The sequence below is a fragment of the Camelina sativa genome, chromosome 8 (genome assembly GCF_030686135.1).
Source record: "Camelina sativa cultivar CO46 ecotype springtype chromosome 8, ASM3068613v1".
NCBI lineage: Eukaryota > Viridiplantae > Streptophyta > Magnoliopsida > Brassicales > Brassicaceae > Camelina > Camelina sativa.
Genome location: NC_141887.1, coordinates 12210663 through 12282751, shown reverse-complemented (window position 1 = coordinate 12282751; position 72089 = coordinate 12210663). Strand labels below are relative to the sequence as shown.

Sequence of the window (72089 nt, the reverse complement as noted above, 5' to 3'; positions counted from 1 at the left end):
CATCATAGATCCCTAATGCAAATACTATACAATCCTACATGAAACATGCTAAACAAGATCCTAATGTGAAATGCAAACTACATGAACACTCTTTCTTTTTATAAAGATTTTTGCAAAAATTTTCAAATTTTTAGGGTTTTTCTATGCCTTAGATGCTATGCAAGTATTAACATGATTATGCTAAAAATTTGAAATAAGAATCACAAAACACAATGTCAAATGCTATCTCAAACCCTCCCCCAAACTTAAATCACACAGTCCCTGTGTGAAAGAAATTTGATTCAGGATACAAGATGAAAAAAAAAAAAAAAACACAATGTCAAATGCAATGATATCTACAAGGGAAGGTGATAGTGGTACCTTAGGGATTGTGGAAGTAGTTTTCCACATCCATCTGCATGCTGTCATAGGAGTAGTTGGGGTCTTGTTGGTGACTTGGAGGTGGAGATTGGGGCAGCTCGACGATGGGGATCGACCGGGACTCGGTCGAGTACGTGCTCGAGTGGGGGGTCAAGCTGGACCATGAGTGTCAAAATGTTGACCTTGCTGCTGATAGAACTGCTGGTAGAGTGCTGGATCCATGAAGTACTGGGGTGGGATGGGAGGGTAACCTTGATATCCTGGATAAGCAGCTGGAGGTGGGAAACCATAGGGTGATCTGGGTTGGAACTCGGCCGAGTGCATTGGGGGTGCTCGGTCGAGTGGGTGCTCGATTGACCCGGTCGAGTACCTTGAAAAGGGTTGTTCTCGGGTACTTGAGCTCCTCTTCCTCTGATTTGGCTCATACATTAAGGCCCTAGCTGGTTCCACAGGGTTCACAACTCTAGAAAGTGCTCTAGTTGAGCTATTCCTCCTCAAAGGGCTTGATGGTGTAGGTGAAGAATTCCCACTCTTCAACTCAGCAATCTCCTTCTTTAAGCCCTTGATGGACTTAGCCATGTTGGTCACCTTCTTCTTCAGCTTATCAAACCTCTTCCCATGCCATTTGTTCCATTTTTGCAGAAGGGTTAATCTCTTGGTAGCCTCCCTCACTCCTCTACTATCTCTTGGGTTGAGCTCATAATCCTCAAAGTAAAATTGCTCCTCCCCATCAGCCATTTGCACATCTCCAGCTTCAACAACTCTAAGTTGAACTATCCCATCAAACAAATGCTCCTCAGCTGGCCAAAAGTCAATGTTGGCTCCTTCTTGAATGGTGGTGAGCTCTTGGTTAGGCAAAATCAGTTGCTTTTTCCCAAGTGTTGGAAGTTCAAAGTTGAAAATGTGATTCCCTTGATGCATCTCCTTGGCTAGGATGAGAGTAGAGGTGAGGTAGCTAGAGTCAATCCATCTTGGTGAAACCCTTTCTCCTCTAAGTGGAACCTTAGCAGCTTGTAGGATTGGAGTAATGATGCCTCCAATGGTTAGTGCTCCTCTGGATCCTTTGTTCTCCAACTTGCCTACCCAACTTCTCAATTAAATCATGTGGTCAATGAGCACCATTGCTAGGTCAGTCTCCACAGTGCTCCCAAGAATGATGGTGCCATTTCTTGCTTGGAAGATGACTCCATTGAGAGCTAAATCAATCATCTTTAGCTCCCCCTCATTAATATTCCCAGTTTCCTTCCTAGCAAAGAAGGTGTTGGCAAGAGCTTTGTGGAAGTACCTTAGGACTGGGCTCCTTATCCTTGAACTCTTGGAATTGGAGGATGAGTAGTATTTGTTGTCCCCAATGGTCTCCCACACAGCATAGAGCTCTTCTCTTGGAATCATCAAACTCCTATTGCTCCCAACCTCAAAACCAAACATATTGGCTATCTTCTTCATTGAAAGTTCTTACCTTTTCCCTTTGATTGTGAAAGCAATGTGACCAGCTCCAAACTCAGCATCCATCCTTGCATATGTATGCAGCTTGACTGTGGCTAGAAACTCACAACTCTCTTCTTTGTATCCCTCCATGCAAAGCCCCATAAACTTAGTTAGGTTGCTCTTCTCAAAGAGATACTCCACATCTTCACCAATGGCTAGCTTCTCCATGGTTTCCTTGTGTGGATATCTAGTCCCTAAGAACTCCATTCTCATGAAAGCATCATAAAGTTGCCTCTTTGACAACCCACAAGACTCAGCTTCTCCATCACCCTCTATCTCTTCTTTTTCACTTTCTTCCTCACTCTCATTCTCACTCTCCTCTTGTTCAACCTCAACTGCTGGCCTCTTCCCTTTGGCCTTGTGTCTCCTCATGAACTCATTGAGAGTTGACTCCCTTTCCTCCTCACTTTCAGTCCTCTCAGGATCTTCCTCAACTCTCTCTCTCCTTGGACGCGGCATCTGGCTCGACCGGCTGCTCGAACCACCACTCGGTCGAGTGCATGATCGAGTGGGGCGTCGAGTGGCCCTTCCAGCTTCTCCTCTTGATTCAAGGCTAGCATCATGACATTCCATGGAGGTTGCAGCGGTTTGTTGAGACTTCCTAGTGATTCTTGAAGACATTTTTCAAATAGAACTGAAGGGAATAGACTCAAAGCTCAAAGTTAATAGGTTAGTGAACCAAAAACTTGAAAGAACTAAGCTTGAGCAAAAGATAAGCTATGAGAGAGACTTTAAAACTTGAATTCAATGGTTTTGAGCAAATGAGAGAATGTGAGAGGTATAATTTCGTGCAAGGTCTATATAAAGAAGCTAAGGGGACAAAGAGACAAGGGTGGAGCGTCCATACCATTCAAATTTGAAATGGGAATCTTTGACCTGCTTTTTGCTGCCACTCGACCCCACACTCGACTGTACACGGTCGAGCACCTTGACCAAACTTTGAAATTTCAAAATTTTTCTTCTTGTTCTTCCCTCCACTTGATCGTTCTAGCGATTTGAAGATCAAATGGGCCTCAATTCCTTTCCAGCTCGGTCGAGTACCTCTCATGGATAGGTCGAGTGGGCTTGCGAGTCTCCTTCTCCAAGTCTAATTCCCTCCTTACCCAACTATATTCTCACCTAAAGGCCTGTCCAACACAAACAAAAAAGAAAACACATCAAAACTACAAGGAAAATAAACCATATTTACAAAGGATACCTTAGGGACTTCCTCCCTAGTGAGCTTGTTTAAAGTCACTAAGCTTGACTTTGGTGTCCTTTTTAGACTTGGTTTAGATACCAAGGAGGTGATGAAATCCTCCCTGGAACCTCTTGATCACTGTGAAGTTGATCTTTGATCACCTCACCCTTAACACACAAACCATGTTTCTTCTTGATTTTGAGCCTTGGTCTTGCCTTCCTTAAGGACCTCTTGTTCAGCTTAACTTGAAGATCCTCAACCATACTAGTCAACTCTTGAACTGACCTCTTAAGCTTTTCCACAGAATCATCTTGAAAGGAGAGCTTAGCCTTTGGAGTTGCTTCACCACTTGAACCTTCTTGACCCCCTTTGTCCTTGATAGTAAAAGGTTGATCATCAATGGTAGGAAGGTTGGTTGGGTTATAGATGTTAAACTTCATGGCTATATCTTCAGCAATGTTCAAGGTCACAAGACCCTCTTTGACATCAATAACTGCTCCAACAGTGGCTAGGAATGGCCTTCCAAGAATGATAGGATCTTCAGGTTCCTTGTCCATCTCCAACACCACAAAATCAGTGTGAACCCTTGCCTTCCCTATCTTGACTGGGACATTCTCCAACCTTCCAACTATCTCTTTGTTTGACCCATCAGCTAAACATATATGAAGGTTGGTGGACTTGAAATCAGTTCTCCCAAGCTTTTGTGCTATGGAGTATGGCATCACACTTGTTGAAGCTCCCAAATCACAAAGGCATTGGTTGTAGTGAAGATAGCTAAGTGTGCAAGGCAGATAGAATGGACCTGGATCCTTAAGCTTGATTGGAATGATAACTCCTCCAAGGTCCTCAAGATCCTTCTCATCTTGAGCTTCAGCCTTCTTCTTTGACAAATCAAGCAAAAAGTCTTTGTAGAGAGGATATGGATCATACTGTTCCAAGGCAGGTCCTCTCTCCTCTTCTTGGTAAGCAATGGTGATCTCTTGTATGGCCAACACTTCCTCAACCACAGCTTCTTCAATCACAACCACTTCCTTCAAAACCTTCTCTTCCTCTTGTTGCTTAGCCATCATCTCCTTTCTCTCAATGATTTCCCTAAGCTCCTTAATCTTTTGTGCTTTGAAACGTCCTGGGAATGGAAGAGGTGGCTTGTAAGCAGGAGGAATGTACTTAGCAGGCTTGACAGCTTCTGAGTCTGCAACTCGATCGACCACTCGAGCATGCACTCGATCGAGTGGTTGTTCGAGTACTTGGTCGAGTGCAATAACGGACTCCAGTTGCTTTGCACAAACGTCACTTGGGGCTTCAGTAACTAATGAATTCCTCCAACTTGGACTTCACTGTCCTCAGTGACTTCCACATCAGAGATATGAATGGCTTTTGCAGTGAACTCCCTTGGATTTTGAACAGCTTTTCCAGGGAGTTGGTTGGGTTTAGGAGCTGAAGTAGAGGCAATGTTACTCTCCATATACTTCATTCTGGAGTTGAGACCTTCAAACTTCATGTTCAGATCATTATACTGTGATGTGAGCCTTTGATTCAACTCAGCAAACTGCTTGGCTTCCTCAATCTTGCCTTGTGTTTGCCCAATCAACAACTGTTGCATCATTGCTCTTAAGTCTTGTTCCTGGCCTTGGTTAGTCTGAAACCCTGGTGGGGGACACAATTGGGGCTGGAACACTTGGTGTTGTTGCTTGGGAATGTAGTTTTGTTGCTGTTGAGGTTGAGGAGGTGGATAGACCTGGTCTTGAGGGTTGGCCACATTGGTGCTCCTATAAGAGAGATTGTTGTTCTTGAAACCTCCTTGGTTGTAGCCTTTGAATCCTCCCTGGTTCTGCATGTAGCACAACTCAGCAAATTCAGGCTCCCCCTCTTGAACTGGAGCTTCCTCTTCACCAATGAAGTGAATGGACTTGGATTGGCTGAGGAAGATCTTGTCAAGCTTCTCATTGACCATCTTCAAATCCTTCTTATACTTGTCCTCTTGATCAGTTGAGGAGCTCCTTATGGTCCTATCATAGTCCTCATTATAATTGCCATCAGATTGAGCAAGATTCTCAACCAATTCCCATCCTTCTTCCACATTCTTGTTGAGGAAATTGCCATTAGAGGCTGTGTCAAGAAGCATTCTTATCTTGGGAAGCACTCCTCTATACAAGGTGCTTAGAAGTGACTCATTGCTGAAGCCATGGTGAGGACACTGAGTTTGGAATCCTTTAAACCTCTCCCAAGCTTCACAGAAGCTCTCATTATTCCTTTGAGCAAACCCAGAAATCTCATTCCTCAGCCTAACAGTCCTTGCATTGGAGAAGAACTTGGCCAGAAAAGCTTTCTTGCATGCATCCCATGTGGTGATAGCTCTAGTAGGTAGAGTTTTCTCCCAAAGGTGAGCTTTGTCTCCAAGAGAAAATGGGAAGAGCCTTAATTTGAATCCATCTTCACTCACTCCATTGATCTTTGTGAGGCCACAGATTCTGTCAAACTCATCAAGGTGATCTAGTGGATCCTCCATTGGCAACCCATGAAACTTGTTTGCTTGTATCATTGAGATCAATCCACTCTTGATCTCAAAGTTATTGTTTGCTACTGAAGGTGGCACAATTCCAGCCCTTTGGTTGTGGGTATTGGGTGCATCTCCTGCACCAATGTGCCTTGGTCTTTGCTCATGGACAGCTTGTTGCTCCATGATGTCTTGACCTTGTTGTTGTTGAACTACTCTTCCTTGCTTATGTCTCAAACCCTTTTGTAGCCTGTGGATGTTGTCAATAGGCTGTTGAAGACTGTCTTTGCCTTTTGACCTTGTGTGCATCAACAAACTCTACTACGGACTCGAACAGGTACACGGTCGAGCGCAGGCTCGAGTGGGTGGTCGAGTCGACTGGGAAGTAATGGCTATTTAGGTCCGGCTTCTGGCTCGATCAAGTGCTCGATCACTGCTCGGTCGAGTGGTGGTCGAGTAGGTGGTCGAGTGGGTACCTTAAACACAAAACAGCCAAGCAAAGGAAGATTCCAGTTCAGTAACTTCACAAGTGTTTAAAACGAACTTAATCTTAGACTAATAATGATTCTAAATGTCACAAAACACACTCAAATGGGCAACGGCGCCAAATTGAAACTGACTTTCTTTGTGGTGTGGTGAAAGAAAGATGTATGGAATGATGATGTATGGAATGAATAGAAGTCAGGGTGTTTCAATTCCTCTTATGCAGTTGCAGTATAAGAGGTGTCAATCCTATCTGAGTGATTGTGAACAATTAAGATGTGCATATGAGTCTAAGTCAAGCCAATTGTAAAGATTGTTTGTCACTAACAATCCTAAAATGAGATAAGAAATGCAGAAAGTAAAAACAACTAGAACAAGATACTAAATGCAAACAGAACAGACAAATTAAAGCTATAATGAAACTAGAACAGAGATAGACACTATGCTAATGAAGGTAATGAATAGGAAACTACGTGAATGCAATGGAAATGAAACAGGAATGAAACAAGACAATCACAAATCAAAAATACAAGTTCTGGGGATGAACTCGAGCAGCACTCGACCGAGTGTAGGTCGAGTACGTGGTCGAGCTAGACTTGAACGTGAAAACAGAGCAACACAAGAAAAACAGAGCAATGCTAAAACTAATCAAACAACAAGCAAGCAATGATATTTAGACTAAGATTTCAATAAACAAAGAAGGCCTTGAGGAGGGATTCATGGGCTGAGCTAATCATTGTGGTTATCTAACTTGGTCAACAAATCTCAAGCAAACATTGAGCTGATCTCTAGACATACTATTCTAATACATGTTTAATCCACTCTCATGGCAAGAAACAATCAAACCTATGCAATTCTAGACTTGTTCTCACAAAGAAAAGAATCTACACAAGCAGGCATTAAGGAATACATCTCAAACCAAACAAGACTCCTAATCTCTTAGCAAGCCTAATGGTAAGCTCTAGATCTAGCCTTATCTATGCTCCTTAGACATTGGTGTGATGCTAAGATGCTTGAAATCAAACCCTACCCTCTCAGATATAGGATCAGCATTAAGATCATCTAGCCTAGAAGAGATCTACAACAATCAAGCTTGACCAAATCAAACAACCACAAGATCAACCCAGCCTAACCCATCCTCAAGGTCCTAAACAAACTACTCACAAGAACACATGGTGAAATATGTCAAAAACCCAGAAAATAATGAAACTTGCATCATTAGAAAGATGAAACAGAGATCTACAGTATTGATGAAGGAATAAAACTCGAAATCTTAATACTTTGAAAGTTATGAAACAAACAAAATATAAGAATCTAGTCTTTCTCTCTCAAACAAGTACAAGATCTAAAATAAAAGAAAAGTGCAAAAGGAATAATATCTAAAAAAGGTAAAAACTAGGTTTTAGACTCTCTAAAAAGCTGGACTCTTTTGTGGCTGCAAGTACAAGGGCCTTATATAGGAGGTGAGGTGGAAGCCCTAAAAATACAAAAAGTCAATGTGGTCAACGGCTCGGTCAACTCGACCAGTGCTCGGTCGAGTGGCTGGTCGAGCTGGCTTCTCTCGTGCATTCTCCACTCGGTCGAGTCCTCCTCAGCACACGGTCGAGTGGTGCGGTCGAGTTGGACTCCGGACCTTGATTCTACAGCCTTAACTCTCTTGTTTTCTCCTCAGCATTGCTTCCATGCTCCTTAAGCTCCAAAATCACCTGTTTATGCATGAAAAGATGCAAATGCAATGCAACTATACTCTAATGCATGATTAGTCCTAAAGCTACACAATAATGGCCTAAATGGATAGCAAAAGATGCAAAAGTTGTGAATAAACTAAGGGAAAACAAGGTAAAATATATGAACATCAAGGATACCATGAGAATGCCTCCCAAGTGCACTTGTTTTACGTCTCTAAGCTTGACGTTACCGCATCGCTTAGGTGTTTTGAGGTTCAAAGAGAGAAACTGTTGTTCCCTCTTCAATGAAGTCATTAGACAAGTAGTGCTTCAACCTCTGACCATTAGCCACAAACTCTTTGCCAGCCTTGTTCAGCAACAAAAATGCTCCATAAGGTCGGACTTGTTTGATCTTAAACGGTCCTGACCAGCGGGATTTGAGCTTTCCTGGAAATAACTTCAAGCAGGAATTGAAGAGCAACACCAAATCTCCTTCCTTGAAAACCCTTGGAAGAATTCTTTTTTCATGAAATGTCTTTTTCCTCTCCTTATAGATTTTTGAACTCTCATAAGCTTCAAGGCGGATCTCCTCCAGTTCATTCAATTGCACAAGGTGTTTCTCAACAGCATTCTTGATATCAAAGTTAAGAAGCTTGACTGTCCACATTGCTTTATACTCTAATTCAACTGGCAAATGACAAGATTTCCCATAGAGAATGTTGAATGGAGTGGTTCCAATTGGTGTCTTGTAGGCAGTTCTATATGCCCATAAAGCATCATCCAACTTCTTTGCCCAATCCTTCCTTGTGATACCAACTGTTTTCTCAAAAATTGACTTGATTTACCTGTTTGAAATCTCAAACTGAACACTTGTTTGGGGATGGTAAGGTGTAGCAACCTTATGCTTCACTCCATTCTTCTTGAGAAAACTCTCAAAAACCTTGTTGATAAAGTGCTTTCCTCCATCACTTATGACCACTCTTGGAGTACCAAACCTTGGAAAAATGATTGTCTTGAACAACTTTAGTACCACCTTTGCATCATTAGTAGGACTAGCTATTGCTTCCACCCATTTAGAGACATAATCAACAGCCACAAGTATGTAACTGTTACCATTTGATGAAGGAAATGGTCCCATGAAGTCAATACCCCATACATCAAACACTTCAACCTCTAAAATAGGAGTTTGGGGCATTTCATTCCTCCTGCTGATGTTTCCTCTTCTTTGACATGAATCACACTTAGAGATAATCTCTTGAGTGTCTTTGAACATAGTTGGCCACCACAAACCAGCTTGAAGGATCTTTGTGACTGTCTTGAATGTAGCAAAAACCACCATATACTGCTCCTGACAAAGTTCTACTAAACATTCTATCTCCTCTTTGGCAACACGTCTTCTATAAATCTTGTCCTTACAAAGTGTGTAGAGGTAAGGTGCATCCCAATAGTAGTTGTTCATGTCCTTGAAGAACTTTTTCCTAGCATAACCAACTAAATTTGGTGGCTCAGGACCACAAGCAAGATAGTTAACATAATCAGCATACCAAGGACCATTCTGTTCCAACCTCATGACTTCTCTAAGCTTTTTCCAAGTCTCATGGCTCTTGTCAAGGAGTTGGATTGCCATTATCTGCTCTTCAGGAAGTGCATCATTGATTGGAATCTCATTGTCAATCCTTAACCTTGATAAATGATCAGCTACTCCATTCTCAACACCTTTCTTATCTTTAATCTCCAAATCAAAATCTTGAAGAAGCAATATCCATCTCAAGAGTCTTGGTTTAGCATCTTTCTTTGCTAAAAGATATCTCAATGCTGCATGATCAGTATGAACAATGACATTTGAACCCACCAAGTATGACCTGAACTTTTTAAATGCAAAGACAATAGCTAGAAGCTCTTTCTCTATTGTAGCATACTTGATTTGAACTTCATCCAAGGTTCTGCTTGCATAGTATATTACATGAAGCTTCTTGTCTTTTCTTTGACCTAGTACTGCTCCAACTGCATAGTCACTAGCATCATACATGATTTCAAATGGCAAACTCCAATCTGGGGCTTGAACTGTTGGAGCACTAACTAACTCTTCCTTTATCTTCTTGAAGGCTTGAAGACACTCCTCATCAAATTCAAATGTAACTTCCTTACACAACAATCTTGTGAGAGGTCTAGCTATCTTTGAGAAGTCTTTAATGAACCTTCTATAGAATCCAGCATGGCCCAAAAAGCTTCTTATCCCCTTGACTGAATTTGGTGGTGCTAGATTGGTCATCACATCAATCTTAGCTCTATCAACTTCAATTCCTTTTTCTGAAATCTTATGCCCCAACACAATTCCTTCTTTCACCATGAAGTGACACATCTCCCAATTGAAAACCAAATTTGTTTCCTCACATCTCTTTAAAACCCTGCACAAATTAGAAAGACAACCAGAAAAAGAATCTCCATAGACAGAGAAGTCATCCATGAAAACCTCCACAACATCCTCAACTATTTCAGAAAAAATTGACATCATGCATCTTTGGAAAGTAGCTGGAGCATTACATAATCCAAATGAGATTCTTCTATAAGCAAAAGTACCATAGGGACATGTGAAAGTGTCTTTTCCTGATCATTGGGATGTATGGAGATTTGAAAGAAACCAGAATAACCATCAAGAAAGCAATAATGAGTGTGACTAGCAAGCCTCTCTAACATTTGATCAATAAATGGTAAAGGAAAGTGATATTTTCTAGATGCAGCATTAAGTCTCCTATAATCAATACACATGCGATGTCCAAATATAGTTTTAGTTGGGATTAACTCATCTTTATCATTCTTAACAACAGTAACTCCTCCTTTCTTTGGCATCACATGTACAAGTGAAACCCATGTACTATCTGATATAGGATATATGATACCAGCATCAAGTAGCTTAAGAATTTCTTTCCTCACCACATCTCTTAAGTTAGGGTTTAACCTCCTTTGTGGTTCAATGGAAGTCATTGATTCATCATCTAAATGATATCTATGCATGCAAAGAGTTTCAGAAATTCCTTTAATATCATCAAGTAAATAACCAATAGCTCTCCTATACTTTTTTAATTCACCTAGAAGAGTAATAGTTTCTTGTTCACTAAGTTCTTCATTGATAATGACAGGATAAGTAGAGTTTTTACCTAGAAAAGCATACCTTAGCCCCTTAGGGAGTGGTTTAAGTTCAATCTTTGGTGCTTTAAGCTCAGTCCAATCTTCATTTGAGTCTACTTCAACTGAACACACCACTTGCTCTTTTAACTCAAGGAAGCTTCCATCATCACTAGAGGGCTTGTGAGCGTAAAGAATCTTTTCATACCCTTCACTATATTCCTTTAGTAAACCAAACTCTCCTTGTTTAACTGTCAAAGTGGTTTGGAGCTCATCTTCTATTGCTAATTCCTCCAAAAGCTCATCAGCTAAAGCTTCCATCTTCTCAATGTAGAAAACTTGACCATCAATTGTAGGCTTCCTCATCACTTTGTTAATGTCAAAAGGCAAGGCTTCTCTTCCTAAATTCAATTGAATCTTCCCACTCTTCACATCAAGCATTGTTCTTGCATTTCTTAAAAATGGTCTCCCCAAGATGAGTGGATCCTTTGGTTCTTCATCCATTTCAAGCACAACAAAATCGGTTGGGATCTCAAAATGGCCAATCATCACAGGTAAGTCTTCAAGCACTCCTACTGGTGTTCTAACTAACCTATCTGCAAGAACAAGGGTGATCATACACTTCTTGTAGTGAGTGAAACCCAGTCTTTTGGCAACTGAGAGAGGCATCAAGCTCACACTAGACCCAATGTCACATAAACAGTGGCTAAAAGATAAAGGTCCCATTGCGCAAGGGAGAGTGAAGCTACCAGGATCTTCAAGATTCTTTGCTAATACCTTGTTTTGAATGATAGCACTACACTCATGGGTTAAAATCACCATTCCTTGAAGAGCTTTCTTCTTTTCCATAATTGCATCTTTGAGGAACTTATTGTATGTTGGGTTCAGCAAAAATGCATCAATGATTGGCATTGTGATAGCAACATCTTGCTCAATACTTGTCCACTTTTTGCTTCTTAAACCTACCAAGAAATGTCAGTCTTGGCTTATAAGGTGGAGGCACAAATATAGTCTCCTTGGCAGTCTCTATACTCTTCTTGAAAACTTCATCAATGGTGTTGTCTTGCTTTGGTTCCTCAACCACTTTACTCTTGCTTTTGTCAACCACAACTTCATTAGCTTCCTTGTCTTTATCCAAGTATTTCACTACCAACTCATCCTCATCTTCAATCTCAACCACTACCTCCCCTCCTTTAGTCTCAATGTCCCTATTGAGCTCATTAGTAGGTAGTTGGTTACCACTTCTCAGCAGTATGGCATTGATGTACTCTTTGGGGTTTGGTTCTGGTTTTCCTGGTAATGAACCCATTTGTATTGGTGAAGAGGAAGAAGTTTGTCCCTGGACCTGTGTTTCTCAATCTTAGCATTTAACTCACCATAAACATTCTCAACTTTGTTGTGCATGTTCTTCATTTGTGTGGCAAGTTCAATGGCACTTCTCCCTTGGCCTTCTAGGATTTGTCTAAGTAGAGCATTTGTGTCATCTACTTGACCTTGAGGGTGTGGTGCATTTATTTGTTGCTGAGGTTGGGAATAGGTTTGAGGCTTAGCTTGATAGTTCCCTTGAGGTTTAGGTTGATAGTTTGGTTGTGAAGGAAAACCAGGAGGTTTTTGTGGTGGATAAGTCTGATCTTGTGGGTTCTCCACATTGGTGCTGCGGTAAGAGAGGTTAGGGTGGTTGCGGTAATTAGGATTGAACTTGTTGTATCCTTGGCCACCTACATAGTTGACTTCTTCCTGACCTTCAACACAAGCTTCCATACCCTCCTGATAAAGTTCACAATCATTGACAAAGTGAACGTCTTTTAATTGGCACTAAGCATCTTATCCATCTTGTCATTCAAAGCTTTGATCTCCTTGCGGTGTTGCTCATTCATATCAGTATAGTCTATTGGAGTTCTATCATAATCTTCTCCATAGTTCCCATCACTTTGAGCAAGATTCTCAACCAACAACATTCCTTGTTCTGCATTTTGGCCCAAGAAGTTTTCATTGCTTGCTGTATCAAGAAGCATTCTATACTTAGGCAAGACTCCTCTATAGAGTGTACTCAACTGTGATTCTTTGGAGAAACTATGATGTGGACATTGAGAGATGTACCCCTTGAATCTTTCCCATGCTTCACAAAAACTCTCATTTCCCTTTTGAGAAAAGCTTGATATCTCATTTCTTAACCTTAATGTTCTTGTAGTAGAGAAGAATTTGGAGAGGAAATCCTTCTTACATTGATCCCAAGAGGCAATGGTGTTGTGAGGTAGATTCTTCTCCCAAATGTGAGCCTTATCACCAAGAGAGAATGGGAAGAGGCGTAGCTTGAAGGCATCTTCAGAAATACCATTGATCTTAACAGTCCCACAAAACCTATCAAATTGATCCAAGTGATCAAGGGGGTCTTCCATTGCCAAACCATGAAATTTTGATCCCTGCACCATTTTGATAAGATTGGCTTTGTTCTCAAAGTGATTGTTCTCAACTGGTGAAGCTCTAATACCAGTGTGGTGTCCATTGACATTTGGTGCATCATAAGCTCCAATGAGAGGAGCTTGTCTTGGTACATGGTGTGGAACTCTATCTTCATTGGGCTGGTCATTTCCATCATGACCAGCAGGAGGAGGAGGGTTGTTGTCCATAGCTTATCTTGCTAACCGGCGATTCTCTCGCTCAAAACGGTAGAAGTCATCAACCCGCTCAATCAAGTCTGCTTGGCCTTGACTTCTCAAGTTCATACACCTTGCAAAAGAGAATTCAAAACACCAAAGTAAACCAAGTAAGTAACAATATAGAGTAAATGAATAGGCTCAAGCAAAGTTGAAATCCTAATGGTCAAATTGAATGAAAACGAGCAACGGCGCCAAATAGATGTAGTACTTTTACTTCAATTAAATTATCAATCCACAATTTGCATTAATCAACTCACTAAGAATGCACAAAGATGCTCAATCTAAACTTAAACAGAAATAAGTTCTTTTGTAACAATCTTAACTAACAAGCTGATTCAAAGAAAGAAAACTAGACAACTCAAAGCAATGCAAGCTCAAAACAAACAATGACCTAACTAAGAACAAACTTTAAATCAAGATTAAATAGGTGAACCTTGGGCAAGGTAATTGACTTGCGAGATAGCTAACCAATCCTAGATGTCTAAGCAACAAACAAGAACAATCCTATGGCTAAGAACACTTATGCAAATCAATCCATTTCCATGATAAATATCATATGCTAATCAAGTGATAATTAACAATTTCCAAAAGCAATCACAAGATAAGTGATGTTCATATATATTGCATGACTTTCTATCTCATTTGTCCATTAATGTGTAGCTTTAGAACTGTTTATGCATTAGAGTAGATTTGCATTGCATTTGCATAGTTTCTTGCATAAACAGGTGATTTTGGATCCTAAGGAGCATGGAAGTGATGCTGAAGAAGATTGGAGCTGTCAAGAGAAGGAAACAAGGGATTTAGAGCTGAAGAATCAAGGTCCGGAAGTCCACTCGACCATCCACTCGACCAGACACTCGACCGTGTGCGGAGAAGGACTCGACCGGATGGGAGAAGCAGAAGAAGAGGCCACCTATTTTGTCTTTTAGCATTTTTAGGGCTTCCCTTCCTTTTCCTATAAAAGGCCTTGTACCCTGCAGCCACAAGAGAGAGACTTTTTTAGAGTACAATTATATACCTAGTATTTACCCTTTTGGGAATTATCTACTTTTCTGCACTTCTTTGCTTAGATTCTTTAGCCACTTTTGGAGAAAAACAAATAAATCTTTGATACTTGTTGGTTTCATAACTTTCTAAGTATTGAGAATTTGAGTTTGATTTCTTCTTCAATATTGTAGATCTTCATCTCATCTATCTAATAATGCAAGTTTCATTGATTTCTGGGTTTATGACTTTGTTCATCATGTTTTGTGATTGTGAGTAGTGGCTTAGGATCTTGAGGATGGATTAGGGTGGATAAAGGTTATGGTTGTTTGGTTGGTCAAGATTGATTGCTTAATATCTCTTATGGGTTAGATATGCTCTATGCTATTCTTATACTGAGAGGGTAAGAGTAGATCTTAAGCTTCTTAGCATCATACCAATGTCTAAGTTGCTAGATAAGGCTAATACTAGAGATTATCATGAAGCATGCTAAGAGATTAGATGTTTGTTTGATTTTTAACATTAATGATCTGGTTGTTTAATGCCTGTTTTGATATGTAATAGCTAGTGAGAGCTAGGTCTAAGAAGTATCTTGGCTTGATTGTTATTGTCATGAGAATGGATTAACATGTATTAGAAGATCATTGTCTATAGATAGCTCATTGTTGATTAAGATTTGTTGAACAATTTAGATAACCATAGCTTGAGTCCATCCCATGAATCCATCCTTAAGACCTTTCTTTGTTTATTTATTTCCCTGTTTAAGTCCTGTTAATTGATTGTTGTTTGCTCTGTTTCTGACATTCGTACATCAACTCGACCATCCACTCGATCGAGCATCCGATCGAGTGCTTGCTCGAGCTCATTCCAGAGTTCCTGTTTTATGTTCTGCATCTTTCTGTTTCATTCCCTGTTTCATTCTTGTTGCATTCCTGTTGCATTCATTTAGTTCCAGTTTAATCCTGTGTCATTACTTGTTTTGCATTAGTTTAATTTATGTTCCTGTTTAGTTTCATTCCTGCTTTGTTTTATTGTTTACTTTGCATTTAGAATCATCTCTTAGTAGATTTACATTCTGCATTTCATAATCATCATTAGGTTGTTAGTGACAAACATCCTTTATATTTGGCTTGACATAGATAAGTATTCACATCCTGATTGCTTGCATCACAGTCATTATGGTTTGACATCCTTTATGCTACAACTACATAAGGGTAATTGAAACACCTTGCACCCACCTATCATCATCCATCTCTATCTTCATCCATCTCCATCATCACCATATGCGAAAAAGACATGTTTCAGTAAGCATGCATTATAAACAAGTCCAAATACCACTAAACACCCTAATCATCAATTTCCATTGGCTAGGAACGCAAAGCTCTTGAATAGTTTGGATCAGGAATTTCATCAAACACCTTATGGGCGTGGAAATCCTAATATCTAGATTTAAGCTTGATCAAGGCTATCTAGCATTATTAACACTAAACAAGATAGGAAATACATAAATAAAGCCCTAGACATCAAAGATCAATCATCTATCTCCCTAATCTACCTAGCCCAAAGTTTTAATGATCTACTCACTCATCATCATGATCACACAAAGGAAAGAGTTTGATCTTTGTGAAATCATAATAAGAGATTATAGATTAAGAGATCTGAAGAAGAAATTGCTATTAAAAACATAGAAGTACTCAATCAATCCACAAACCAAGAGTAACAAGTTTAAGAACCCTAAAAGCTGCTAAACAAGAGATAAACCAAAGATAAGTCTCCCCTTCATAGGGTTAGAGTATTTATAGGAAAATAGAAGGGAACTCGGGTCAACCCAAAACAAACTGGGTCAAACCCGGATAAAAACCAAAATAAGTGTGAACCGGCCAGCTTCTGGCCGATGGTGGTGGCCGTTGATGGCTCCTGTTCATCGTCTAGGTGGTTCCATCGGCCGTCGTTTGGTCACATGTGATGACCGCTTGCTGCTCCTGTTCTCGTCGTGGAGAGTTCAATCGGCCGTGGTTTGGCCGCTGGATTTGACCGATGGCTTCAATCAGCCATCACTTGGCCGCTGCTCTTGGCCGCTGGTAGCTCCTATCCGTGGCGTGGAGGATTCGCTCGGCCGTGGTTCTGCCGCTGGTCCTGGCCGCTGGTAGCTCCTGTCCTTGTCACTTCTCCTACTCCACTCTTCTTGCTTCTTTGTACCAAAACAAGTCCAAATGCTCCAAATATAGTGAGATTACTCCAAGAACCTGAGAGATAAGACACTAGATGCATATGCTCCTAAAACAACTAGAATGACAAGGTTATGCAACAAAACTACCCAAAAACAAGGCTTAAAACCCAACAAAAACACAAGATATCAGTTATGTAATGATTGATATGCATACTGGCCTACACTTTTCAATTAATAAGGTATAACTTTTTTCAATACATTATTAGTATAGGAAACTGTCAATTATAAATTTAATAGATTTAAAGCTCACATACAAAATTAAACATACGAGTCAATAAAATATTTAACTACATTTATAAAGTTTTTTGTCAACCAAACTCTAATTAGAAATGAACTCCATGGTTGGTAGCCCAAACCAGAGAAAAAGAGTTTACAAAAGAAATTGTTGAAGAAAAAGATCGAGACGACCGAGAAGACTAGCCGCCTTCAATTTCGATGAACGTGATGGTACCTTTGAAATGACCTGACCCATTTTTTGTTTTTTTATATAATATTAAACTAGTGATCTCATACTCACTAACATCCTAACCCCAATCAACATACTACGGAAATAGTCAATAACATTAAACCAGAAACCCAATAGAAATAATAACCAATAACCAGTGAATTCAATACCAATAACCAACAATAATAAAGCAATGAAATAGCGACCTAATCAACCGTTCTAGACCACTGCATTTCATTCTAGCAACCTAACAATAGCATAGAACAAACAACCGAGTCTCTAGAACATCATCTTCTTCATCGCCTTGATTCTACGATCACACTTTGCCTTTACCTGCACCACACACAACAATTGAGATGACCGCGTTTTATTATAAATACTCTCCCATCTACTTTTAATACACACAAGAAAATACACAAATACACAAAAGAAAGCAAACCAAACAACTCTGAACACACGCATTTACTCTGCGCACTTGCGTCGACTGACACACTCTTTGCATCTACTCTACGCACTTGTGTCGACCGACACACTCCTTGCATCGACCAATGCAACGTCCTTACATCAACCGATCCAATCCTCCAAATTCCTAGCTTTGTCGACTGATACATTCCTTGCATCGACCAATGCAATTCCTCGCGTCCCCGTCAAATCCCCAACAACGTCAATTTTTCCCCCTTATATATCCGACCTTAGGATTTTCAAACCAAAAATGTAACAAAACGAGCGTTTGACTTAAGTTGACTTGTAGAAGGGAACCTTGCATCGACCGATGCACACCCGAAACAAGGATTCTGGTTTGCGGGAGTTACATGGGCATTCTAAGAGGACGATCCAGACTCTAGAGGATTTGCTGCGGATGTGTGTTCTGGATTGGGGTGGTCACTGGATGTATTGGAGGCTAACAATAACTACCAGACGAGTATTTTTATGCCTCCTTATGAGGCAAGGTATGGGAGGTCAAGTCGTAGACCTTTATAAAGGGTTTGGGAGTTTAAGAGGAACATAAGGGTGAGGTTTTGCTGTTCAAAAGCAAGGGAGATACATGAGCTCTATTGCTGTTGGCATTGCTCTTGCTGTTCTAAGTTATTTTTAATCCAAATTAAAGGTGAGTAGATGACCTTGACTTATCTAAGCGTTAAATCTTTGTTTTCTGTGTTCTCTACGGTGGTGGTGTCGTTTGAATCTAGGAGCGTTGAACTCGATTGGTTACGATGGGTGACGATTAACACCATAAGGATGTGCTGGTAGACACAATGGGCCAGCAAAGTTCGAATTTACAAACATGATCTTTGCTAATTTTTCATTTAAATAGAGGAAAAAATATAATTTCACCTTAGTGACTCTTCTTCACATTATTCAAAATGGAGACCCTAATTGCAGCCCCCAATAAACATTATTTAATTTTAAATTATATTTTACATTGTTTTATGGTTATATATTGAAGATCTAGTGATAATCTACATAGTCCAACAATATTGTTGAGTTTTGATGTTTTCACTGATTTAATAGAAGCATAGTTCTCAATCGCCTCAGTCAACCACTATTGTGTGACTTGCACCCATTAATATGACCGTCTTGATCAAGTTTTAGAAAAAGATATTAACATTTCGTTTATATTGAAATATGAAAATATAATGAAAGGAAAATTTTTGCTAAAGATAAGGCTTAACATCTGGCGAAAATGCATTGGCCTCTTATGTAATTCAAATAGTAAAAAAATCTAAGATACAACCAAATGAAGGGAAAATATAATAATTAACTAGTGCTTTCTTCACTATAAAAATAACGCTCGATAGTAGTATTCTTATAACTAAAAAAAGTTTGAACAAAGCTTAAAAATTTACGTCATTTAGAGTTCCCCGAAGTGATAGCCAAGCAGGAGAGAAGAAAGGTGTTTACCTCCAATATGAAGTTAAGCCAGGCTTCACCATTCGTAGATGTCAAAATATTGATCCTGCCACGGATCTTAAGAAGCTCAAACGGTTACATAATTTTTCATTTTTTTTATCTTCCTATTGATACATATCATCTAAATCAAGTTGTAATTGAATTCAGTGTCTCATATTCAATTATATATGTAGGATAATTGCAAACTGTGTTTTGCCTCAAAATTCAATGTTGAAGAAGGTTCAATATCTAGCTTCTTTAGTGAAGCGATCCATGGAGCTTGAGGTATATATGCCTCTCTTAATTAATTCCATATATTTACTACTATTATTACTATCTCATAATATTTTTGCAGTACATATAATTATTTTATTATGCAGAGACGGAGAAAGGAGTTGCGTTCCCAGATAGATATAGCGATTGAAGAGAAGCGATATCTAGAAAATGAGCAAAAGAAGCGAAATGAAAATATGTCTGCACGACTTCAAGATTGTATCGACAAGGACGGTAAATTAATTATACAAGTGACAATTACCTACAAATATATATATATATATATATATATATATATATATATATATGAAAATTACAATTGATATAGAAATAATTATGAAACTAATTAATAGGTATTACTGATGTGGATAAATCGGAGATAGAGAGGCTGGAGAAGAACATGGCTATAGCCACCAATCTTACTTAGTTGATTTGAAAAACACATGTCCTATTTCTTTGATTCGGATAATTCTAAGTTGTTAATTTCCGTGTCTTTTGCTGTTGTAATTTCATGTGTTTTGGTTTTCAGACTATTGTTATCAAATGCATATCTAGTGTGCATTTCTTTCATATGGTATGAAAATCAGCTTGAATTATCTAAATTCTGTCAAAAATATGTCTTTCTTATGAACATTAATTAAAATACACAAAATTAGTGTTCATTTTAAGCAACAAAAACTAACATATTGATGGTTTGTCATTATTATTAGTCTAGCGAAAGCCAACTTTGAATGTAATATATTTAAAACAGTTTTAACAAAAAAAAAATTACAATAACAGATATGTAATGATTGATATGCATACTGGCCTATGCTTTTGAATCAATAAGTTATAACTGTTTTTAATACTTTATTAGTGTAAGAAACTGCCAATTTTTTATTTAATAAATAAAGAACATAAACCCAGAAATAAATAAAAATTGCATAATCATAAAGATGAAAAAGAGATAAATGTTTTATTAGAAAGAAGCAATAACAAAATGTAAACAGAATTCAAGTTGAAAAATAACAAAAAACTAGAGAATTTGTTCAAAGAAATGTGTAAAAATGGCTGTCGCCTCTTCTCTGTCGAAAATAGAGTTAAGAGAGGGTATTTATAAGGAAACAAGTTGACCTAGCCACATCAGCAGGTACCCGAAGCATCTACACGGGCCGGTGCTCGAGCTCCACTTCGGGTGCATGATTGGATTAATGCAGGTGGTTCCATTCTTCGATCTGGAATAACGCTTGAACCACACATCCGATTGACCTGAAACCACCACCATTGGAAAGAAAACTCGATTTCCTATAACTTCGATAAATAACTCAGAAGCTGAATCCCAACGTAAAATCTTCATTCGAGTCGATATTTGAAGGCATTGTCATGAACTCGACCAGGTGCTATGTGGCAATGATCGGGTGGTATAGTCGGGTGTGTCTTCAGGTTGTTCTTCCTGCTCTTAGATCTTCTTTGGTCGGGTTAAGGTTGGGACTGTTCTTCTCGCACGATCACTCCATCGGGTACATGTTCGGGTTTTACCTCATTCTTCCCGTTTTTGGGCTCCAAAGCACCTGTTTTCATCCAAAATGCACAAATACAACAATGCAACACCCTAAACGGCCTAAATGCAAATTCCTGAGGTTAAGGACCTAAAAATGTTAAGGTTAGGGTATTTATAATGCAAAACTTGGATGAAAAGGGTGTCTAAATCATGTAAATTAGAGAGTTATCAACACCCCCAAACTTATCTCTTGCTAGTCCTCTAGCATGGAAGTAAGAGGATGATGTTTGAAAGTGGAAACTCATAACCTCATAGTACCAAGCGAAAAATTCAAGCTATAGTCCTTAAAGATAGTTTAACGGTGCTAAGATAAATAAACATACTTACAAATAGTTTTCTATTCTTATCACCATGCATCGATCTAGTTCATCCTCCAACTATCAGTAAAGACTTGCATTTCTAAAGAACATCTCTTTCACGTTCATTAAAGTGTTTGGCGAATTCTTGTAAATGGAAAGTGAATCAAGCTCATATGGAGGTAGGTTTCAAGTAGTATTTTCAGGTGGCTTACTCTCAAACAAGGAGGAATGTTAGACAGTTGTTAAAACTATCTAAGACTGAGAACATTTGGGGCATACAAAGCTTACCTCTTGATGATCTACCCTCGTAAAAGCTTTTCAATCTGATTATACCCTTTTCTCGTTCCTTTTTTTTTCAGCACCCAAAAACATAAACCGTTAACACTCTTGATCTTAACCCTTTTTTTTTTCTTTGTAATCCCTAAGATATTAACTTTGAACAGCATTTTAAAACATTTTGAAAAGACTTTTAAAACATTTTTTCTCTCTTTTAAAACATTTTTTCTCTCTTTTTTTTTTCTTTCAAATGGTTCTAAACCTAGCTAAAACAAGAGCTAGTTCTCTGTCATTCTCAATACTCTCAAGGTTTCACAACCTATACACTATAAAAACTGAAAAGGCCTCACTCAACAAATCACAACAAGGCTTGAAAGAAAAGGTTTGGGATTAAGGGTAGGGAAAAACAATTCTAGTTAAACGAAAAGATTGACAAAAATGGAGTGTTTACCCAAAAATTAGAGTTACCATGAGCAGGCATTCAAGTTCCATAAGCAAGATAATTTAAGTTCAGGTTAAGTCCAATAATATAGAGATGCTACAATTATCAAGCAAGTTTCACACAAGTGGAAGAAGCTTTCTAAAGAGACAAGATTCTAAACAAATATTCTTCATTTTTTCGAGAGATTGATCTAGCTACAATGAACTGTGATTAAGGGCTATAACTTCAATCCTAAGGTTGGACTTTAAACACGGTGGTTTTAATAATTTTCACCTAAAATGCATATGCAACAATCCTATATGAAGCAATCTAGACTCAATCCTAATATGTAAATGCAACTAGATGAACACTCTTTTTTAAAAAAAATTATAAAAATTTTCAAGTTTTTTGGGGGTTTTTTTAATGCAAATAGATGCAGACTCAAATGAATAAAACTAGTATGCAAAAATTTGAAATAAGAAAATAAGAAATCAAAACACAATGTTAAACACATTCTCAGGCCCTCCTCCAAACTTAAATTACACAGTCCCTTATGTAAATAAAAATCTGAAAAAGAAATATGAGAATCACAAATGGAACAAACTTTAATGCAATGTTATTTACAAAGGTTAGATGAATGTGGTACCTCATGGGTTTGTGAAGAAAGAAGTCACAGCAGCTTTCATGCTTCCCAATGCATACCCAGGCTTGTTCTCAGCTCCAATGGTTGCTGGTTTTGGCTCATCAATGAGCTCATTGATGTGCGTAGACCTGTTGCTCGGACCATCATCCGAGTCATGCATCAGGTAGGGGATCGAGTACCCCATCGGGTTAGGCATCGGATAGGCTCTAGCTCATTCAAATATCCCCTTAACACTTCTGTTCTATGTCTTTTGTTCCTAGAATTAAAAAACATTAAAGAAAAGAAATCAAAACAACAAAAAAAAAAAAAAAAAAAACTTAAGCCATATATACAAGGATACCTTTGGGAGTCCCTCCAAAATGAGCTTGTTTAAAGTCACTAAGCTTGACTTTTCACCTTCTCATGCTTTGGAAGATTCAGAGAGGAGATGAAGTCCTCTCTATTCCCTGAGATTTCATTTTTTCTCGTTTTCCAGGATCAATGCTAAAAGTGTTATTCCCTTTCTTTGCTTTCTTTGAGGAAGAACCACTAACTTTCCTTTGGAGTTTCTTGATTTCTCCACTCACCTTCTTGAGTTAAGCTGTCAAATCCCTCACAGAATCCTTGAGAATGTTAGTAGTTTGAAGTGCTGACAACCCATCAGATGCGAGATTGCTTGACTCTAGCTGTTGGGGAAGCTTGGAAATTGAATATGGGCATTCTGGAAGAGCATGAGTATGACCCGACCATTGACCCGAACATAAACCCGACCATGGGGTCGAGTTATAGGGTTGTGCTCTCCTTGGAGTTTCCTCACATGCTGCGAAAATCTCTGCTTTTGGCCCATTTACACCCTCAAAGATTTCAGACTCAGTTTCATGACCTTTCTCTTTAATCCAAAAAGTCTGTCCATAAATAGTTGACCTCTTCTGTTCAAGCTCTTTAACTTGTGGCATATCCTTCATTTCATCTTGTTCTAACAAAGGTTCATGACTCAATACCATCATTGTTTGCTTATCAATATAAGCCTTGTTCTTTCTCAGCATTTGCTCTTTAAACCGTCTTGGAAATGGCAAAGGTGGCTGATAGGGAGGAGGAATGAACCGAACTGGATTTTCAGGATCTTGAGCAAGGACTCGATCAAGCGCTCGACCATGTGTATAGTTGAGTGATGTTGAAAGCTCAGTTCTCTTCTCATTCTGCACTTCTGGGTGGAGAAAATCCTCCCCCATCTTGGTTGTCACTGTCCACGGTGAGCTTTGTAGGTAGTTCTTTGAGAGATATTGTTTGGGCAGTGGCAAACTCTTTGAGATTGTTAATTGCAGTCCCATAGAATAGTCCAGAAGAAGGAGATGCACTCTTGCTCTCTAGCTGAAGCATTCGGCAGGTTAAAGCTTCAATCTTGTTATTAAGGGTACCATATGTGCAGTCTATCTTGTTATTCATCTCTATGGGCTTTTTACTTGTTTCCATAGCTCCATTAGCTTGACCTTGTAGGATTCGCTGAAGCATGCTCTTCATCTCCTGATCTTGAGCAGGAGCCTGCTTGGGTTGTTGTGGAAGATAGTTTGGGACCATAAACTGTTCATCTTCATAAACAACATGTACTTGCTTCTATTGGGTTAGAAGGAGTTTATCTAGCTTCTCAAGCTTTTCATTTAAGGCTTTTTGTTCCTTTTATGCCCTTCCTCAGAATCAACACCTGCCCTTAAGCTGGGATCATATTCCTCACTGTAATTTCCATTGCACTGAGCAAGATTCTCTACTAATTCCCAACCTTCAGCGACATCTCTATTCATGAAACTTTCATTGGAGGCTGTTTCTAGAAGTATTCTCATACTGGGAATAACACCTCTATACAAAGTACTCAACAAAGATGAATTATTGAATCCATGATGTGGGCATTGTCTCTGGTAGCCTTTGAAGCGCTCCCATGCTTCACTGAAAGACTCGCCATTCTGTTGGAGAAATCCTGACATTTCGTTCCTCAAATGTGCAGTCCTTGAACTAGAGAAGAACTTAGCAAGGAAGACCTTCTTACAATCAATCCAAGAGGTGATTTTTCCAGGAGGTAGAGTCTTCTACCACTGATGGGCTTTATCTCGTAGAGAAATAGGAAACAATATCACCTTCAATGCATCCTCACTAACTCCATTTATATTGGTGACACTACAGACCCTATAAAACTCATCAAGATGTGCAAGGGGGTCTTCAGTAGGCAGTCCATGAAATTTGTTGCTCTGAACCATTGAGATCAGACTACTCTTGATTGTGAAGGTTGTGTTGTCGACAACAGGAGGCACTATCCCATACCTCTGAGTATGAGTAGTGGGAGCATCACTATAACCATTTTTCCTTCTCCTTTGAGGTTCACTTTGATCATGTGGGTTGTCCATTGCCACTTCTTCATGTTCTACTCTGATATTGTCCTCGGATATCTCAGTTCTTTTGGAAAACGGTTGGTGTATACAAGTACCCGATCAAGAATGTGAATGGTCAAACGAGCAAGTGCTCGAGTAGACAGGTTCGGGTAGGGGTTCGGGTAAGGGTTTGGGTATGGGGTCGCGTAGGCTCACCTGAGATCCAGGGTATCAATTCCCTATGCAGATATAATAAAAATAACTTGATCTAGCAAGTGCTGAAATCCTAAATGTAACAAGAAACAACCAAATGGCAACGACACCAAATTGATAACATGATTTTCACCCAGGGTATCAATTCCCTACGCAGTTGTTGTACAAAGAGTTATCAATCCAAAATCCAAATGGTTGTTATGCTAGCAGATAAGATGTGATAAGAACAATGCAAGTCAAGCCAAGCAATAATATGAGTTTTGACTATCAACCAAAAATGAACAAAACTAAGAAAACAGAAAGAACAAAAATCAAGAACAACTAGAAGTACCACACGATGGAGGTGATCGAGTACCAGATCGGGTTGGTGATCGGGTTGATATAAAAACAGTAAACAATCAAGATGTGAAAGCTCCTAAGGATGGAGTAATTGGTTCATAAGTATTCCTAATCAACCTAGAATGTTTTACAAGCCTCAAGCAATCTATTCCCTAGACAATGAATCTCTAAACCTTGCTAATCCACTCTCGTGGTAGAAACAATCAACCCTAATCACTCCCTTACCCAACTCTCGTTGGAGAAACATGACTAAGCAGGCATTAAAATCCAATTCATTATTGTCAATCAACTTCTTACTCATCTAATCTCTTAGGCCAAGTGAGAAAATCTCTAGCATTAGCTAATTCAGATATTTCATCGAACACCTCTCAGGTGAAAATGTCTAGAATCTAATCTCAACCTCTCGGTCTGAAACTAGCACTAAGAACACTAATCCAGAAGGGAATTTTCATAAAAACAATCAAGCTAAAACATCCTAACCAAATAAGAATACATAGTAGCCTATCCCATCCCTAGAAACTTCTATTCACTACTCAGATCTCATGGCAAAGAACATAAACCCATAAATAAATAAAAATTCCATAAACATAAAGATGAAAAAGAGATAAACGTTTTATTAGAAAGAAGCAATAACAAAATGTAAACAGAATTCAAGTTGACCAATGTCAACGGGTACCTGAAGCATCTACACGAGCAGGTGCTCGAGCTCCACTTCGGGTGCATGATCAGATTAATGCTCGGGTGGTTCCATTCTTCGATCTGGATGTATATGCGCTCACTAAAATAGGACTTCCTCTTGAACCACATATCCGATTGACCTGAAACCACCACCATTGGAAAGAAAACTCGATTCCCTATAACTTTGATGAAGAACTCAGAAGCTGAGTCCCAACATAAAATCTTCATTCGAGTCGATATTTGAAGGCATTGTCATGAACTCGACCAGGTGCTATGTGGCAATGACCGGGTGGTATGGTCGGGTGTGTCTTCAGGTTGGTCTTCCTGCTCTTAGATCTTCTTTGGTCGGGCTAAAGTTGGGACTTTTCTTCTCGCACGATCACTCCATCGGGTACATGTTCGGGTTTTATCTCATTCTTCCCGTTTTTGTGCTCCAAAGCACCTGTTTTCATCCAAAATGCACAAATGCAATAATGCAGCATCCTAAACGGCCTAAATGCAAATTCCTGAGGTTAAAGACCTAAAAATGCTAAGGTTAGGGTATTTATAATGCAAAACATGGATGAAAAAGGGTGTCTAAGACATGTAAATTAGAGAGTTATTAGTGATCAATCTAGCTTAAGAATTAAGAGCAACAATAGATGAAGAACAATAAGATCAATCCCTAATATAACAAACCTAGCATCAATTAATCATAGAAACCCTTTTGAACCCCTAAACCCAATTGAGAAACTACTCAGACATGGAGTAACAGAAAAAGCAAATCAATGATGAAGAAAACATAATTGAATTGCAAAAGAATAGAAAATAAGGTTTAGAAATCTTCTCCAAAGTGTCAAGAAGGATTAGAGATCTTCTCCTTCCAGCTCTCAATACAGAAAAGTTTCAGAAAATAAAGCTTATGTCTCTAGAGGACGAACATCTAAAAATCGGTTTAAAACAAAAAAAAGGAAAACTTGAGTCGGGGACGGGATCGGTCGATCCCAAGTGAGCACCGGTCGATCCTGGGTGCTTTTTCTGCGTTTTCTCCATCTGCTTTCTAGTCTGATCAGTCTTTACCAAATTGGCTCCAAATGCATGTTTATATTCCCAAAACACTCAGTTTCCTTCCAAAGTAACCTAAAACCTGTACAGACTCACAAAAGACTAAAAAGACACTAAAAGCACACTTTGACTCAACAAAAGACTCAAACCAATTTTTAAAACTATGGTTAAAAATCCTACAAAATACAGACACATCAGCGTCGACTCTGCGCACTTGCGTCGGCCAACACACTCTTTGCATCGATCGATGCAACGTCCTTGAATCGACCGATGTAACGTCTTTGCATCGACTTATGCAATCCTCCAAATCCTCGCATCTCCGTTAAATCCCAAACATCGTCAATTTTTTCCCCATTTATATCCGACCTTAGGGTTTTCAAACCCAAAAACGCAGAAGCAAACCATGACTTATCTAAGCGTCGAGATCTCTGTTTTCTATGTTCTCTACAATGGTGGTGTCGTTTGACTATAGGAGCGTTGGACGCGATAGGTCACGATGGGTGACGATTAACACCATGAGGATGTGCTGGTCAACACAATGGACCAGCAAAGTTCGAATTTACAAACATGATCTTTGCTAATTTTTCATTTAAATAGAGGAAAAAATGTAATTCCACCTTAGTGACTCTTCTTCACATTATTCAAAATGAAAAACCTAATTGCAGCCCCCAATAAAAAAATTTTAATTTCAAATTATAATTTACATTGTTTTATGGTTACATTGTTTAATAGAAGCATAGTTCTAAATCGCCTCAGTCAACCACTATGGTGTGACTTGCACCATTAATATGACCGCCTAGATCAAGTTTTAGAATAAAATCTTAACATTTCTTTTAAACTGAAATATTAAAATATAATAAAAGAAAAATTTTGCTAAAGATAAGGCCTAACATCTGGCAAAAATGAATTGGTCTAATATGTAATTTAAATAGTAAAAAATCTAAGATACGAGCAACTGAAGGGAAAATATGATATTTAAGTAGTGCTTTCGTCACTATAAAAATAATGCTCGATAGTAGTATTCTCATACTAAAAAAGTTTTAAACAAAGTTTTAAAATTTACTAATTAAAAACTAACTCAATGAGCTTTCCTGTGATTGCGACATCATTTGGAGTTTCCCGAAGTGATAGCCAAGCAGGAGAGATGAAAGGTGTTTACCTCCAATATGAAGTTAAGCAAAGCTTCACCATTCGTAGACGTGAAAATATTGATCCTGCCACGGATTCTAAGAAGCTCAAAAGGTTACACAATTTTTCATTATTCTTTATCGATTAGCTTAGCAGTGAACAAAAATCATTCAATCAGCTCAAGAGCTGGAAAAAAAACTTCTTCAGACAGTGGGAATGAATTCTATTACTTGATTGACATTGACAGATATGTGTACCACACCGGTCGAGGTCCTACGAGGTACCCACTATACTCTGAGTACCCTCCCAGCGAGATCCAGCTAAGGAAAAAGAGTGTTGCGGCTGCTCCACTCCGCCGTGGTCTCATGAACTTCACTTCGTTGCCGCGAAAATGAACGAAAAGCGAGATGAACGTGCTATTTTCAAATCGATTGATAGATAACTCCACTATAGAGCAGGGCTGTACTTCAAAAATCAAAAAGGGTCCGAAACTCCAACGAAATGGGAGCAGGTTTGAAAAAGGATCTTAGAGTGCTCTTGCCGACTCGGAACGAAAAGATAGCGAGGGATTGAGAAATGTCGTTGTTCTTGGAAAAGAAGAGGGATTATATAGCTCCTTGTCTTCCTATTGATATATATCAGCTAAATCAAGTTGTAATTGAATTCAGTGTCTCATATTTAATTATATATGTAGGATAATTGCAAACCGTGTTTCAGCTCCAAATTCAAGGTTGAAGAAGGTTCAATATCTAGATTCTTTAGTGAAGCGATCCATGGAGCTTGAGGTATATATACCTCTCTTAGTTGATTCCATATATTTACTACTATTATTACTACCTCATAATATTTTTGCAGTAATATAATTATTTTATTATGTAGAGACGGATAAAGGAATTGCGTTCCTAGATAGAGATAGCGATTGAAGAGAAGCGATATCTAGAAAATGAGCAAAAGAAGCGAGATGAAAATATCTATGCTTAAATTGTATCGACAAGGACGGTACATTAATTATATCTGTGACAGTTACCTACAAATATATATAAATATGATATAGCAATAATTATGATATTAATTAATAGGTATTAATGACGTGGATAAATCAGAGATAGAGGCTGGAGAAGAACTTGGCTCTAGCCACCAATCTTACTTAGTTGATTTGAAAAACACTTATTTATATAAAAACACCTAGTGAACTTGGCTCTAGCTTCACTAGTAAAAACACCTTCTATTTCTTTGATTCAGATAATTCTTAGGTGTTTATTTCAGACTATCGTTGTGAAATGCATATCTAATGTGAATTCGTGTCATTATATGCTTGAAGTATCTAATTTCTGACAAAAATATGTCTTTCATATGAACATTAATTAAAATACATAAAATCAGTGTTCATTTTATGCAAAAAAAATAATGTATTAATGGTTTGTCATTTTTACTAGTGTAGAAAATATCAACTTTGAATTTAATATATTTAAAACAGTTTTAATAAAAATAAATTAAATTAACAGTTATCAAATGATTGATATGCATACTGGCCAACACTTTTGAATCAATAAGGTACAACTGTTTTTAATACATTATTAGTGTAGGAAACTGCCAATTTTAAATTTAAGAGATTTAAAGCTCACAAACAAAATTTAACAAACCTTTCAATAAAATATTTAAGTACATTTCTAATTTTTTTGTCAACCAAACACTAATTAGAAAAGAACTCCTATACCGGAGGAAAAGAGTTTACAAAAGAAATTGCTGAAGCTAAAGATCTAGACGACCGAGCAAGACAATCTACCTTCAAATTCGATGAACGTGATGGTACCTTTGAAACGACCCGACCCAATTTTTTGTTTTTAATATAATATTAAATTAGTGATCCCATACTGACTAATATCCTAACCCCAATCAACATAGAGCGGAAATAATCAATAACATTAAACCAGAAACCCAATAGAAATAATAACCAATAACCAGTGAATTTAATACTAATAATCAACAAATACATAAAGCAATGAAATAGTAACCTAAACAACCATTCTAGACAACTACATTCTATTCTAGCAACCTAACATCACCATAGAACAAACAACCGAGTTTCTAGAACATCCTCCTCTTAATCGCCTTGATTCCACGCATAACACTTTCCTTTTACTTGCACCACACAAAACAATTGAGATGCCTCAGTATTATTATAAATACTCTCCATTGAAACGATCCGACCCGTTTTTTTTTAATAATAAATAAATACTCTACAACTAGTGGTCCCAAACCCACTAGCCACCTAACCACAAACACACCAAACAGGAGAAATAACAATACCAATAAATATCCAATAATACAATATTCAAAAAAAAATAATAACCAGTAATAGTTCCAATCAACATAAACCAGAGAACCAGCAATCCTAAACAACATTCTAGGACTCAACTCTAGCAACCTAGCAAGCCAGACAACATCCAATCGAGTCTCTAGAACATCTTCCTCTTCATTGCCTTGATTCCAGGATCATACTTTGCCTTTACCTGCACCACAAACACAATTTGCAATGCATGAGTATTTAATAAACACTCAATAATCCTCCCATCTACCGGGCTATACACACAAGCAATAGAGACATCTCTAACCATCAATCAACAATCAACAAACATTAATAACAAACCAGGACTCTACATCGACTGACACCAACCATGCATCGACCGACACCGATTGGGGTTGCATTGACCAACACAAGGCTTGCATCGACCGACACGCACGCTGCATCGACCGATGCGTGCTCGACATAGCACAAAAACCTTAGGTTTAACTCGCCGTCCTTGCATTTGCATCGACCGACGCACATGCTGAGCATCGTTTTTCCCCGAAGCTTCTCACCGGATCTTCGTTCCTACAACCACAAAACTCGATCCCAAGCCACAAGAAAGCTTCCCTATGTCCCAACTAACATACTAACAAGCCTAACAACACATAACAAGCATATCAGAGAAATCTCCAGCTTAGATAAGCCATGGTCATGCACTAAACAATTCCAGGAAGCTCCTACAGCGATCCCAGCTACAGATCTCTATAGGAAAAGCTTCCAATCTCGCAAACTCCTCAGGAACAGTCAAGAACACTTAGGAACACCTTTTCTCTCTTTTCTTTCTTTCAAAAGCGGCTAAACATGACTAATGAGACAGAAACTCGTGTTAAGGGTTTTCCCTAACCCAAAACGCAGCGTTTAACTTAAACTCGTCCGCACATAACCGGCCTTGCATCGACCGATGCACATAGTGCATCGATCGATGCACCCTCTAAACCAGGATTCCGGTTTGCGGATGTTATAATTCTCCCCCACCAACATAGATTCGTCCTCGAATCTTCAACAACCATCAGTCAAGGACTCCCGTGCAACCGTCTCCATGGCCCACCACAAAAGGCCACACAATTGGCTAAACAGCCCGCCACAAAGGCCACACAATGTCTCGAAATACCGCCACACGCGGGCACAATGACTCAAAAATCTGCCACGAAGGCCACACAAGCCCCTCCAAGGCCCACAACCACTAAAAAAAATGGTCAAATTCTAACTCACATAAAACTTACCAATTTTAGAACTTTTCACTTTTGGAAACTTTCCACTCTTGGAAATTCCATTTCAGGAAACTTTCCTTTTCCGATACCAGCTTCGCGGAACTTCTTATCCCAAACACCACCTCATTTTGTTACTTAGTCGCAAAACCAACTACCCCTAAGCGACCAAGTAAACAAGAGAGATGGGCTGGAATACTCCATTCCCGCTCCAGCCACGGACAACAACTTGAACAAGGCTAGACAAGTTCAAGTCGCGACCTGCTTCTCGAACCACTTCTTGAACCTTGCCTTCATTGTCGTCTCTGGCTCCCAAGTCTGCTCCTCAACACCATCACAGTCCCAAAGGACTCTCATCTTCCGAAGTTCCTTGATCCTCCTCTCGAGAACCCTCACCGGTCTAGCCTCCAAAGTCATATTAGGCTGAAGATCCTCAGGAATCTTAGCCAACAACTGATCATCCTCAGGGAGACACTTCCGCAACATCGAAACATGGAACGCACGCATAACCTCAGGCATCTCCAGCCTATATGCAACCGGTCCCACCCGCTCAATCACTCTGAACGGTCCCATATACCTCAGACTCAACTTAGTCTCAGTCAATGACCTGTTCGGACCCCGCAACATGGCCATCTTGAGGTACACTCTGTCTCCTACCTGAAACTCAAGATCTCTCCTCCTCCTATCGGCATAACTCTGCTGTCGATCCTGAGCTTCCTTCATGTTCAGCTTGAGAACTCGAATCTTTTCTGAGATCTCCCGAACAAAATCTGCCCCATAAATGCTCCTCTCCCCCACCTGAGTCAAGCATAATGGTGTACGACACAGCCTCTCATACAAAGCCTCATAAGGACCTATCCCAATACTCGCCTGGTAACTGTTGTTGTAAGCAAACTCTACCAAGCTCAAGTGATCTGCCCAATGGCCTCTCCAATCCAACACACACATCCTCAGCAAGTCCTCTAGCGTCTCGATCGTCCTCTCCGAATGTCCATCTGTCTGGGGATGATAAGCTGTACTCATATGCACCTTACTGTCCATCTCTGCTTGAAACGCTTTCCAGAACACCAAAATAAACTTGGAATCCCTATCAGACACAATACTCGTTGGCACCCCATGCAACCTGACTATCTCCTTGACATACTTCTTAGCCAAGACCGCTGCTCCATCAGTCTTCTTAATGGCCAAAACATGTGCCGACTTAGTCAACCGATCCACAATGACCCAAATAGTATCAAACGTCTTGGACACTGGCAAACCCACCACGAATTCCATAGTAATCTGATGTTCATATATTTTACCATGTTTTCCCTTAGTTTATTCACATCTTTTGCATCTTTTGCTAGCCATTTTCATCATTATTGTGTAGCTTTAGGACTAATCATGCATTAGAGTTTAGTTGCATTGCATTTGCATCTTTTCATGCATAAACAGGTGATTTTGGAGCTTAAGGAGCATGGAAACAATCCTGAGGAGAAGTGAAGCAATCTTGAAGGGAAAGCAAGAGAGTTAAGGCTGAAGAACCAAGGTCCAGAGTCCAACTCGACCAAGCACTCGACCGAGTGGGTAGATGGACTCGACCGAGTGGAGTGTGCACGAGAGAAGCCAGCTCGACCATGGACTCGACCGAGCACTGGTCGAGTTGACCGAGCCGTTGACTACTTTGACTTTTTCTATTTTTAGGGCTTCCACCTCCTCACCTATATAAGGCCTTGTACCTGCAGCCACCAAAGTGTGCAACTTTTTAGATATTCCCTAAACCTAGTTTTTACCTTTTTTAGTTTTATTTCTTTTGCATTTTTATTTTTAAGATCTTGTACTTCCTTATGAAAGAAGACTAGATTCTTATATTTTGTTGGTTCTATAACTTTCAAGATATTGAGAATTTGAGTTTCATCCTTTCATCAATATTGAAGATCTTTGTTTAATCTTTCTAATAATGCAATTTCAATATTTTCTGGGTTTTTGACTTTCATCACCATGTATTGTTGTGAGTAGTTTCCTTAGGATCTTGAGGATGGGTTAGGATGGATTGATCTTGTGGTTTGTGTGACTTGGTCAAGCTTGATTGTTGTAGATCTCTTCTAGGGTAGATGATCTTAATGCTGATTCTATATCTGAGAGGGTAGAGTCTGATTTCAAGCTTCTTAGCATCACACCAATGTTTAGGAAGCATAGATAAGGCTAGATCTAGAGCTTACCATTAGGCTTGCTAAGAGATTAGAGGTCTTGTTTGGTTTGAGATGTATTGCTTAATGCCTGCTTGTGTAGATTCTTTACTGTGTGAGAACAAGTCTAGAATTGCATAGGTTTGATTGTTTCTTGACCATGAGAGTGGGAGAAACTTGTCTTAGATTAATATGTCTAGAGGTTAGCTCAAAGTTTGCTTGAGATTTGTTGACCAAGTTAGATAACCACAATGATTAGTCCATCCCATGAATCCATCCTCAGGACCTTCTTTGTTTATTGAAATCTTAGTCTTAATCCTGTTGCTTGTTTGTTGTTTGATTGGATTTAGCATTACTCTGTTTTTATTGCATTGCTCTGTTTCTGCGTCTAGTCTAGCTCGACCACCCACTCGACCTACACTCGGTCGAGTGCTGCTCGAGTTCATCCCCAGAACTCTGTGTCTATGATTTGTGTTTGTCTTGTTTCATTCTTGTTTCATTCCAGTTGCATACATTTAGTTTTCAGTTCATTAATTATCTTGCATTAGTTCATTAGTAGTAGTCTCTGTTTCTGTTCTTGCTTTATCACTGTTTCAATCATTCAGTTTCATTTGCATCTAGTTGTTAGTTCTTGTAGTTTATTTTCTGCATTTTACATTTTCTTCCTAGGATTGTTAGTGACAAACAATCTTTACATTTGTCTTAACTTAGATTCATATGCATATCTTAATTGTTCACAAACACTCATTTAGGATTGATACCTCTTGTACTGCAATAGCATAAGGGGAATTGAAACACCCATCCATCATTCCATTCATATCTCACCATTGCATACATCATCATTCACACCACAATATAAACTTGTTTCAATTTGGCGCCGTTGCCGGGGATCAAACCCGGGTCACCCGCGTGACAGGCGGGAATACTTACCACTATACTACTTATCCAGTAATAGTTAATGCTAAATTGAGTGAGAATGAACTTGACTTGCTAGTTGTTGAATTGAGGAAGTATAGAAAAGCCATTGGTTATACTTTAGATGACATTCAAGGACTTTCACCTAGCCTCTGCATGCATAGAATTCACCTTGAAAATGAATCTTATTCTAGCATTGAACCCCAAAGAAGGTTAAACCCCAACTTAAAGGAAGTAGTCAAAAAGGAGATCCTTAAGTTGCTTGATGTTGGAGTAATCTATCCTATTTCTGATAGTACTTGGGTTTCACCAGTCCATTGTGTCCCTAAAAAAGGAGGAATCACTGTAGTAAAGAATGATCAAGATGAGTTAATTCCCACTAGAACCATAACAGGACATAGAATGTGCATTGACTATAGGAAGCTTAAATCTGCTACTAGGAAAGATCATTTTCCTCTTCCTTTCATTGATCAAATGTTGGAAAGATTAGCCAATCACACTCATTACTGTTTCTTGGATGGATACTCTGGATTTTTCCAAATTCCTATTCATCCTAATGATCAAGAGAAGACAACATTCACATGTCCATATGGTACCTTTGCATATAGGAGGATGCCATTTGGATTATGTAATGCTCCAGCTACCTTTCAAAGGTGCATGATGTCAATCTTCTCTGATCTCATTGAGGATGTGGTTGAAGTTTTTATGGATGACTTCTCTGTCTATGGAGATTCTTTCTCTTCTTGTCTTGCTAATCTATGCAGGGTCTTAAAGAGATGTGAGGAGACAAACCTGGTTTTGAATTGGGAAAAGTGTCACTTCATGGTTGAAGAAGGGATAATCCTTGGTCATAAGATTTCAGAGAAGGGAATTGAAGTTGACAAGGCAAAGATTGAAGTTATGGTTCAACTTCAACCACCAAAAACAATCAAGGACATAAGAAGCTTCCTTGGCCATGCTGGGTTCTATAGGAGGTTCATCAAGGACTTCTCAAAGATAGCTAGGCCATTGACAAGGTTGCTTTGTAAGGAGACTGAGTTTAATTTTGATGAAGATTGCTTGAAAGCATTCAAGGAGATCAAGGCTGCTTTGATTTCAGCCCCAATAGTCCAAGCACCAAACTGGGATCTTCCATTTGAGATCATGTGTGATGCTTCAGACTTTGCAGTAGGAGCAGTTCTAGGACAGAAAAAAGATAAGAAGCTGCATGTGATTCACTATGCAAGTAGAACCTTGGATGAAACTCAAGGAAGATACTCAACAACAGAAAAGGAACTCCTAGCAGTGGTATTTGCTTTTGAAAAATTCAGAAGCTACTTGGTAGGATCCAAGGTGATTGTGTACACTGATCATGCTGCCTTGAGGCACATCTACTCAAAGAAAGACACCTAACCAAGGCTGTTGAGGTGGATTTTGCTTCTCCAAGAATTTGACATTGAAATAGTTGATAAGAAAGGGATAGAGAATGGAGTAGCTGATCATTTATCAAGGATGAGGATAGAGGAGGAGATTCCAATTGATGACTCAATGCCTGAGGAGAAACTGATGCTACTTGGAACAACCCGGCAGCCAGCTCGACCACCAACTCGAGCAGGCACTCGACCGTGTGAGTTTGGTGACCCGATCGAGCAGGAGCAGATGGAGGAGTGGTTGGCACTTGAGAGTGAGGATCTACCTTGGTATGCTAATATAGTCAACTACAAGGTGTGTGAGGAAATCCCAGTGGACATGGACCATTACAAAAAGAAGAAACTCCTCAAGGACATAAATGGATACTATTGGGATGAACCTTATCTCTACAAAAAGGGGTCAGATGGGTTGTTTAGAAGATGCATAGCAGAAAGTGAAGTAGAAGGAGTGTTGGGACATTGTCATGGTTCTGCTTATGGACAGGAGTGTGAGCACGTCCACATCTTTATTTAGACCGCAGCCGAAGGGAAGTGGGATATGATTCTTCCCAGGTTCCAGGAGGGTTACTGAAGATTCTTCCCATTCCGGAGTGGAAGTGGGATATGATTATGAAACAAGTTTATATTGTGGTGTGAATGATGATGTATGCAATGGTGAGATATGAATGGAATGATGGATGGGTGTTTCAATTCCCCTTATGCTATTGCAGTACAAGAGGTATCAATCCTAAATGAGTGTTTGTGAACAATTAAGATATGCATATGAATCTAAGTTAAGACAAATGTAAAGATTGTTTGTCACTAACAATCCTAGGAAGGAAATGTAAAATGCAGAAAATAAACTACAAGAACTAACAACTAGATGCAAATGAAACTGAATGATTGAAACAGTGATAAAGCAAGAACAGAAACAGAGACTACTACTAATGAACTAATGCAAGATAATTAATGAACTGAAAACTAAATGTATGCAACTGGAATGAAACAGGAATGAAACAAGACAAGCACAAATCATAGACATAGAGTTCTGGGGATGAACTCGAGCAGCACTCGACCGAGTGTAGGTCGAGTGGGTGGTCGAGCTAGACTAGACGCAGAAACAGAGCAATGCAATAAAAACAGAGTAATGCTAAATCCAATCAAACAACAAGCAAGCAACAGGATTAAGACTAAGATTTCAATAAACAAAGAAGGTCCTGAGGATGGATTCATGGGATGGACTAATCATTGTGGTTATCTAACTTGGTCAACAAATCTCAAGCAAACTTTGAGCTAACCTCTAGACATATTAATCTAAGACAAGTTTCTCCCACTCTCATGGTCAAGAAACAATCAAACCTATGCAATTCTAGACTTGTTCTCACACAGTAAAGAATCTACACAAGCAGGCATTAAGCAATACATCTCAAACCAAACAAGACCTCTAATCTCTTATCAAGCCTAATGGTAAGCTCTAGATCTAGCCTTATCTATGCTTCCTAAACATTGGTGTGATGCTAAGAAGCTTGAAATCAGACTCTACCCTCTCAGATATAGAATCAGCATTAAGATCATCTACCCTAGAAGAGATCTACAACAATCAAGCTTGACCAAGTCACACAAACCACAAGATCAATCCATCCTAACCCATCCTCAAGATCCTTAGGAACCTACTCACAACAATACATGGTGATCAAAGTCAAAAACCCAGAAAATATTGAAACTTGCATTATTAGAAAGATTAAACAAAGATCTTCAATATTGATGAAAGGATGAAACTCAAATTCTCAATATCTTGAAAGTTATAGAACCAACAAAATATAAGAATCTAGTCTTCTTTCATAAGGAAGTACAAGATCTTAAAAATAAAAATGCAAAAGGAATAAAACTAAAAAAGGTAAAAACTAGGTTTAGGGAATATCTAAAAAGTTGCACACTTTGGTGGCTGCAGGTACAAGGCTTTATATAGGTGAGGAGGTGGAAGCCCTAAAAATAGAAAAAGTCAAAGTAGTCAACGGCTCGGTCAACTCGACCAGTGCTCGGTCGAGTCCATGGTCGAGCTGGCTTCTCTCGTGCACACTCCACTCGGTCGAGTCCATCTACCCACCCGGTCGAGTGCTTGGTCGAGCTGGACTCTGGACCTTGGTTCTTCAGCCTTAACTCTCTTGCTTTCCCTTCAAGATTGCTTCACTTCTCTTCAGGATTGTTTCCATGCTCCTTAAGCTCCAAAATCACCTGTTAATGCATGAAAAGATGCAAATGCAATGCAACTAAACTCTAATGCATGATTAGTCCTAAAGCTACACAATAATGATGAAAATGGCTAGCAAAAGATGCAAAAGATGTGAATAAACTAAGGGAAAACATGGTAAAATATATGAACATCAATCAGCCCGCGGGCATTACATAAGTTTAAATGTAGTACATTCAATCTGAATCTTCTGCTGATTCAAGCCACCAGAGACAACCACCATCAAATACTTTCTCCTCTCTCTAGCAATCTTCTTACTCTCTCTTCTGTATCCAATGCTGAAGTCTATGCATGGCTTGTAACCTAATCCATTAGGCTGTTTCTAGAACTCATTCGTATGACCTTGTCCATTTCCATTAGAGGTGATCAAATGTGATCGATCACCACCAAAGGTTTTAATGTGATTGAAGAATTTGCTTGTTGTGTTCTTCTTCTTTGAAGATTTGTTATCAAGAAAAGAGTGTAAAGACGATGAAGTAAGAGAGTTTATGATCTGAGCTGGGACTGAAATGTAGCAAACTTGCTTCTTACTACTGCTTCTCTTCTTCCAATCAATGTACTATCATTTGAGATATGTAACTTATTAAAACAGAATAACCCTCATACATTGACCATGAATCTGAAACATTGAAACTCAAACAAACTTGCAGTTTTTAAAGCAACCAAAACCTGCAGTTTTAAAAAATATGAAACATTCAAAATCTGAAACAATGGAACCAAAAGCTGAACTTTAAACTCAAACACTTAAAATCTGAAACATTTAAAATCTGAAACAATGGAACCAAAAGCTGAACTTTATACTCAAACACTTAAAAGTCTAAAACAAAACTAAAACTCAAGTCGTTTCTTCATCATCAACAATGGATTGGAAAGAAGGCAGTGCCTCATCTTCACCAATTGATTCTTTCTCCTCCTCTACAGATTTCAAAAAAAAAAAACAAGTTAATACACTGTCTAAGATTGTGAAATTGAAAACTTATGAAACACATTTGCTTACTATTTTCATATGCTTCAAAACCTTTTAACCAATTGCGACTGCATATTAGTGCTTGAACATTTTTTGGGAGGAGACAACTTCTATACTTGCTCAAAACTCAAGCTCCAATGCTAAAGGAGGATTTAGAGGCTACTGTTGTGATAGGAATACTAAGAAGATCACAAGCCATTGAAGCCAATTCTCCATAGCGCTGAGAGTTATCTTTCCAATACTTTAGAATGTCTAAACTCTCAAAATTCTTCATGTATATTGCCGGTTCATCAAGATACATTTGTAAGGAAGTCTTTCCACTAGCAACAACAGTCTCTTTTCGAAAGGTTAAGAAATCCTGCATAAGAAACAGTAAGAATTAAGAAACTGAAACTAGAAAACCGAACCTGCAATTTATTAAAAACCAGAATCTTAAACACGACCAAAACATGAAAACCTGCAGTTTAAAAAAAAAAAACAGAACCTGCAAATTGAAAAACCAGAAACTAAAACATAACAAGTTAACAACCAAACCTGAAAACCTGCTGTTTTTGAAAAACCAGAACCTGCAATTTTTGAAAAACAAGAACCTGCAGTTTTAGAAAACCAAAACCTGCAGTTTTTTAAACAACTAGAACTTGAAACTTTAAAACCAAAAACCTGCAGTTTAATATACCAACACATGCAGTTCTTAAAAAACAAAGAACTTGAAACTTAAAAACCAATAACCTACAGTTTAATATACCAAAATCTGCAGATAAAAAAAAAACAAAACCTGAAATTAGTCAAACAGAGAATTTAGGAGTGCTTACATCGTAATTGCTGAAGTTTCCTCTTTGTCCTTCATTGTCATCTCATTGGCGATCTGTTTCACGTGTTTCTGGAGATTGTGATGCAAAAACTGACTTGTTCTCATATGATTCAAACATAGTAGTTAGTTTACTTTTCAAGTGTTCAATCTTCTGTTGACAAGAACTTTTATCAAGTTTACCAAAACAATAGTTTGCAAATGTTAGCTTCAACCTTGGATCAAGCACTGTAGTCATTGCAAATATATCACTTATTTCTTCCCAATACTTATCAAACTTCTCCTTCATGGGTACAATCATGATTCTAATAACTTCATCTTCACTAAACTCATTCACGGTCAACCAGTTATTGATCTTCCAAACTTGCATGAAGTATAAGTTGGAAGTTGGATATGTGGAACCTGAAATAAGAGTAGTAACCTGATCAAACGGCTCCAACAAATCACACAGACTATTGAGTCGTTTCCATTCATCTTCTGATGGAAAAAACTTATAGTTTTTTCCATCAATAACTTTGAGATTAGCAAATGCAGCTCTATACTTGAGAGCCCTATCAAGCATCTTGTATGCTGATTTCCATCTTGTTTTCACATCCAACAGCAAACCAGCCTTATGCTTTATACCAACAGATTTCACACATTTTGCAAATAGTATCTCTCGGTGTACTGATCTTTGAACATACTTGATACTCAACCTGATTTTATCCAACGAACTACCAATCACTGCCAGACCATCTTGAACAATGATATTAAGAACATGTGCTGCACATCTCACATGAAAATGATCTCCTCCACACAACAAATCGTTTCGCAACATAAGCTGATTTTTCACCATCTCTTGCATTGTATCGTTGTTAGTAACATTGTCTAAAGTAAGTGAGAACACTTTTTTTTTTCAATCCCCCATTCCTTCATTTTCTCAAGAATCTCCATAGCTAAGTGTGTACCTGTATGTGGAGGCGGTACAACACAATGCTAGAATTTTGTTGTTCAGCTTCCAATTCTTGTCAATGTAATGTGTTGTTACACACATGTATCCCTCCTGAGTGATTGCAGACCATAAATCAGAAGTGAGACTGATCCTTCCAGGAAGATTAGCTAATTTTCGCTTTAAATTCCCTGCTTCATTTTCATAAAACTTGTTAACATCGGCTGCCGCTGTGTTTCGGCTGATAAATTTCACATCTTCATTCAAATACTTCCAAATCGATCTTACTCTCTCATACTCAACATAAGCAAATGGGAGATCGTGCTGAATGATACATTTTGCTATCATTTCCCGAAAAACCATATGATCTATCTTCCTAGCTTGCAACCTTGCTTCTGAATTAATCATCATTTGACTAATATCACCATTTCTAGGCTTAAGCTTACACCCTTTCAAATGACGTATGTATGAATTTGTACCATTTTTGTGTGGATCATAAGCAAAATCTGACATACAATGCTTGCACAATGCTCTTTCTTTAGTTTTTCCCTTGCGATCCTTCTTAGTAATCACCGTAAAGTCATCCCACACATCTGAATATTGTCTTCTTTTTTTTCTTTGGTTGTGAATTTCCTTTGTCACCATCATCACCATCGTCATCATCATCGTCGATCTCAATGGTTGACCTTTTACTAGGCTTAGATGTTTCAGCTTCTCCAAAACTGCCCTCAAATGTACTGCATGCTCCTTAGGACTCTTAGAAAATAGCAGGATGTCGTCGATGAAAATGATGAAAGACACGTCCAGAAACCCCTGAAACACGTTGTTCATCAATCTCATAAACGTTGCTGGCGCGTTAGTCAAACCAAAAGGCATCACCACGAACTCATAATGCCCATAACTCGTCCTAAATGCAGCCTTCCTCACATCTGCCTCATCTATCCGGATCTGATGATAACCCGATGTCAGATCTATCTTGGAGAACCAAGTAGCACCTCTACACTGATCCAACAACTCATCGATCCTGGGAAGAGGGTACTTGTTCTACACAGTGACCCGTTTCAGACCCCTGTAGTCAATACACAAGCGAAAACTTCAATCCTTCTTCTTAACGAATAACATCAGCGCTCCCCACGGTGATACACTTAGACGGATGAATCCCTTTCTCAACAAATCCTCCAACTGCTTCTTCAGGTCTGCCATCTCTGTTAGAGCCATCCTGTAAGGAGTCTTGGATAATGGCGTCATCCCCGGTTCCAGTTCAATCGTGAAAGGATCAGACCGAGATGGTGGTAATCCCTGCAATGACTGAAACACATCCTTAAACTCCTCAACGACCTGAATACCGCTAACCGTAGACTGTCCTACTGACTCTAGCATATATATAGTAACCAAATAAGCCTCACGGCCCTTCTCGATCATCTTCCCAGCCTGCATGGCCAAGATAACGAGACTCCCCGAAGTCGGTCTAATTCCCTGAAAAACCAACTTCCCTCCTGGACGCTCAAACTCCACTCTACCCCGATGGCAATCCAAATGAACCATATGCCGATGAAACCAATCCATCCCCAAGATAACGGCATACAACTCCACTGGACTGATAAGCAAATCCGCTGGTCACGACTCTCCCGCGATCTGAATATCAACTCCCCTAGCTCGTCCAATGACCCTCAGAAATTTGCCTCCCGCAACTCTGACAACTCTTATACGCTCCCCGGGATCTCCTACGATTTCAGCACTCTCTGCACACTCCGGAGTAATGAAGCTATGAGAAGCTCCAGAATCAAACATAACATGGGACTTAAACCCGCCTACCAACAAAGTCCCTACACAAACCCCATATGTTGAGAACCTAACACTTTATCACAGGAAAAACATAAAATCTGAACCTACTGAAATACACAAAGTTTAAGTACCATAAATTATAGTTGTGATCGCCCCAGCACTGGTTCCACCAGTCTCTACAGTCGTGTAAACCCGTGGCGCCTGCTTAATCTGTGCCACCTGCTGCACTCCCGGCTGCACCTGCTGCAACGTCGCCACTGCCATCGGCTGCAACTTGGGGTACAAGGTCCTAATGTGCCCTAGCTCCTTGCAATGATAGCATACACGAGCCGCTGCCGTCGGAGCACTCCTCTTGGGACAATTAGCAACCTTGTGATCCATGCTCCCATAACCGAAGCAACCTGCACCACTCGGCCTCTACGTAACCTCCCACCTCCTCTTGGTTCCCTGCGCAGGCTTGCCGCCCTTGCTAGAAACTCCATGATACTGAGCCTTCTTAGGATGAACTGCTGGACTAACTACCATTGACTGTGCCCGGATGTCCTCCTCGATCTCTGCCGCAGTCTCAACCAGCTCTGCACGCGTAACATAACTCCGCCCTCTACAGTGAACCTCCTGATCCGAGCCTCCTCAGACTCCATAGCCCGATCCCCATACCTCAGAAGTCGACTGAACTCTAAGTCAAGCTTCCGCACTGAACGAGTCCCCTGAGCTAACTGCAGGAACTGTACCTCCAACCTATCTATAGCCTCCCTAGGAAAATACTTGCGGTTGAACTCCAAGACGAATTCAGCCCAAGATATCTCCCTCTGCACCCTCCTAGCAGCCACAGAACTCCACCACAACTAAGCATCCCCAGTAAGGTTGTGAACCGCTATATCACCCAAAACTCCTTAGGACATCTGACAGACTGGAAGTTACGTTCCACTCTCGTCCTCCGCGCATCAGCAACCGTAGGATCAGTACCTCCCGAAAACAGCTCGGTACCAATATGGTTCATCTCTCTCAGCATACTGACATAACGAGAGTGAACCCCTACATCCGCAGCCACTGGCTGCTGCACCCACGCCGCCACTGGCGGCACTACTGGTGCCTAAGCCGGTACCACTCCCGGTAACCGCTCTATCAACTGTGCTAACAAGCCCGAAAGATCGACACCATGAACCCTAGCATCACCGGCCACTGGAGCATCAACATCGCCCCTCCGGCCACACTCATGGAATCCTCCTGGACATCCTGCGACTCGCCAACACCCTCAGCTGTCACACTCTGGTCCGCACTCTCACTAACCACTGGGACTATGCCCCTACCACGACCACGTCCTCGACCACGACCAGCAACAACACCCTCTCTAACCATCTGCACTACCATGAACAGAAGGCTAAGCACACAATTAACATAACACAAAAACATAAACTCACCGTGGAATCACACTGTAGGCTTGAAGAGGATGTTCTAGGATTCCATGCCACACACAATTGACTAACTCACATAATCAATCAAGACATGCAATCCCAAACATCTACAGCACAAAACTAAGTGAACCCAAACCTAAAACCGTAAGGGCTCTTATACCAAACTGAAACGACCCGACCCATTTTTTATTATAATAAATAATAAATAATAATAATAATAAATAAATACTTTAGAGCTAGTGATCTCATATCCACTAGCCACCTAACCATAAACACACCAAACAACAGAAATAAAAATACTAATAAATATCTAATAATCCAATAATCAAAAAAAATAATAACTAGTAATAGTTTCAATCAACATAAACCAGCACTACAAGAAAATTAAGTATTAATAGCGCACTGAAGCATAGCGTTTTTTTTTTCTGCAATAAATGAGTTAAACGCTACTTTTTTATAACGTTTAAGAATTGGTTATGCTATTAAAAGTATTTAGGTATCGAAAGTGTGATTTTCATTATAAATTTTTTTTTCTCTGTCCTCCTTTTTTATTGCACATGACATAAAATTAGTGTTATCTTATGTTCAAGCGGGATTAATTTTTGGGTTGCCCGCCTCTTAAAAATTTTGTGGGGTTTTTAACTTTAGTCGAAAAACAAAAAGAACAAAAGAAACACTTAGCCAAAAAAATCTTTTCATCTATCCTTTCACTCTCTCGCTCTGCACATCGTCTTCGATTACTTTTCTCCTGTAAACAACACATCTCCTGGGTTTAGGTTTGTATCGATTTAGGGTTAGATTTGTATCGATTTAGGGTTTAGTATCATGTTCTCAATTTGTTGTTGTTGAGGGGAGGAGATGGATCTGATTCGGAAACCTTTGGGGATTCAACAGAACCGTCGGATTCAACACCATTCTCGCCGGAGCCACCAAAAGTAAAACAACGCCATTCTCTCCTCCATTCTTCTTATCAACTCTCTCTCTCTCTCTCTCTCTCTATCTCTCTCTCTCTCTCTCTCTCTATCTCTCTCTCTCTCTCTCTCTCTCTCTCACGGTTCTCTCTCTCTTCCATGTCTTTATCAGCTTCTTAAGTTACTTGTTTCAGTTTATGATGCTCGTTTCTTAGTTTTTGTTTGTTTTCTCCGTTTCTCTTAGATTGGGACTACGTTTGGTTATTGGTTTGTGCTTCGTTTAGGCGATGAGGCTTTAGAACGGTCTGAGCAGATGTTCAAGGTCTTTCTCCGATTTCATTTCAGTGATTCCTTCAAAGAAAAACAATTGTTTTTATTCGTATGCTTTGTTTTGATATTAACGAATTGTGTATAATTAGGTACAAGCTGTGGAGCTTAGGTTATTATTGGTGGAGCAAGGTTCAGTATGGTCATCTAATTGCTCAATACCAGTGTTCTTCTCTCTTACGGTGTTTAAGATGTAATGGTTTTCATGTCTTGAACTTGTTTTAAGCATACGTCAAAATTGAGTTGAGTTTGGAGCCATAGAGTTGAGTTTTGTTCTGGATAAACTTCTTGGTGTAAGTCTTCTACTCTGACTTCCTCATTTGAATATATATATTCTGACACCTTAATCATCTTGAGACAAGAATCGAATAGTAGAGTTTCACCATCATCAACTCGATATTGCGTCTATATCTTTTAGCTAAATCCAAGAACCCTTCATTCCAGTGTAGTTGATCCTTCTGTTCTACATCCTTGTGGTCTGTTTTAAGTTGCTTTAGGTGATTATTTCTTTGATTCATTGTGGATATCTTTTAACAATCTGCTGTTTCCATTGACTTTGTTATTGACAACGATGATGAAGGTAAGATTTTTGAAGATCTTTTTAGTTTATGTTTTGTCACAGCTTCTTGATGAAATGAGAGCATTTCATGGAGTTGAATGACTGTGTTTCTTTGTTCCTCAGTGAAATGCAGAACTTAAGTACTGAAACATCTTTTGTAATTGCAGAAGAAACAGCGAAATCAGGAGAGAAGAAAGATGATGCTGTTAAGGTGGAAGCTCCTGCAATAGAGAAGGCACCAGCAGAAAGACAAACAACATCTATTAAGGAAGACAAGTGAAGACACTGTTTCTGAAGACAAAACCATATGGGTATTAGTAGCTTCCACAGTTGATGCAGAAAGAAGGCTTTGAAGCTTTTTGCCACCAACTTGTGGAAATGGAACAAGAGGTTGTGAGCAAGTTCAGTGACCATACTAGTCTTTGATTTCAATTCTTTTAGGTGTTGTGTTAAGTAGTTCTTTGGTTTAAGCTTGTATCAGATTTTGTAATACATTGATCATATATTTGTTTCTATTATAAATTTGTGTTTATCAGATTTTAAATTTTGATTTAATAAACAAAAATTAAATCGTAATTATGATTATTTTAGCATTATGGTAATATACATTAAAAAAATGATAACAACCAAAAACTGCTATTATAAACTTTAATATTGCACAAAAAAGTGTTATTATATAATTTTATATTGCATATAAAACAGCGCTATGTTAAATCACCTAAATTATAGCATACGGAAAAAACGTTATCTAAAGTCTCATACTTTTTATAACGGGCGTATAGACTACGTCTGTAAGAGCACTATGAAATCCTACCATAGGGGATATGACACGCTATTAATATTCACTTTTCTTGTAGTGCATAGAACCAGCAATCCTAAACAACATTTTAGGACTCAACTCTAGCAATCTAGCAAGCCAGACAACATCCAATCGAGTCCCTAGAACATCCTCCTCTTCATTGCCTTGATTCCACGATCAAACTTTGCCTTTACCTGCACCACAAACACAATTTGCAATGCATGAGTATTTAATAAACACTTAGTAAGGCAATTCTCCCATCTATTGGGCTATACACACAAGCAATAGAGACATCTCTAACCATCAATCAACAATCAACAAACATTAATAACAAACCAGGACTATGCATCGACCGACACCAACCATGCATCGACTGACACCCATTGGGGTTGCATCGACCGACACAAGGCTTGCATCGACCGACATGCACACTGCATCGACCGACGCATGCTCGACATAGCACGAAAACCCTAGGTTTAACACGCCATCCTCGCATTTTCATCGACCGACGCATATGTCGAGCATCATTTTTCCCCGAAGCTTCTTGCCGGATCTTCGTTCCTACAACCACAAAACTCGATCCCAAGCCACAAGAAAGCTTCCCAACGTCCCAACTAACATACTAACAAGCCTAACAACACATAACAAGCAGATTAGAGAAATCTCCATGTTAGATAAGCCATGGTCATGCACTTACCTTTGCCAAGACGATTCTGAACCTCAAACAAGCAAGAAAACACTTCCAAGAAGCTCCTACAACGATCCCAGCTACATATCTCTACAGTAACAGCTTCCAATCTTGCAAACTCCTCAGGAACACTCAAGAACACTTAGAAACACCTTTTCTCTCTTTTCTTTCTCTCAAAAGCGGCTAAACACGACTAATGAGACAGAAACTCGTGTTAAGGGTTTTCCGTAACCCAAAATGCAGCGTTTAACTTAAACTCGTCCGCACATAAACCGGGATTCCGGTTCACGGATGTTACACCCATCTACTGGTTTATACACACAAGCGAACACACAAACACAAACAATACACAAAATCAAGCAAACCAAACAACTCTGAACATAAGAGTATACTATGCGCACTTGCGTCAACTCTTCGCACATGCGTCGACCGACAAACTCCTAGCGTTGACACTACGCGCTTGCGTCGACACACACACACCTGTCGTTGACCGATGCAAAGTCCTTGGTCCTTGCATCGACCAATGCAATTCCTCGCGTCTCCGTCAAATCCCTAACAATGTCAATTTTTCCCTTTTTATAGCCCACGTTAGGGTTTTCAAACCCAAAAACACAACTAAACGAGTGTTTGACTTAAGTTGACCCGCATAAGCGAACCTTGCATCGTTCGATGTACAACCTGCATCGATCGATGCACACCCAAAACAGGGATTCTGATTTGCGGGCGTTACTTGGGCAATCTGAGAGGATGATCCATACTCCCGAAGATTTGTGGCGGATGTGTGTTCTGGATTGGGGTGGTCACTAGCTGTATGGGAAACTAACAATAACTATCAGACGAGTATTAGTATGGCTCCTTATGAGGCACAATATGGGAGGTCAAGTCGTAAACCTTTATAAAGGGTTTGGGAGTATAAGAGGAAAATAAGGGTGAGGTTTTAATGTTATTAAGCAAGGAAGGCATGAGCTATATTGTTGTTGGCATTGTTCTTGCTGTTATTCGTCATTTTTATCCAAATTAGAGGTGAGTGCATGACCATGACTTATCTAAGCGTTGAGATCTCTATTTTCTATGTTCTCTACGGTGGTTGTGCGTTTGACTCTAGGAGCGTTGGACGCTATAGGTAACGATGGGTGAGAATTAACACCATGTGGACCGCTATATCCACCCAAAATTCCTGAGGACATCTGAGAGACTGGAAGTTACATTCCACTCTCGTCCTCCACGCATCAGCAACAGTAGGATCAGCACCTCCCGAAAACTGCTCGGTAACAATATAGTTCATCTCCCTCAGCATACTGACATAACAAGAATGAACCCCTACATCCGCAGCCACTGGCTGCTGCACCTCTCCCGCCACTGGCGGCACTACCTGTGCATGAGCCGGTACCACTCCTGGTATCCGCTCCAAAAACTGTGTCTACAAGCCCGCAAGTTTAACGCTTCCTCCAGGGGCTCCACCTGCTGGGACTCCCGCATCTGGAACCCTAGTATCATTGGCCACCTGGACACCGATACTGCCCACACCGACTCTATCAGCGTCTACGGCCCTATCATTACCTCCAGCCACACTCATGGACCCCTCCTAGAAGCCCTCAACTGTCTCACTTTGGCCCACGGTATCACTAACCGCTGGGACTCTGCCCCTACCACGACCACGACCGCGTCCATGAACACGTCCGCGTCCTCGACCAGCAACAGCACCACCTCTAACCATCTGCACTACCATGAACAGAAGGCTAAGCACGCAATTCAACAGAACACAAAACAAAACCTCACCTTGAAATCACAATGTAGGCTCGAAAAGGATGCTCTAGGACTCCGTGCCACACATAATCAATCAAAGCATGCAATCGCAACATCAACAACAAAAACCTAGTGAACCCAAACCTAGAACCGTAAGGGCTTTGATACCAAACTGAAATGACCCGACCCGTTTTTTTTAATAAATATTAATAATACTAATATTAATCTAAGCTAGTGGTCCCATACTCACTAGCCACCTAACCACAATCAAACCAAACATCGGAAATTAAACAACAAATACCAATATCCAAAAAATATCTAATAATAAAATAACCAATATTAGATCATAGCAGTTACCCAATAACCAAACAACATGAAACAAAGAACCAGCAACTTAGCAATGTTGTATTGACCCATCTCTAGCAACCTAACAGAAGCCAGACGACAACCAATCGAGCCACTAGAACATTATCCTCTTCATTACTTTGATTCAACGATAACATTTTGCCTTTACCTGCACCACAAACACAATTTGAGATGCATGAGTATTTGGCAAACTCTCAGTGAGGCAATCCTTCCATCTACGGGGCTATCCACATAAGCAACTGAGATGCCAATGTCAAACACAAACAACAGACAAGACATACAAACCAGGAAGCAAGTATCATCTTCACTGGAAGGGAGGTGTGGACCGACACCAGCCAAGTGTCGACCAACACTGGCATTGGTGTCGACCGACACAACCCCACAGTGTCGATCGATGCTGATCCTTGGTGTCGACCGACACCCACCTGGTGTTGATAGTCACTGACTCTGCAACCGCGATCCGCTCGAAGCCGAGAGTCGCATCTCGCTTCCTATCACCTCTAATCCGCCCAATACCCATGAATCCGTAGGAACCCTATAACAACCATAACAAGCAAGAAAACACCACAAAACAACAACAAACAAGTAAGACAACGGAAATCTCAGGCTTATATCAGCCATGGTCATGCACTCACGTCTTTGCAGGAATATTCTGACCAACAACAACGAATCCAAACCTTCTAGCAAGCTTCTAACACCCTCCTAGCCTTAGATCTCCCAAGAACAACCAAGAAATCTCACAATCTCTCCCAAAACCTCAAGAACACTGTTTTCTTTTTTTTCTCACTCTCTCAAGGGTCATAAACGACAAAAACACGACCTAGGTCAACTTTTCTCCTTAAATACTCGGTTCTATGTTTTTTCTTGAACTAAACCGATCTAAATCGACAATTAAATCGAACTGGTCGAACCATAAATTATTGGTGTCGATCGACACCCATCTCTTAAACACAGAGTTTTTGGTTGGCGTATGTTACATTGTATTGATCCCAAATTTGGTGTGTTTCAACAGGTTGAATCTTTTCAACTACTATCAATCTACTTCAGTTTTTTTGTTTTTTCAACACCCTTCTACAACCATTAAATAGTTGAAATTTTTATTCAACACGTCTTATATACATTTTCGCAAACAAGAAAGAAAAAGTAGATGCAAAGTAGGTCTACAAATGGAACCCACCACAAAATCTTTTACAGAGAACTCTGTTTTTTTTTCTCCTTCCTCTGTGATTATGACGACCAATACCATCTCTCAACACCCAAACTCCACTTCACCCCCTCTTCTCCCACCTCTCTCGAAGCTTTGCTTTATTGTTTTCTTGTTCTTATAAATCTTTTTGTTTATTCATCTTCTAGAGAGAAAGAATATTCTGCTTTTAACCCTTCGTTTCTGGGAGATTTCTTGTTCATGAGCTAATCTTTTATTTTTTTTCCTTAATTCGTATGGAAAAAGATCTCACCTTTTATAACCCCTATACATTTTAGGTTTTGAGCTAGCTCATCATGATGTTTCTTTTCTTTTACAAAAAGGTTTTCAGCGTTTGAGTTTTGGTTAAAGTAGGCAAGTTCCTTCTTTGTAAGGGGATCTGAGTTTGTGAATTGGGTTTTTGAGTTGAGAGAGAAATTAGGGTTGTTTTGTTTTGTTTTGTTTACTTGTGTTGAAGAAAATGGAAGAAGTTGAAGCTGCAAACAAAGCAGCTGTGGAAAGCTGTCATAGAGTGTTGAATCTTTTATCACAACAAACAATGATTCCAAGTCTTTAATGGTTGAAACTAGAGAATCTGTTTCCAAGTTCAAGAGAGTCTCTTCTCTTTTGACTAGAGGGTTAGGTCAGAGGAAGATTAAGAAACTCAACAGCAACTACAAGTTTAGTGCTTTTTTGTTGCCTCAACACATGTTTTTGCAAAGTCCAATTTGCGATAATAATGCCATTAGTGGTTGTATTCAAGTTCTAGCACCAAAGCCTCTTCAGATTGTACCAGCTGGCTATGGTGAAATTGACCCAAAACAGAAACCGAGTCATCATCCTTCATTGATGTTGTTTGACCAGAAAATGTGTGTTGACAAGTCGTTTCTTGAGCTAAAGCCACCGTCTTTCCGAGCTGTTGATCCAAAACCTTATCAGTTTATTCATAGCCACCAGCAAGGAGTGTACTCTAGAAGCAAAAGTGGTTTAAGTCTGAGGTTTGATGGGTCTTGTGGTGGTAGTTGTTATTCCCTAGTATCTCAAATGGATCAAGATCGTTTGTTTCATCTCTTAGTATGGATCATAGTGTGACGGATTACGATAGGAACTCGTTTCATTTGTTCGGACTACCTCAAGGATCCGATCATATGTCACAGCATTCCAAGAGGACTTGAAATGTGGAAGTAGAAGCAAATGTCATTGTTCCAAGAAAAGGTGTTTGTTTGTTTTTGTTTCTTAACTTCTTTGAGAAATACTGTCGCAAGAGTTTATTTGATTCAATGTTTTGAAGTTTGTTTACAGGAAATTGAGGGTGAAACGATCGATTAAAGTACCAGCAATCAGTAACACGATTGCGGATATACCTCCGAATGAATATTCGTGGAGGAAATATGGACAAAAGCCAATAAAGGGTTCTCCTCATCGTAGGTAAGTAACATCACAAGAAAAAGAAAAAAACATTGGACTTTGGTCATATGTTTGATTTAAAATAGCTGCTTGTTTTTCAATGTTGCAGAGGATACTATAAATGTAGCAGCGTGCGAGGCTGTCCAGCGAGGAAGCATGTGGAGCGATATGTAGACGAAACTTCGTTGCTAATAGTGACTTATGAAGGTGAGCATAACCATTCAAGATTACCCTCTTCATAATCAGCTCATACCTGATTCTGGCCTTGTATATTTCTTGCATCACAAATATGGCTTCAGCCTTATTAACATATAGGTTTAGACGTATAGTTATATATGCAAAATGTATAATTTTTTTTGGTTTGCATGAGATGTTCAGCAACGGTAACCTGATGTAGCTCTCAGTATCTTGTATGATTTGGTTCCTCTGTTTCTCTCTAATCAAATAATCATCTGCCTCTCGAAGGCAAGATTTGATGGCAAAGACTCACTCACAACAATTTGCATTCGAGACTTAGAAAAGATTGATCTATGAACTCACAAGAACATACAAAGATGTAAAGAAACAGAGGAGAACTGTGAAGTTTGAGTGGCTAAAACAAAAAGGCGGAGTTAAACACTCTTTGCCCACCAGAGGGTCTGAAGCTTGTGTCGACAAAAGGAGAAAGCAAAGATCTGAAAAACAATAAGAGGGTTTCTGTAACAACCCGCGCTGGCCGGACCAGCGGTACGTGTGCGGTACGGTTAGCGGTACGAACCTTGGTACGTACGCGGTAATAATAGTGGTACATAGGTAGTATGTATGGCGGTACACATAGCAACGAACGTGGTACAGTTGGACACTGGCCGTGAGTTCGATAAGTGAAAGGGAACTGATTGAGAATGGGGAGTTCGAGACTACCGAAGTAGTGAACAGATGTTTGAATTGAAGAAACGGAATCCCAAGTTTACAGTGATTGATGATGCAGACATGTAAGTTTCTGGATGAAATGGAAAATTTTGGTACTTAGTCTAAGTGACAGTGGGAGTGACAGTCTGAGAGATAGTACGAGTGATAGTAAAGTAGGATTGTCCGGAAATGGTCGCATCGGTGAATGATAGATCGGGACGATGCCAATGGGATAGGGTTAGACCGACATGACTATGGGCTGATGGATGGCCCGGGGACTCGAAAATCTTTGCGTAAGATTTAGGCCGACCGATGGAAAAGGGAACTCGATGGAAATGGAAACTGGCGGAAAAAGCAATTTAGTGGGATAAGGATAGTTGCGAAAAATAAAGGAATATTGGGGCGATAGCGCTTGTGACACCCCGGTTTCAGAGACTTGCGGAGAGGTTTAAAAGAATTGATTTGGCCACCTATGTTACCAAAGTGCGCTGATCTTTTCGGTCAAGGATCCTGAGAGAACTGCATAGTTAAGCATCGTTGAGCTGGAGTAATCTCAAGATGGGTGATCTTCCGGGAAGTGACTCTCGGAACTGTGCGAGTGATGACAAAACACAGGGAAAGATCATGTGGTGATTTGTAGGGACAGTAACAATATTTTAAAACCTCTCGGACGTAGCAAACCGGCCGTCGGATAAGGATGGGCTCACGGGCCTAGTGAGAAGACGTGAGCCCATTAAGAAAAGTGGGCCATGGAATGGGATTGAACATGGGGCCCACTAAGAGGTGGCGGTCGAGGCGTTACAAGTGGTATCAGAGTTGAACCAAGACGAGTGTGGAGTCGAGCGGACTCACATCGTCGGGAGTGACGGTCTTGGTGTGCAACGAGGACGTTGCGATATGTTAATGGGGTGAATTTTGACATCCTGGTTTCAGAGACTTGCAGAGAGGTTTAAAAGAATTGATTTGGCCACCTTTGGCACCAAAGTGAACTTATCTTTTTGGTCAAGGGTCCTGAGAGAACTCCACAGCTAAGCGTGCTTGAGCTGGAGTAGTCTCAGGATGAGTGACCTTCCGGCAAGTGACTATCGGAATTGTGCGAGTGAGGACACAACACAGGGAAAGATCATGCGGTGATTTGTAGGGACGGTAACAAGTCTTTAAAACCTCCCGGACGTCGCAAACCGGCTGTCGGATATGGATGGGCTCACGGGCGTAGTGACAGGACGTGAGGCCCATTAAAAAAGGTGGGCCCATGGACTGGGATTGGACATGGGGTCCACTAAGAGGTGGTGGTCGGGCCATTACAGGGCTTATTGTTTTGGCAAGTCCAAGGCGGTCTAGCCGATCCTATATATATGGTAGAACCCCTTGCTCTCTCGAGAGAGTAACGCATAAATCCTTAATCCGCCGCTAGAAAGAGAAAGAGAGAAAAGAGCGAGAGTTCCGCCGAGCCTTAAACCGAGAGATCCTAAGTCATACTCGAGGGAGGAATTGGTAAGTGATTCTCCAACCCTGGTTCGTCGATAGCATATGGTTCTAACATCGGATAGTAACGATGTTGATCTGTCCGTGTAGAGGCGGGGATCAAATTTGCGCATAGGAACCAAGAGTTTAACACCTTAGGTCAAAACCGAAGGTGAGTGCGTGACTATGGCCGAGTTCTATGGTTGATATCTTGACCGATCGGGTTAAAATTCTTGATTGCTTGCTTGTCTTGGTTAATGTTTTATTGCAATAAATCGATGGTTGGTCTAAGTGATTTGGACAACTATCCTATGGGTTATTTGACATGCATGACTTGATTGATTTAACATGTGTTTGGATTGAGATTATTGAGCTAAGCCTAGTGAGACGGGATGACGGCTCCACTAAGCAAAACTTGCTTTGCTTACGCCTCCTTTCGATGACCAGAAATTATATGGCTGACCAGCTCGCGTGACGAAGGCAAGGAAGGAAGAGGATAGTGGATTTGGGTAATTTGATTTATGGTCTAGTCTTTTAAACGAGATGTTGTCCTATTGCATGAATACGTTGTACAAGAACCCTTTTTAATTAATTTGGATGCATGTTTAAGATTTATTTAACCTGTTTTACTTAGTCGTTGTCGCATATTGTTAAAGGAATGAGTTATAAATTGATAGGCCCTAAATTGAATTATCGAACGTGTACGGTATGGTATTATCGAACATGTACGGTATGGTACAGAATTTTAGGGTCGGGGTCCTACAGTTTTCATAATAGGTTCCTCACGTTGAAATGGTTTACAGTTTATGGTTAACAGTTCGGTTTGGACGAACCAAACAGAGAACGGATCACTCAGAATTCAGACCCGAACCAAAAAATTTGGTTCGGTCCAGCTCTCTTCAAAGATTGTGTAGCTATCAAGCTATGGTATAAAATGCAGTGAGATCACAATTATACCATTTTCTATTTTACTATAGTACTATTTTAGCAACAAAGGAATTATAACTCCATACAAATCAACGACCAATATAATCGATGCAAACTTTATATCCAAGATTCCTCAACACTTAAAATATACAATTTCATATTTAAACGTTACGTAAATTTAAAACCGAAATCAAGTAGAGACAGACGTGAAAAACAAAACAAAACAATCAATAATCGTTCTGACGAGCACAACTGTGAAACAGAACAAATACCAGAATTAACCGTAAATAAAATTTGGTATAGTCCGGTCCAGTAAAATTAGGTTATAAAAACATCTTCCTCCATGGATTCTTCTTGAGGGCTTCAACCTTATTCTACCACGCTGTGGCTGTTCTGTGACTTTGAATTCTCTTCACCATTCGTGCTAATCGCATCGCTGCAACTCTTTCTCCGGGATAGATTGAGTTTCGGCGACTTAGGACGCGTCAATGGATACTACATTTAATTATCGTTGAACATAAGTTTGCTTGTCGCACAAGAAACATGTGAGATCATCTTAAATCCTAACATAGATGAGAGACTTACCTTCTTGAGCTCTGGTCTCGCGGGAGGTCCTTGATAATAGAAATCAGGAACGGGATTAGCCTTAAACTTGAGGTTTTTCCGAAGCTGTTTAATGGCTGCTTCTTGTTCTTCCTGCATATTTGTGTTTCCCATTTTAGATTTTCAGAAAACATTTTCTTGATTTAGTTACTAAAAAGATTCTTGCCTTTTGCCTTTGTTCAAGCTCGATCCTTTCAGCTTCAAGTGCTTGGTGTTTCTCTTCAAGCTTTTGGTAATACTAAAATCACAAAAAGACTTAAATCAGAACAAAACAGAATATAACTAACTTATTATATATTATCTGTCAGGTTATTAGTAAATGTAATAGACACAATTGAACCTACCTCTTTACGTTTCTCAGCGCGCTGTGCACTCCTAAATCGTGGAGCGGTTCCATGAGTTACTTTCGACTTTGCATTCTTTAACGAAGAAGCAACAGAACAATCATCTTCTTCATGATCCAAATGCTTCTTCTCCACATCATTCTGATATATAATCAAGAACAGAAAGAGTGAAAAAACCACTTACAAATCTCAATTCATTACCATCCCTTCTCTTTAATACAATACCTCTGTGATTACATTAGAAGATTTATGATTTTGAGAGAGAGAGTTCTCCTCAGTGCATTCCTTAACCTCATAATCTTCTTCCTCTGCAGCTATCTTGGGAGACACGTGAACCCTTTCATTAGATGCATCGGTGCTCACCGACTCAACAACTTCTCTTCTCATTTCAACTACTGCCAATATTCACCAAAAACAAGATTCCAAATATATTTTAAATTCCATTTTAATTAACTCCAAACGCTAAAGGTTTGAAATCTGTTGTTTTCCAATATTTATACCAAGATTAGGTTGCTGATTATCTGAATTTCGTCAGAATCAGAAAAGAAATGACCAGCAAAATTCACATAAACCCACAGAAATTGGATAATAGAACTTTTTCAAAAACAATTTGAGTAGAAAGGATTAAGAAATGAAATCACATTTTCCTCGAACAAGATACAAAAATAGGGAGAGAAAAAAAAATGGAAACAAAGAAATGTTATATAATTTTCTTACAGATCTTGTCTGATTGAAAAATAATTCTTGATAAGTCTACAGCTTCCGATCTGCCGTTCAGACAAGAACAAAAAGATTTTGTTTTTTATTCTTTATCTCTGTCTGTCTCTCTCAAGAAAATAAAGATTGGTTCTGTTTTTGTGCGGATACTGTTTTGGAAGTGTGTTTGGTTTGTTAGCTGTTGGATATATATTGGCTCTGTTTTTGTTTGTTTTTTTTAAGTATTGTTTCCCTTAACAGCTTTCGTCTATTTCTAGTAATTTTTAATTCTAAATATAAATTCTTGGGAATGAAATATACGAAAAGATGATTGTTCAGCCAAAAATAAAAAGTTGTTGATGAATTGAAACTTAATTTTTTATGAATTGAAACTTATAGTCACGTTTCTTTTTTGCTTTCTGAACTGAAAAATGATATTTAAAACAGTCAAAGATAATTGCATCTTTATCTTTTTTTTGTTAAAGAATTGCATCTTTATCTTAATTTATATGTGTCGACAAAGTTGAATTGAAAAATTGTCGCGTAATATAAAACATCCTCGGATAACACGTGAAATCTTCTTTTGCTTTTGTCGTGCTTTTGAGTTCGCGTCGTCAATGTTGACGACGTTAGCTAACGCCGATACAAGGGATAAAACACCCAACGACCCAATTCTTATGCTCTCGAATCTATCTTTGGGTCCTCTTGTCATTAGCTTTTAAAATTTCTACAACTTTTTAGGTAGTTTGTTTCGAAATCTTGATGAATGCTGACAGACAAAACACAGAGCTAGACTACAAAGTTTGAGATTTAAAGAGATGAGAACTTTAAATGGTCGACACAAAGAAAACGTTTTTTTTTTTTGAATCAATTTCGTTTTGGGAAAAAAATCCCAAAAAAATACTATCCTGTTTTAGTTTAGTAACTTTGTATCATAAATAAAGTTAGATAATCTAAAAAACAGAAAGTATATAAAAAAATGAAAAATATTTGGATTCTTTTTTAGGGATGAAGTTTCCTATTCACCACTTATTAGCTTAACGTAACCAATAAAAATAGAGTAATATACCATGTAATACTATATTAAAAATATATAAAAAAAAAATCAAAAAAATCAAAACAGATTAAAGAAATAACATTTGTATATTTTTAAATTAAACAAGGTTAAATATCAGTTTGAGTTTAGATTTTTCAGTCAAACGATATTATATATCGGTTTGATTTTATAAATAAGCATTAGAATTTAGATTTTACAATTAAACAAAATTAATATCGGTATAGATTCATAAAGGAGGATAAAGGTTTAGATTTTACAATTAAACAAAAGTATATGTCCGTTTGGGTTTATAAAGATTAGGATTTTGATTTTACAATTAAAACGAAATTATATATCGATTTGGATTTATAAAAAGTGGTTAGAGTTTAGATTTTACAACTAAACCAAAATTATATATCATATTTGACCAAAAAAAATTATCAAAGAGTAATTAGAGTTTTAAATTTTACAATTATATAAAATTTTATGTCGGTTTGGGTTTGTAAAAGAATGACTATATGTATATTCATTTTGTAAAATTAATTCAGACTTAAAAAACAAACTTGAAAGCTCCTAGACACTAATTGAAACGACCCGACCCGTTTTTTTTTGATAAATAATAAAAAGTAAATAATAATAATAATAAATAATCTACAACTAGTAGTCCCATACCCACTAGCCACCTATCTACAATCACAACCAGCAGCAGAATAACAAATACCATTAATCAATAAATATCCAATAATAAACCAATAATTATAACATAAATAATATCCAAATTCAACCAACATAAAACATAGAACCAACAACCTAGCAATGTTTATAATGACCCAACTCTAGCAACCTAGCAATGTCAGACAACAACCAATTGAGTCCCTAGAACATCCTCCCCTTCATTGCCTTGATTCCACGATCACACTTTGCCTTTACCTACACCACAAACACAAATTGCAATGCATGAGTATTTTATAATCACTCAGTAAGGCAATCCTCCCATCTAATGGGCTACACACACAAGCAATAAAGACATCTCTAACCATCAATCAACAATCAACAATCAACAATAACAAATCAGGGCCAAGCATCGACCGACACCAACATGCATCGACCGACACAAGTACGGGGTTGCGTCGACCGACACATGGTACGCATCGACCGATGCAAGGTACACTTGCATCGACCGACGCATACTCGACATAGCACGAAACCCCCAGGTTTCTCGCACCGTCCTTGCAGTTGCATCGACCGACGCACAAAGTGCATCGACCGATGCACATGCCGAGCATCGTTTCTCCCCGAAGCTTCTCGCCGGATCTTCGTTCCTACAACCACAATACTTGATCCTTAGCCACAAGAAAGCTTCCCAACTTCCCAAACAACATTCTAACAAGCCTAACAACACATAACAAGCGGATCAGAGAAATCTCCAGCTTAGATATGCCATGGTCATGCACTTACCTTTGCCAAGACGATTCTGAACCTTACACAAGCAAACAAACACTCCTAGGAAGCTCCCACAACGATCCCAGCTACAGATCTTTACAGGAACAGCCTCAAATCATTAAAATCCTTAAGAACACTCAAGAACCTTTTCTCTCTTTTCTTTTCTCTCAAAAACGGCCAAACTCGCCGAAAGAGACAAAACTCGCGTTTATGGGTTTTCCCTAAACCGGGATTTCGGTTCGCGGATCTTACAATTCTCCCCCACCAACCTAGATTCGTCCTCGAATCTCGAACAACCATCAGCCAAGGACTCCCGTGCAACCGTTTCCACGGCCCGCACTCTTCCGACCGATCTATGAAAGGTCACCTCTAGGTGATAGACTCACGCTCCAGGCATTATTTGCTCTCAACTTTTGGACTTTCCTTAACTCACAGGCCTAAACCTTGAGTTTCTATTGGCTCCTCATCAGGCCTAAGCCTGCATGCCATAATATTGGCTCCTCATCGGGCCTAAGCCCGCATGCCATAATATATAAGGAAGTCAAATATTCGTCTCTCGGGTTGCCACCCTACAGCGCGCCCCAGATCGTCATCCGAAGTCGATATACCAACCATACCCCAAGCCACAAAGTCTCAGAATATGGCAGTACTAGGAGAACCTAAGTCTCCCAAGAGTCGCGAGTCCTATCCCTATCCAGGCTTCTCTCCCGTGGCTCGCGTAAGACATCACAATGTCCTACCAACTACATATCCCCTCACTAGGATACCTAATGACCACACATGGATCATCTCACTGCCACTAGGGCCGCCACAAAGGCCAAACAAATGTCCTAAACAGGACCGCCACCAAGGCCAAACAAATGTCCTAAATAGGGACCGCCACCAAGGCTAAACAAATGTCCTAAATAGGACCGTCACAAAGACCATCTGTCCCGAAGGACCGTCACAAAGACCATCTGTCCCGAAGGACCGCCTAAACAGGCACTCTGGCTAAACAGCCCGCCACAAAGGCCACACATCCGGCTAAACAGCCCGCCACAAAAGGCCACACAATTGGCTAAACAGCCCGCTACAAAGGCCACACAATGTCTCAAAAGACCGCCACTAAGGCCATACAAGCCCCTCCAAGGCTCACAACCACTAAAGTGGACAAATTCTAACTCCCATAAAACTTTCCATTTTTAGCACTTTCCCTTTTTGGAACTTTCCACTTTTGGGAAACTTCTATTTAAGGAAACTTCCTTCCAAAAACCCCGCCTCACGTAAACTTTGTACCCCAAGCACCACCTCATCTTGTTACTTAGTCGCACAACCAACCACCCCAAGAGACCAAGTAAACAAGAGAGATGGGCTGGAATACTCTATTCCCGCCAGCCACAGATTACAGATGGAACCAGGCTAGACAAGCTCAAGTCGCGGCTTGCTTCTCGAACCACTCTTAAACCTTGCCTTCATCCTCGCCTCTGGCTCCCAAGTCTGCTCCTCAACACCATCACAGTCCCAAAGGACTCTCATCAAAAGAATCTTCTTCTTCCGAAGTTCCTTGATCCTCCTCTCGAGAACCCTCACTGGTCTCGCCTCCAAAGTCATGTTAGGCTGAAGATCCTCAGGAATCTTAGCTAACAACTGATCATCCTCACGGAGAAACTTTCGCAACATACACACGTGGAAAACGTTATGGAAAGCACGCATAACCTCAGGTAACTCCAGTCTATATGCCATTGGTCCAACCCGCTCTATCACTCTGAACGGACCCATATACCTCAGACTCAACTTAGTCTCAGTCAATGACCTGTTTGGACCCCGCAACATGGCCATTTTGAGGTACACTCTGTCTCCTTCTTGAAACTCAAGATCTCTCCTCCTCCTATCGACATAACTCCTCTGCCGATCCTGAGTTTCCTTCATGTTCAGCTTGAGAACCCGAATCTTCTCTGAGGTCTCCTGAACAAATACTGCCCCGTAAATGCTCCTCTCCCCCACCTGACTCCAGCATAACGGTGTACGACACGACCTCCCATACAAAACCTCATAAGGAGTCATCTTAATACTCGCCTGATAACTGTTGTTGTAAGCAAACTCTACCAAGCTCAAGTGATCTGCCCAATGGCCTCCCCAATCCAACACACACATCCTCAGCAAATCCTCCAGCATCTGGATCGTCCTCTCCGACAGTCCATATGTCTGGGAATGATAAGCTGTACTCATATGCACCTTAGTGCCCATCTTTGCCTGAAACGCTCTCCAGAACACCAAAGTGAACTTAGAATCCCTATCAGACACAATGCCTGCTGGCACCCCATGCAACCTGACTATCTCCTTCACATACTTCTTAGCCAAGACCGTTGCTCCATCAGTCTTCTTAATGGCCAGAAAATGTGCCGACTTAGTCAACCGGTCCACAATGACCCAAATAGCATCAAACGTCCTAGACACTGGAAAACCCACCACGAAATCCATAGTAATCATATCCCTTCTCATGTGCCAACCACACCCTTCTTAGAAGATCTGCTCTATCAACTGCTTCCAAACCCAATGGTTCCTGAGACACAACACATAACCTCAAAGCACTGATCTCTCCTACCAGAGACTCCATCTCCTGCTCCTGAGCCGAAGCTACTCTCTTCCGACTCAGAGCATATGAAACCGAGTTAGCCTTACCAGGGTGATAAACTATCTACAAATCATAATCTGCCACAAGCTCCATCCACCGCCTCTGCCTCAAATTCAGCTCAGGCTGAGTGAATAAATACTTCAGGCTCTTATGATCTGTAAACACCTGTACCTTTGCACCATAAAGATAAGATCTTCAAATCTTCAGGGCAAAAACTACAGCAGCCATCTCCAAATCATGAGTAGGATAGTTGCCTCATGCTTCCGCAACTGTCGCGAAGCATAGGCAATCATCTTCCCATGCTGCATCAATACACACCCCAAACCAACTCTAGTTGCATCTGTATTTACCACATAGGGTTCTCCCTGCTCGGGCAAAGCCAACACCGGTGAAGTAGTCAACATCTCCTTAAGGCTTGCAAAGCCCTCCTCACACTCCTGTGACCACACAAAAAGAACGTTCTTCCCTGTCAACTTAGTCAACGGACGTGCTCTGCTCGCAAATCCCTGCACAAAACTCTTGTAGTAACCTGCCAGACCAAGGAAAAGGATCAGACCGAGATGGTGGTAATCCCTGCAATGACTAAAACACATCCCCAAATTCCTCAACAACCGGAATACCGCTAACCGTAGACTTCTCCACTGACTATGGCATTGATATAGTAACCAAATAAGCCTCACGACCCTTCTCGATCATCTTCCCAGCCTGAATGGCCAAGATCACGAGACTCCCCGAAGTCGGTCTAATACCCTGAAAAACCAACTTCCCTCCTGGACGCTCAAACTCCATTCTACCCCGATGACAATCCAAATGCACCATATGCCGATGCAACCAATCCATCCCGAGAATAACATCACTGGACTGATAAGAAAATCCGCTGGCCACGAATCCCCTGCGATCTGAATATCAATTCCTCTTGCTTGTCCAATAACCCTCAGGAACTTGCCTCCGGCAACTCTGATAACTCTTGAACGCTCCCCGGGATCCCCTCTGATTCCCGCGCTCTCTGCACACTCTGGAGTAATGAAGCTATGAGAATCTCCATAATCAAACATAACGTGGGACTTAAACCTGTCCACAACAAGGTCCCTACACAAACCTCATGTGTTGAGAACCTAACAGTTTATCACAGGCAAACATAAAATTTGAACCTACTAAGAATTCACAAAGACAGAGTATCAGAAATTATACATGTGATCGCCCCAACACTTGTTCCACCAGTCTCTGCAGTCATGTAAACCCGTGACGCCTGCTCAATCCGTGCAACCTACTGCCCTCCCGACTGCGCCTACTGCAACGCTGCCACTGCCACCGGCTGCAACTTGGGACACAAGGTCCTGATGTGCCTTGGCTCCCTGCAATGATAGCAAACACGAACCGCTGCCGTTAAAGCACTCCTCTTGGGACAGCTAGCAATCTGGTGATCATTGCTCCCACAACCGAAGCAACTCGCACCACTCGGCCTCTGCATAGCCTCCCACCTCCTCTTGGTTCCCTACGCAAGCTTGCCGCCCTTGCTAGAACCCCCATGATGCTGAGCCTTACTAGGCTGAACTGCTGGACTAACCGCCATTGACTGTGCCCGGATATCCTCCTCGATCTATGCCGGAGTCTCAACTAGCTTTGCACGCGTAGCGTATCTCCGTCCTCTACAATGGACCCTCACGTCATCACGAAGAGCCCTCATTAACCTCCTGATCTGGGCCTCCTTAGACTCCATAGTCCGACCCCCATAACATAGAAGCCGACTAAACTCCAAAACCAGCTCTCGCACTGACCGTGTCCCCTGACATAACTGAAGGAACTGCACCTCTATCTCGTCCAATGCCTCCCTCGGAAAATACATGCGGTTGAACTCCCCTACGAAGTCAGCCCAAGTCATCTCCCGCTGCACTCTCCTAGCAGCCACTGATCTCCACCACACTTGAGCATCACCAATCTAATGGTGGACCCCAAGTCCACCCAAAACTCCTCAGGACATCTCAGAGTATGGAAGTTACGTTCCACACTCGTCCTCCACACATCTGCAGCAGTAGGATCTGTACCACCTGAAAACCGCGTAGTATCGATGCCACGCATCTCCTTGAGCATAGCCAAATAACAACTATGCCCGCCAACATCCGCAGCCACTGGATGCCGCTCCTCCGCCACCACTGGTGGCACTACCTGAGCCTGAGCCGGTGCCACCGCCGGCAACCGCTCTATCAACTGTGCTAACAAGCCCGCAAGATCAACACCAGAGACTCCAACCGCTGGGATTCCCAATCCCGGAACCCTAGCATCACCAATCACTGGAGCATCAACACCGCCCCCTCCGGCCACACTCAAAGAATCCCCCTGGACACCCTGCGACTCGCCAACACCCTCAGCTGTCACACTCAGGTCCGCAGTCTCACTAACCGCTGGGACTTTGCCCCTACCACGACCACGTCCGCGTCCTCGACCATGTCCGGCTCCACGACCACGACCACGACCACGACCAGCAACAGCACCCTCTCTAACCATCTGGACTACCATGAACAGAAGGCTAAGCACGCAATTATACAAACACAAAAATATATATACTCACCGTGGAATCATACAGTAGGCTCGAAGAGGATGTTCTAGGACTCCATGCCACACACAATTGACTAACTCACATAATCAATCAAGAGATGCAATCTCAAACATCTACAGCACAAAGCCTAGTGAACCCAAACCTTGAACCGTAAGGGCTCTGATACCAAACTGAAACGACCCGACCCGTTTTTTTTAATAAATAATAAAAAGTATATAATAATAATAATAAATAATCTACAACTAGTGGTCCCATACCCACTAGCCACCTATCCACAATCACAACCAACAACAGAATAACCAATACCATTAGCCAATAAATATCCAATAATAAACCAATAATTATAAACATGAATAATATCCAAATTCAACCAACATAAAACATAGAACCAGCAACCTAGCAATGTTTCTAACGACCCAACTCTAGCAACTAGCAATGCCAGACAACAACCAATCGAGTCCCTAGAACATCCTCCACTTCATTGCCTTGATTCCACGATCACACTTTGCCTTTACGTGCACCACAAACACAAATTGCAATGCATGAGTATTTATAAACACTCAGTAAGGCAATCCTCCCATCTACTGGGCTATACACACAAGCAATAGAGACATCTCTAACCATCAATCAACAATCAACAATCAACAATAATAAACCAGGGCCAAGCATCGACCTACACCAGTATGGGGTTGCTTCGACCGACGCATGGTATGCATCGACCAGTATGGGGTTGCTTCCATTGCATCGACCGACGCATGCTCGACATAGCATGAAAACCCTAGGTTTATCGCGCCGTCCTCGCAGTTGCATCGACTGATGCACATGTCGAGCATTGTTTCTCCCCGAAGCTTCTCGCGGGATCTTCGTTCCTACAACCACAAAACTCGATCCCAAGCCACAAGAAAGCTTCCCAACTTCCCAAACAACATTCTAACAAGCCTAACAACACATAACAAGCAGATCAGATAAAATCTCCAGCTTAGATAAGCCATGGTCATGCACTTACCTTTGCCAAGACGATTCTGATCCTTACACAAGCAAACAAACACTCCCAGGAAGCTCCCACAACGATCACCGCTACAGATCTCTACAGGAACAGTCTCAAATCACCCAAAATCCTCAAGAACACTCAAGAACCTTTTCTCTCTTTTCTTTTCTCTCAAAAATGGCCAAACTCGCCGAATGAGACAAAACTCGCGTTTAAGGGTTTTCCCTAAACCCAAAACGCAGCGTTTGTCTTAAACTCGTCCGCACTAACCGGCTATGCATCAACCAATGCAATCCCTAAACGAGGATTTCGGTTTGCGGATGTTACACTAATATCGAAGGTTCTCTTCCATCTATGATTTCCTGCGCCGGTGGAGCTATGGTTCACCGACATCGGGATATTTCCTTTATACTTTTGTTTTTCCATTACTCTAGTTCTTTTGCTTTTTCTCTTTTATCGTTTATTTTGTTTCCCCTTTTGAAACTCTATCAAACTTTACATAACCCAAGGATTTTGTTGAGATCTACAACAATCAACAATAAAAGATGGTGTCCGACGATCTCCATTCTTCATGTCCAACTTGCATCACCTTTGTCAAAATCATCTATGGTGGAACCAATAAGCTTTAGATCTGAGGTTTTGTTCATCATCGGGTTCTTCTCCTATGTCTTTTTCGGGTTACACTGCCAAACACCGACCCTACCTCCATTGGAGATGTTTGCTTCACCTCTAAATCTTCCTCCAGCCTCGTACATCGGCTGCTGCTTCCCAAGCAACTTTTTGCTAGCCAAAAGAAACCTAGTTTTCCAACTGGTGGGCGTATTCTCTTGCGGCCCGTTAAGCTTCCAGAAGCCCAATCCAAAAAAAAGTTTTCTAAACTATTTTATTCTAAAGCCCATGTCTGTATTTACTTCTCCCTTGTCCATCCTTAGCCAATGTAGGTATCGTTAATTGTTCTTTGTTCGAAGACTACAAATGGAACAAAATGCTCCTTTGTTGCTATGGTTGTACAAGTTTTATCCAAGAACCCTGCCATTAGATTCACCTAGGATATCTGAACATGAGAGTTTAAACTTTACGAAAAAAGGCTTTATGTCCCCATCTCTCCATTATCTTAGAACCTTGCCTTTAGAATCATAAAGGATTACTCCTCATGTTTTAAGAAGGATGAAGAGGAACGACATTATGACCCCCTCTTCAAGGAGAGGTGGTTACCGAAGCTTCTTCAGGCCTTTTTCTCCTTACCTCCTGATTACCGAAATCACATATATGCAAATTTGTTATTCAGGTAAGACCTTCATACACCTAAAAGCTTGAAACCCAGGTCTGGTTTATTTTTTTCTGCTGCCGTCGAGGACTTCATGCGAGAGAGAACCCACCTATTATGTCACGGTCCCACACTTATCCATTCCAAATCCTGGTTATAATAGCTTTACCTATGATCTTGAGCTTGTCCAATGTATCATATCTGATAACTCTCTAATTTACATGTTTTAGACACCCTTTTTCATCCATGTTTTGCATTAGAAATACCTCAACCTTAGCATTTTTAGGTCCTTAACCTTAGGAATTTGTATTTAGGCTATTTAGGGTGTTGCATTGTTGCATTTGTGCATTTTGAATGAAAACAGGTGCTTTGGAGCCCAAAATCGAGAAGAATGAGGTAAAACCCGAACATGTACCTGATGAAGTGATCGTGCGAGAACAACAGTCCCAACCTTAACCCGACCAAAGAGGATCTAAGAGCAGGAAGAATAACCCGAAGACATACCCGAGCATCCACACTACTCGAACCTCGTGCAGAACCTTGTGTAGACCTTTGGGCAAAGCTGGGAAGCTAGGTTAAAGGGGTTTCCATATATAAACCCCCCTCCTTATTTTCTCCCCACCAAGCTGCAAACACTCACGAACCAGAGAGCGAAAGCTTCTGAGAGAGAGAGAGAGAGAGAGAGAGAGAGAGATATTTACACATTTTCTTACTATGTTAGGATTCAATTTTTACTTTTTTTGCTACTCTTTCAGTTTCGATTCTGTATTCTATTACTTTTATCTTCTTTTTAATTCAATGCAACTTTCATTTGTTTGTGTTTTTATGCTATTTACCATGATATCTGAGTAGTGAATCAAAGTTTCTAAGGATGGGAGAGGCGAGTATGTGTTCTTGATCGATTAGGACATCTTTGCTTGATTGTTTTTTCTATAAAAATTCATTTCTAGATTGATATACTTAATGCTATTTTCAGACTGAGAGGTTGAGATTAGATTTAGGGTGTTTTGCCATCGAGAGATGTTGTTGAAATGCTTGAACCAACCAATGCTAGAGATTTACTCACTTAGCCTAAGAGATTAGATGTGTAAGGAGTTTATTGACAATAATGGATCGGATTTTAATGTCTGCATAGTCATGTTCCTCCAACGAGAGTTGGGTAAGGACGATCCAAGGGTAGCCAACAATTGAGTCCTTTCATCGACAAACCAAGGTTACTCCAACAGCAACAAGTACCACAACCGCAACCAACAACAATTAAGGAGGTCATGAATAATCCGAATGGTCCACAAGCTCCTCAAGAGAGGACCATCATAGGAGCAGGAGATGTTCCATCTACTCATACTCAAAGGCATGGCATTCTGCCACCTGCTGTTCAATAAAACAATTTTGAGATCAAGAGTAGTCTCATCCAAATGATTCAGAGCAACAAGTTTCATGGCCTGCCAATGGAGGACCCATTGGATCATTTCGATGCGTTTGATAGACTTTGTAGCCTCACAAAAATCAAAGGAGTTACTGAAGATGGCTTCAAGCTCTGGATTTTCCCATTTTCTTTGGGTGATAAAGCACACGTTTGGGAGAAATCACTTCCCAAGCACTCTATTACCACTAGGAAGCACGCAAAAAGGCATTCATCGCCAAATTCTTTTCCAACTCCAGAACTGCAAGGCTGCGGAATGACATCTCCAGCATTGTTTTGAAAAGCAACTAGACCTTCAGTGAAGCCTGGGAACATTTCAAGGGATACACCAACCGATGTCTGCATCACGGATTCGACAATGCCTCATTGCTAAGTACACTTTACCGCGGCGTAGTCCCAAAGATAATGATGTTCCTGGACACCGCCAGCAATGGAAATTTTCTCAACAAGGATATTGATTAAGGTTGGGACCTGGTGGAGAATTTAGCCCAATCTGATGGGCACTACAATGATGATTATGATCGCACCATACGATTATCTGGAGAGGATGATGCAAAATATACGCGAGACATGAAAGCCCTCTACGACAAATTGGACAAACTCCTCAACCAGCAACATCATGTCCATTCAATCTCAGAGGAAGACCAATTTCAGCATCAAGATGGGAAGAATGCTCAACTCGAGGATGTGCACTACATCAACAATCAAGGAGGCTACAATAAAAGATACAACAACTACAAACCAAACCCAAATCTCTCCTACCGTAACCCCAATGTTGCTAATCCTCAGGATCAAATCTACCCATCCGCAGTCCAAGGAAACCAGGGCCAGCCAAAGCCTTTTGTCCAGTAAAATCAAGGCTATGCTCCTAAGCAGCAGTACTCCAACAATTACCACCAACCAATTGCACCACCTAGATTCCCACCACAACAAGGATCACAGAACCAACCTCAAGAGGCCGACCTACGCGGCTTGATTCAGCAGATCATCCAGGGCCAGACATCGACAGCGATGGACAACGCCAAACGGTTTGCAGAGATGAGCAACAAGATATACTTTGGGTACAATGACCTCAGTGCTAAGTATGATTCTCTCAATACTAAGTTGAGATACGTAGAAGGCAAAAGCATCGCACAACCTCCTCAAAAGCTAGGCCAGCTTCCCTGTAAAGCTGTTCAGAACCCTAAGGATTATGCTACTGCCCAGGCAATCTTTCTTGAAGATGTCGATGATTACCTCACTGAGGACAGTGATGTTAGAGATGGGGAGGATATGGTTCACAATGGGATCTATGAGCACCAATATTACTTATCCGAGTATCAACCTGATCCTTCACTCGACCTGACTGATCAAGTTGGCGATCGAATAGTGGCTCAAGAATCGCTAACTGATGCACCACTCGAGGCTAAACCTAAGGCTTTACCCGAAGATGGTGATTGGATGAGCCATCGGTCAGACATCCAGATGACTGATCGATCTCAACTTCTTGCAGCTGAGTAAGGGGAATTGGAAGAAAGATTCAGAGCAGCTCTTGACGTCCAATTAGAGGCGTTTGCAGAGCCGATGTCTAATCGGAAAGCCCCCTCCTAAGTTATTGCCACCACACGCTCTTAGAGAGGAAATCATCAAAGAGACAGCTCAGCGGGAGATAGAAGTAAAGGAAGCGGTTAAAGAAATTTGGAATGCGATCCTGAGGAGTGGAGTGTGTTTATCTCCTGAACTTAGGTTCAATGAGAAACTGGAGGACCCCGGTTCTTTCATTTTGTCGTGTTCAATAGGCCTCCGGAGCTTCACCAATTGTCTGTGCGATTTGGGAGCTTCAGTCAGTATCATGCCACTTTTAGTTGCCAATAAGATGGGTTTTAGCAATTTTAAACCAAGCAGCCTATAGTTGGTCCTAGCTGATAGGACTATTAGGCATCCGCATGGTATCCTGGAAACTTGCCTCTCAGGATCGGAAGAGTGGAGATTCCTACCGATTTCATGATCCTTGACATGGATAAGGAACCAGAAGATCCACCGATCCTCGGTAGACCATTCTTGGCAACAGTAGGTGCGGTGATAGATGTGAAAAAAGGACAGATCAACATTGAGCATGGAGAGAACATCAAACCGAAATTTGACATCAAGAATGGAATAAAAAGGCCAACCATCGATGGTCAGGTTTTCTCCATCCAAACGATGCCAAGGTTAATCAAGCGTTACCAAGAAGTTCATACTGCCCTTGTTGTAGAACCAGGAAAAGAACCGGAAAATCCGTTGAATAAGTCTGCTACAATGGAGAGGATTCCAAAACCTCTCTCTCCCAAAAACAATGCTTGAAGAGCATGAAAAGTCAAGCTTAGTGACTTAAAACAAGCTCACTTGGGAGAAAGTCCCAAATGTATCTTTTAATCTCTTCTCATTTTATTCCATTTTATTTGTTTTGTTTTGTTTCATTTGGATTTTACAATAGTTATATGTTTCTTCAAGTTCTCTATAAATAAATAAAAAATAAATAGATAATTAAAAAATTCAAAAAAATTAAAAAAAAAAAAAGAAAAACAGAAATTTTGGGGAACCTGAGGCTGTACCCGAATATGTACCCGACGCGCCTAATCGTGTTCATACTCGGGTGGCGAGTGGAGTCCAAATTCCTCAAAACCCTAACTTACTCTCGGTGAAATCCTAGTGGCTGCCTCTTCAATTTAAGGGGTCAAAACCTCTTTTCCCTGAACACCAAACCGATAAGTCCTCAAAACTCTTTAGCTTCCATCTTTCTATTTTTTTCTCTCAAAGTCGAGTGTTCTAAGATTTTCGGGAACTAACCCTATTGATCTCGGTTTAGTCTATGTTCTTCTTTTCAAGGATTCACCTATGGCTGCAACGATCTAAACATATCAAAAGAAGGGAACCAGATCAACCTCCATTGCCGCCAGAACCGCGGGAGAAGGCATCCATGCTCGCGATTCCTGGGGTGGAGGAGAAGTTCCGCATCCCAACCGACGAGTGGACGTTTCCAAGGAGATGATTTACCCGATCCGCCACCCGAGGAGATGCTCGAGCACCCGATCATGTTGACACCCGTGTTCGTTCACCAAGCTCGGTGGTGAGTGCCGTCTGCAGATCTCCATGACGTAGGGAGCTGTCTACGTCAGAGAGAACAGTCACCGACCCAATGGAGGTCGACTTTGACAACGAAGGAGGACGATGGGAGAAAAGCCAAACCGTCCATTCAAGGAGCAGAGCTGCGGTTGCGAGGAGGAAGAGACCAGCTTCAGAGAAACTGAGAAGGTGGCTAAGAAAGCAGAGGACGAGGAGGAGGAGAACACCGATTGTGAGAGCCCTGACAATGAAGAGGAGCAGCGAGAACGCACTCGGATGGCGTTTAGGAGGCTGAATCAGAGAGAAGTAGAGACTTTGGCTAAGCTATTTAAGGGTCTCTACAAGATGAGCTTTGTTGGAACCCGTCACCCCCATCGCGAGAC

At 40.3% G+C, this 72089-nt stretch overlaps 2 protein-coding genes, 1 long non-coding RNA gene, 4 other non-coding genes and 2 pseudogenes across 9 annotated transcripts; 7 read left to right on the top strand and 2 right to left on the bottom strand.

The window, feature by feature from the left end:
* Nucleotides 1-5208: 5208 nt before the first annotated feature.
* On the top strand, nt 5209-5315 carry LOC147939991 (small nucleolar RNA R71). Its single transcript, XR_015564959.1, has one exon. It is a non-coding gene; the product is annotated as a small nucleolar RNA R71 (small nucleolar RNA).
* Nucleotides 5316-12871: 7556 nt separating this feature from the next.
* On the top strand, nt 12872-12978 carry LOC147939990 (small nucleolar RNA R71). Its single transcript, XR_015564958.1, has one exon. It is a non-coding gene; the product is annotated as a small nucleolar RNA R71 (small nucleolar RNA).
* Nucleotides 12979-17892: 4914 nt separating this feature from the next.
* Nucleotides 17893-19710, top strand: LOC104709506 (uncharacterized). Its single transcript, XM_010426105.2, has 5 exons — nt 17893-18011; nt 18977-19105; nt 19205-19295; nt 19391-19517; nt 19637-19710. The coding sequence occupies exons 1-5, from the start codon at nt 17893-17895 to the stop codon at nt 19708-19710; spliced, it is 540 nt and encodes a 179-aa protein (XP_010424407.2).
* A 4618-nt stretch (nt 19711-24328) lies between these two features.
* On the top strand, nt 24329-24434 carry LOC147939989 (small nucleolar RNA R71). The gene has a single exon (XR_015564868.1). It is a non-coding gene; the product is annotated as a small nucleolar RNA R71 (small nucleolar RNA).
* Nucleotides 24435-28156: 3722 nt separating this feature from the next.
* Nucleotides 28157-29184, top strand: LOC104709505 (uncharacterized; annotated as a pseudogene).
* A 15811-nt stretch (nt 29185-44995) lies between these two features.
* Nucleotides 44996-46718, top strand: LOC104707118 (uncharacterized). 2 transcript variants are annotated; one of them, XR_754555.3, is made up of 4 exons: nt 44996-45321; nt 45542-45619; nt 45717-45917; nt 46351-46718. It is a non-coding gene; the product is annotated as an uncharacterized LOC104707118 (long non-coding RNA). The 2 variants fall into 2 exon arrangements; XR_015563218.1 differs by having other exon boundaries at nt 45018-45321; nt 45717-45817.
* A 4234-nt stretch (nt 46719-50952) lies between these two features.
* LOC104707117 (putative WRKY transcription factor 74) lies at nt 50953-52855 on the top strand (annotated as a pseudogene). Its single transcript, XR_015563335.1, has 3 exons — nt 50953-52180; nt 52268-52393; nt 52482-52855. The product of XR_015563335.1 is annotated as a putative WRKY transcription factor 74 (transcript).
* Nucleotides 52856-55734: 2879 nt separating this feature from the next.
* Nucleotides 55735-57504, bottom strand: LOC104707116 (protein WAVE-DAMPENED 2). Its single transcript, XM_010423398.2, has 6 exons — nt 57316-57504; nt 56824-56993; nt 56599-56739; nt 56421-56492; nt 56237-56347; nt 55735-56146 (listed from the first exon to the last, which is right to left on the bottom strand). The coding sequence occupies exons 2-6, from the start codon at nt 56983-56985 to the stop codon at nt 56021-56023; spliced, it is 612 nt and encodes a 203-aa protein (XP_010421700.1). The 5' UTR covers nt 56986-56993; nt 57316-57504; the 3' UTR covers nt 55735-56020.
* Nucleotides 57505-68868: 11364 nt separating this feature from the next.
* On the bottom strand, nt 68869-68975 carry LOC147939988 (small nucleolar RNA R71). Its single transcript, XR_015564886.1, has one exon. It is a non-coding gene; the product is annotated as a small nucleolar RNA R71 (small nucleolar RNA).
* Nucleotides 68976-72089: the final 3114 nt, after the last annotated feature.

Excerpts from the sequence above, each read along its gene's own strand:
- LOC104707116 (XM_010423398.2), bottom strand. The coding sequence starts at position 56,985 with ATGAGAAGAGAAGTTGTTGAGTCGGTGAGCACCGATGCATCTAATGAA. Across the intron at positions 56,740-56,823 it reads CTTCTAATGTAATCACAGAG|AATGATGTGGAGAAGAAGCA; the intron begins GTATTGTATTAA and ends ATTATATATCAG. Across the intron at positions 56,147-56,236 it reads CGAGACCAGAGCTCAAGAAG|TATCCATTGACGCGTCCTAA; the intron begins GTAAGTCTCTCA and ends AATTAAATGTAG.
- LOC104709506 (XM_010426105.2), top strand. The coding sequence starts at position 17,893 with ATGCACACCCGAAACAAGGATTCTGGTTTGCGGGAGTTACATGGGCAT. Across the intron at positions 19,296-19,390 it reads AGCGATCCATGGAGCTTGAG|AGACGGAGAAAGGAGTTGCG; the intron begins GTATATATGCCT and ends TTTATTATGCAG. Across the intron at positions 19,518-19,636 it reads AGATTGTATCGACAAGGACG|GTATTACTGATGTGGATAAA; the intron begins GTAAATTAATTA and ends ACTAATTAATAG.